Source organism: Salvelinus fontinalis, chromosome 6, assembly GCF_029448725.1.
Source record: "Salvelinus fontinalis isolate EN_2023a chromosome 6, ASM2944872v1, whole genome shotgun sequence".
Taxonomy (NCBI): Eukaryota; Metazoa; Chordata; class Actinopteri; order Salmoniformes; family Salmonidae; genus Salvelinus; species Salvelinus fontinalis.
In genome coordinates, this window is record NC_074670.1 from 67,938,786 (window position 1) to 68,010,874 (window position 72,089).

Consider the following 72,089-nt stretch of genomic DNA (forward strand, 5'->3'; position numbering starts at 1 on the left):
CCGAGGAAGAGGAAGAGCTAGATTGCCGTTACAGAACCACCCACCAAACTCGGACCAAGCATCGTGAGTACGAGCAGCAGCGGCCCACTACACAGGAATCCTGGACATGGGAGGAAATTCTGGAGGGGAAAGGACACTGGGCTCACATTGGAGAATATCGCCGCTCTCGGGAAGAGATGGAGGCAGCTAAAGCCCAGGAGCGTCCAAATAAAAAATTCAGTCCAAATGGATCTAAGTCTAATAGTCACCTTATGAGGCTTACGCTGTAGCCTCTTTTTAATCCAACGTCTAGAGTGTTGTCACGGCCGTCGTTGAAGGAAGACCAAAGTGCAGCGTTGTGAGCGTACATTACTTTTTATTTGGATTATGTCGCCAAAAAAACAATAAACAATACAAAACGACCGCAAAGCTTAAGAGGGCTATAGTACCTCAAACAAAGACAACTTCCCACAAACACAAAAGGGAAAAAAGCTGCCTAAGTATGATTCCCAATCAGAGACAACGATAGACAGCTGTCCCTGATTGAGAACCATACCCGGCCAAAACAAAGAAATACAAAACATAGAAAATAGAACATAGAATGCCCACCCAAATCACACCCTGACCAAAACAAAATAGAGACATAAAAAGCTCAGGGTGTGACAAGTGTGTTGTGTACCTCCAAGGGAGTGTGTTGTGTACCTCCAATCAAGATGAAATTTCATGGACAATGGTGTCATATTGATTTTAATATTGAGACTCAACCAATGTGTACTGGAGGTCTATGCCCTGTACACCATCATGCCCTGTACACCATTATGACCTGTACACTCTGTGCCCGGTACATCACCGTGCCCGGTACACCTCCGTGCCCGGTACACCACCGTGCCCTGTACACCTCCGTGCCCTGTACACCACCGTGCCCTGTACACCACCGTGCCCGGTACACCTCTGTGCCCTGTACACCTCGGTGCCCTGTACACCACCATGCCCTGTACACCAACATGCCTTGTACAACACCATGCCCTGTACACCATCATACCGTGTACACCACCATACCCTGTACACCACCATGCCCTGTACACAATCATACCGTGTACACCACCATACCCTGTACACCACCATACCCTGTACATCACCATACCCTGTACACCTCCATGCCCTGTACACCACCATACCCCTGAGACTCTCAGTCCTCTCATTAACAAAGGTTACATCTATTATGAATTCTATTTTCTTCCAGTACAAACGGGTATAGATGGCTCGCAAACGTCCACAGACACTTATGCAACACGCACACACGCATGCCCACACACACATACACACAGACACACAGACACACAGACACACACACACACACACACACACACACACACACACACACACACACACACACACACACACACACACACACACACACACACACACACACACACACACACACAGCTGGTCAGTCAAACCGAGGTGGACTGGCAGGATTAGAGAAAAAGCTGTCTAATCAGCCTTGTGTCCACCTCTGGCACCTCATCAAACAGCCACCTTGGGCAAGCCAGAGTGACACCTAACAGCTGGTGTATGTCATCCATCTCTCTCTCTCTCTTTCTCACTCAGTCACTCTTTTTTTCTCTCTCTCTCTCTCTCTCTCTCTCTCTCTCTCTCTCTCTCTTTGACACCAGTCATCTCACTACTCTGATCACTCCGAACCAGGGACTGAGGAAGACAACCTCAGGCCTTCCATCTCAGACCCTTCGATCTAGTGCGCTGATGTTTAATCCTACCCAACAGCGTGTTTCTCAGAGCTAGCTACCGTCCTGCCAGCCTTTCATCTCTTGTGAGCTCATCTCATCTCTGTGTTCCTGTATGCTCAGGGCCTCTTTTCTCCAGCACTCTCAACCTGTCCTGGCTCTCCATCAATCCTGAGAACCAGGGGGCTGAATTTCTCTTTTGTCTGCAGTGGGATGGTTCTGTGTGTTCTGTATGTAAGGTTATCCTTAGTTGACCAATTTGTCATAATACGTCCTATTTCATTGGTGTTTTGTGTTCGCAATAATGTAAAGTTTAGCAGTATGCAAAATGTGTCAAAAACAAACATGCTATAAAGGCCTTTTTCACCTTTGTATATAACCTAGTAGGAATTAGCTGTACACTATTGAGAAAGTCAGTCTTCATTTTAGATGCATTGCTGTTGCTTTCACCAGAAAAATGGCGGGCTCATTGCACATTACATTCGGTCTCTTAAAGATATTCGCTGAACGGAGACCTTTTTGTTAAGTTGTCCTCAGATGCAAAGCCCTTTTTCATAAACACATTATCAGTTCGCTCAGCTGTGGAGAAAGTATAGAGTCGGTCTGTTTACATCCTCAAGGGGAAAGTTAACTCTCTAGGGTACGTGAGACATTGGCGTCCCACCTCTTCAACAGCCAGTGAAACTGCAGGGCGCCAAATTCAAATACAGAAATACTCATTATAAAAATTCAGAAAACAAAACATATTTCGCATAGGTTTAAAGATTAACTTCTTGTGAATCCAACCACGGTGTCAGATTTTAAAAATGCTTTACGGCGAAAGCATACCTTACGATTATTTGAGAACATAGCCCAACAGACAAATCATTACAAACATTAACCAGCCAAGTAGAAGAGTTACACAAGTCAGAAATAGAGATAAAATTAATCCCTTACCTTTGATGATCTTCATATGGTTGCACTCAGAAGACATTCATTTACTCAATAAATGTTCCTTTTATTCGATAAAGTCTCTTTATATCCAAAAACCTCCGGTTTGTTCGCGAGTTTTCTTCAGTAATCCACTTGCTCAAACGCAGTCACAACAGGCAGACAAAAAATTCAAATTGTATCCGTAAAGTTCATAGAAACATGTCAAACGATGTTTATATTCAATTGTCAGGTTGTTATTAGCCTAAATAATTGATAATATTTCAACCGGACAATAACGTCATCAATATAAAAGGTAAACATGAAAGGCACTCTCTCAGTCTTGCGCATGAAAAAGCTCTGTGACACGGCAGTGTCCACTCATTCAGACTGCTCTTACTCCCTCATTTTTCAGAAGACAAGCCTGAAACAATTTTTAAAGACGGTTGACATCTAGTGGAATGCATAGGAACTGCAATTTGAGTCCTAAGTCAATGGATACTCTAATGGCATTGAATAGAAAACTACAAAATAAATGTACTTCCTGAATGGATTTCTCTCAGGTTTTTGCCTGCCAAATCAGTTATGTTATACTCACAGACACTATTTTAACAGTTTTGGAAACTTTAGAGTGTGTTCTATTCAAATCTACCAGTTATATGCATATCATATCTTCTGGGCCCGAGAAGCAGGCAGTTTAATTTGGGCATGCTTTTCATCCAAAATTCCGAATGCTGCCCCCTAACCGAGAGAAGTTAAAGACTTCTACCTGCTTTGTGATCTAACAGATGCCCACTATCACTCTGTTTCAGAAAGGAATACCCACACAGTCCCATATTGTGCCAGCCAAAACATCACAGTAGATAAAGGGCCACAGAATTACCACTGGGTGTCACATCTATCATTCAAAGGGCTTTTTGAGTTGCAAAGACAATGGCGACCGTTTGTGGATCCTGGAGGAAAGGTCATTGTGAGTGATTCATGGAAGTTTGAATGGGGGGGGGGGGGGTACACCCATCTCCCTTGTGTCAGAGTCTCACAGCAGAATATTTCCAGAGCCTATTTGATCAGTCGCTCGGGCTGAAAAAAATCCACTTCGGATGAAAAAAGCATCAGAGGCCTTGACTAAAAGGATTATTCTCCAAAGCACTTAAGGAGAAGTTTTCCCTTTGAATACCCATCAGATCAAACGCCGGGGTTAGCTCAGGTAATGTAAAGTTGTTTGAGTACCAGCAGGTTTAGAGAGGGGTAGAGTCAACACTTGGGGTTGAGGGACAACGTTGTGGGTGTGCGCATGCAAGTGTGTATGTGTAAGACTAGAGAGAGATGTCTGGGGTAGTAGGTTAGTGCATAACTGTGATTGTATGTGGATGACCCCCACAGTTTCCTTAAACTCTAACATATTTATTTTCATTTCAATTTTTTAGATGTTATTTTATAATTTTTTATTTTACATTTTTATTTCCCCTTTTTTAACCAGGTAGGCCAGTTGAGAACAAGTTCTCATTTACAACTGCGACCTGGCCAAGATAAAGCAAAGCAGTTCGACAAATACAACAACACATGGAATAACAAACACACAGTCAATAATACAGTAGAAAAAGTATATATACAGTGTGTGCAAATGAGGTAGGATAAGGGAGGTAAGGCAATAGATAAGCCATAGTGGCGAAGTAATCACAATATTGCAATTAAACACTAGAATGGTAGATGTGCAGAAGATGAATGTGCAAGTAGAGATACTGGGGTGCAAAGGAGCAAGATAAATAAATAAATACAGTATGGGGATGAGGTAGTAGGAGGATATAGGTAGGAGATATGAGTCTCCAGCTTCAGTGATTTTTGCAGTTCGTTCCAGTCATTGGCAGCAGAGAACTGGAAGGAAAGGTTGCCAAAGGAGGAATTGTCTTTGGGGGTGACCAGTGAAATATACCTGCTGGAGTGCTTGCTCCGGGTGGGTGCTGCTATGGTGACCAGTGAGCTGAGATAAGGCGGGGCTTTACCTAGCAGAGATTTATAGATGACCTTGAGCCAGTGGGTTTGGCGGTGAGTATGAAGCGAAGGCCAGCCAACAAGAACATACAGGTCACAGTGGTGGGTAGTATATGGGGCTTTGGTGACAAAACGGATGGCACTGTGATAGACTGCAACAAATTTGTGGAGTAGAGTGTTGGAGGCTATTTTGTAAATGACATCGCCGAAGCCGAGGATCGGTAGGATGGTCAGTTTTACGAGGGTATGTTTGGCAGCATGAGTGAAGGATGCTTTTTTGCGGAATAGGAAGCCGATTCAAGATTTAATTTTGCCCTTGAATGCACCATCAACATTCTCCTCAACACTTCAAATCAATTACATCACAAGCCATTTCAAACCCCATAGTAAGGTGTCCATTTGGGTCACAAATATCAAAAAATTGCGGTAATTACTTTGGAAATAATGAACATTTTCCCCCCTGTGGCGCTACATAATTAACATCCACTTTACATCTCTTAATGTTTGCCAGGGCTGCCACTGGAACGGGCCAGAAACCTCCCGAGTCCATGTTTGCGTTTATCCCTCCCCCTCAGTCTTAGCACTGGGCTGTCTAGATTCCCTCACATGAAATGGCTGTGGGGCTCTCAGTATTTTCCTCCACTCCTCAGCCGTGTCACCATTGCTCTGCCTCCCAGTAAAAGCCTGTCATGAGAAATCACTCCAGTCAACGGAGTACGTGCTTAATATACAGCATCATCTCAGGCCAGCATTAGTTCTCTTTACTTCTATCGGAAACTGGGTTAGCAATACTCCATGGGTCACATTTACACTATGTGAATGCATATGGGAACTGTACATCACTTTGAATAAAAGTGTTTAATATGTGCCCTGGGGTGGACATCCGGTTACTGCTACTGCGTTCAGAGCACATGTACAGTATGCTGGTGTGGGTTTCAATCCAATGCTGAGGGGAGGACAGCTCATAATCATGGCTGGAACGAAGTGAGTTGAATTACACCATAACAATGTGTTTGAAACCATGTGTTTGATGTATTTGATACCATTCCACCTACTCCGCTCCAGCCACTACCACAAGCTTCCCTCCCCAATGAAGGTGCCACCACCCTCCTGTGTGCCACAGCATTCTAACACGCTTTCTCCTCCTTACTTTCCGATCTTTCTTCTGTGTCTAATAAACATTCAAATACAAAAAGGATTGAGAAATGTTAGCTGTAGTACTTTATTTTATGTTTTGATTAGGATTTCGTTTTTTCCATAGTTAATTTGACCATATGGGGACAGTGCATTTACAACTCATCCTGTGCTACCAATGGTTGATTTGGTCATATGGTGTGAAGTGTTTGGAACAACATTTCAAGTGTTCCAGCAAGCAGGGATTGTTGCCCTTTAAAGAATGCATGTGTTGCACTAGGTTACCTGGGGTGGCAGGTAGCCTAGTGGTTAGGGTGTTGGACTAGTAACTGAAAAGTTGCTGGATCAAATCCCTGAGCTGACAAGATAAAAATCTGTTGTTCTACCCCTGAACAAGGCAGTTAACCCACTGTTCCCTGGTAGGCCGTGATTGTAAATAAGAATTTGTTCTTAACTGACTTGCCTAGTTCAATAAAGGTTAAATGTTAAATGTGGTATGGGCTACAAACACAACACACTGACTTTGTGAAGGTATCTGGACCATTCTCATTCCATCTGCGTGGTTTATAAAGAACTATTAAATCTGTCCTTGTGACAAATATAGGCTCTGTTGAAAGGCAACCCTGACCTTAATTGGTTTTTATTCTTGAAAGGAGGCTGCCAATAAGATAATGAGATTCAAATAGAAGCTTTGTACAGTAAGATTCCAAATGAATGAATTGAGCACTGTGAATGAGATTGGCAGTTTAATTGAAAATGTGATGAAGATACTTTTCTACCTGCTTTGCCTGTTTTCTTTTCATCTCTTTTCTAAAATTACAGTAAATACGGTCCTCGTAGTTCAAGGCCAGCAAATATGATCCTATACTTCCTCTCTGAGTGGAAAAGCAAGAGCATACACACACTCACTTACACACTCACTCACACACACGCACACACACACACATACACACACACACACACACACACACACACACGCACACACGCACGCACACACACACACTCACACACACACACACACACACGCACGCACGCACGCACGCACGCACGCACGCACACACACAAACAGACACACACACGGAACATAACTGGTTCACAGTGGAGCTCTCATCTCACATCAGCAAGTACAGTCATACAACACGTCCAGCTAACAGGATATAATAGTGAAATGATGGACATCTTACAACCAGGGTAAGGAGGCAGTGAACTGGGTAGCAGAGAAAGGGCCACTAACCTAAGCCGCTGCTGTTCCAATGTGGCCCCTTAAGGCTCCTGGTAAGATAAATGGTGAACAGAGTGATGAGTTAATACTGGTGGCTTGGCGTGAAGGAGAGTGGCAGAGTTTACCATCTGTTCTGCAATGTGTTTCCTGGGATGGAGCGTTTGAGGGGCTGAAGGGTGTTATCTATCGCTGTGGTATCAGGGGGAGCACACTTGGGTTCCCAAATGCGTCACAGTTAAGCTGATGGCCAAAGGTTTATCTCCTGTATTGTCAGTGACTCCCCACTAAACACACCAGTGATCAATGCCTGTAGAGATTGATGGTTGGGTCTATGAATAATAGGGTAATAAACAGAAAGACATCATTTTGCCTCCTGGACTGAATACACATACTGGTTGCACACCGTAGCTCAATTAATACACCGACTCAATGATCAATGACAATATATGGAAACAATATCAAGCATCATTTGCCTCAGGGCAGATCTACTGTACATGCACATGTACTGCGTGTGGACTGTACGTGGACTGTACATGTACTGTGCTGTACGTGGACTGAATGAAGTAAGTTGTACTGTGCTAAGTTTACCAAAAAAAAGGTAAAATGGACCCACCAACAAAGTCAAAAAGAGCCTCCAAAAGCCCCTTTGTCTTCATTTGTTGTTTTCCAGAGTGGGGAAGCAGATCTCTGTTGATCAAATAGGAAGGTTGCCAGAGCTGGAAGGTCATTAGAACCCATCCGGAACACCATTGATCATCAGGAAGAAGGAGGAGTGGAAGAACACGTCGACATGTTCATTACTAAGAGTCCCGGAGAAACTTCCTCCGGGAAAGCGAGATGATGGCCATTGATCTTCCAGCCGTGACGGTAATTAGCGGTGCCGTTAGTGCAGTGTGTAAATATACCGAGACACGGGTCCACCGCACATTCTGTCACCTTCATAACATCTCTAATTATTACAACTGGATACCACGTCCCGCCTCCCCTCTCTCTCTCTCTCTCTTCTCTTCCTCGGTCCCCACTCTCTCTCCCACGTCCACCTCCAAACAGAAAAATCCAACTGAAGAGAAATGATAATTTCATTACAAGGCTTGGAGGCTGATATTCCATCAGTGAGACAGGCATACTACAGCTTCTGCAATTAAAAGTGAACACTTTCTTCCCCAACGCTTACGCTTTGTGACTGTCTAGTGTTTTGCACAGAACTTGAACTAGTATTGGCTTCTTGTCTAACATACAAGTTATTTACTGTGCCTTAGATTCTAGTAAAGATATGACTGATTGTTATCCATGATAAAAACATGACCGCATTATTATAAGTAAAGTCTACTTTCTATTGTAAGGTATGTTTTGTGTTACTGTTCTAGATCTTAAAAGACATTTAAAGATGTATTGATGTGTGCACATCTACTGCCCCAAAAAAGTGTTTGTGTGTTTGTGTGCATGCATGCGGGCGTCTGGATTTGAACATAGATTCTATATTAATGTGAGTGGGGTTGTGTGACTGGTTGTCATCGTCATTGTTGATGACAAATGGTGTCTAAAGAGTAGCAGTCATATTGGTTTTGACAGGTTGGTTAACTTATTTTAGGCCTGGTTATGTGACATTGACATTGTTGAGGTATATACACTATATATATATATATATATATATATATATATATATATATATATATATATATATATATATATATATATATATATGTATATACCTCAACAATGTACATTGAACAAAAACATAAACGCAACATGTAAAGTGTTGATCCCATGTTTCATGAGCATTTTCCATACACACAAAAAGCTTATTTCTCTCAAATTTTGTTCACAGATTTGTTTACATCCCTATTGGTGAGCATTTCTCCTTTGCCAAGATCATCCACCTGACAGGTGTTGTAAGAACCGACGCTGGAGAAGAGAAGCAGGTACGGGGAGTTGAACATTTAATACGGAACAGACATCAAACAGGACAGAGACAGCGTCAGAACCGGGTATACAAAGGCAAATGAACATTAATCCTGAAGCGGGGAACAGAGCTTGGGAAAAGACATATATAGGGGAGATATATTGATCGAGTCCAGGTGAGTCCAATAATCGCTGATGCGCGTGACGGGGGCAAGGCAGTTGTGTGTAATGATGATGGCAGGAGTGCATAATGCTGGGAAGCCTTGTGCCTTCGAGCGCCAGGGAGGGGGAGCGGGGGCAGGCGTGACAGTATCCCCCCCTCTAGGGGTCGCCACCCAGCTTCCCACCTGGGCGAGCATGACAGGCCGGCCGAGGCACGGGCGCTGGACAAGGCGGCTGGGTATAAAATCCAGACGAACCGGCAGAGGCATGGGAGCCTGGCGAGTCGGCTGAGGCATAGGAGCCTGACAATCCGGCTGAGGCGTGAAAGCCTGATGATCCCGCTGAGGCATGGGAGCCCAATGATCTGGCTGAGGCGTAGCAGCCTGACGAGCTGGCTGGGTGTAAAAACTTCACAATCCGGCTGAGGCCTGACGTAGGATGGGCGCCTTCCTAGTCAACCGGGTTTAGGTTTAGGCTACTACATGATACAAAAATGTTCCCTATACCCATCAGGAGATTGATACAATCTAGCCTATGAATGAAAGATTTACAACTTTGGTGCACACAACTTGTGATACTCGGAAATCATTCAACACTGCCTTGCAAACTATTGCATGCATCTAGCTGATCTAGGGTGTAATCATTACTCCAACAGTTGCAAACAAGAGTTTCTATTGGACAGATTCAGGTTGTTTATCCCCGTTTCATTCCGTTTGCTTCTGTTTTATAATCGGCAGAATGAATACACCCCTGGTCACGAGTAAACACAGTTAATGACAGCCACGCTATATTCCTTCTTGCATCTACACGCTCTCCTCCTTTCACCTTTTCCTTCATTTGTGGACTTCAATGCACAACACACCAGCTGTATGTGACCAGGTGAAAAAATATTTCCAAGCCAAACCTTCATATCATAACCACTAACCGCTACACACAGCCTACATCGTTGTCACCATATTAGCTAAAATATTGTCATAGTCAACATAGCTAATAGAACTAACGCGTTAGCAAACCCTCTACAATCATGCAGTAACTTTAGTGTATAATGAGTTAGCAGTTTAGCAGTTACACCGTGGGCCCTGGTGGCAAAAAATCTGAAGAACCAAAAGTTTACCTTGACTTGGAAGAGTTCCAATGTTGTGTTGGAAAGTCATAGCCAGCTAGCTAACATAGTATCCCTCTGTTTGAGCAGGGTGTTTTGAGTAGGCTAAACCATGAGGATCGTATGAGGAGGACGGAAGCTAGCTGTCCTCCGGCTACACCATGGTACTACCCTACAGAGTGCTGTTGACGCTGCTGTAGACCTTCATTGCAAAACAGTGTGTTTTAATAAATTATTTGGTTATGTGAATATATTTAGTATAGTTTTATCTAAAAAATAATAACTTTTTAATGTTTTAAACACAAAAAAATGAAATTCATTGAGAAGGATGGTCCTCCCCTTCCTCCTCTGAGGAGCCTCCACTGGTAACCACGCTAGCACAGGACCTCCACATCCGGGTTCTTCACAGTGCACATACCATCATCTGCATATGTACCAAAACGTATGTGATCTTCCATATGATGACATTATGATGACATTATTCAACGTGAAAGCAATGTCATAGATGCCTATGCATGGCACACTGAGACGTTGAGTCATTTCCATATGTGCATAAAATAAATCCATCATATTAAACACTGGTGGGAATCTGCCAGATCGCTCACGATTGACTTCGAAATTGGACGTGTATCCATGTCCTGAGGACGTCGGAATAGGCCTTCATAACCAGCCACTAGGGGCAACAGTGAGCACTATTGCCGTCAAGTAAACCCATGACTCTGGATCAGAAGGTTGGGTGTACAATCCCAGTGGTAGACATTTGTTTTTTTGTTTTTGTTTTATTAACCCTATACTAAACCATAACCATTGACTTAACCATTCGGAAAGAATGCCTAAACTTAATGTTTTAACCCTATCCCAAATCTTAACCGTTAACTTAACTATTCAGAATGACCCCAGCCAACCAGTCAGGATGCTCTCGATGTTGCAGCTGTAGAACCTTTTGAGGATCTCAGGACCCATGCCAAATCTTTTTAGTTTCCTGAGGGGGAATAGGCTTTGTCTTGCCCTCTTCACGACTGTCTTGGTGTGTTTGGACCATTCTAGTTTGTTGTTGATGTGGGCACCAAGGAACTTGAAGCTCTCAACCTGCTCCACTGCAGCCCCGTCCATGAGAATGGGGACGTGCTCGGTCCTCCTTTTCCTGTAGTCCACAATCATCTCCTTAGTCTTGGTTACGTTGAGGGATAGGTTGTTATTCTGGCACCACCCGGCCAGGTCTCTGACCTCCTCCCTATAGGCTGTCTCGTTGTTGTCGGTGACCAGGCCTACCACTGTTGTGTCCTCTGCAAACTTAATGATGGTGTTGGAGTTGTGCCTGGCCATGCAGTCGTGGGTGAACAGGGAGTACAGTAGGGGACTGAGTATGCACCCCTGGGGAGCTCCAGTGTTGAGGATCAGTGTGGCAGATGTGTTGCTACCTACCCTCACCACCTGGGGGCGGCCCGTCAGGAAGTCTAGGATCCAGTTGCAGAGGGAGGTGTTTAATCTCAGGATCCTTAGCTTGGTGATGGGTACTATGGTACTGAATGCTGAGCTTTAGTCAATGAATAGCATTCTCACATAAGTGTTCCTTTTGTCCAGGTGGGTAAGGGCAGTATGGAGTGCAGTAGAGATTGCATATTCTGTGGATCTGTTTAGGAATGAATGCCTAAACTTAATGTTTTAACTCTATCCCAAACCTTATTCATTAACTTAACCATTCAGAATGAATGGCTAAACTTAATGTTTTAACCCTGTCTCAAAGCGTTACCATTAACTTAACCATATGTAATGAATGCCTAAACTTAATGTTTTAACCCTATCCCAAAAAAACTTAACCATTAACTTTTGACCTTTGGAGAAAGATGGAAAAATGTCCGAATCTGAAGTCAAATAGCTAAAACCATCTTGTTGCAGCCATCGGGTCAAATCTTAAGAAAATGTTTTATATGTTTGTCTACAGTATTTTAGGTGACATGCCATATATGTTATTATGTACACATCCATTAATATCAAAGGCACTTCACATCATTCAATTGGCCAATCTAGCAGAACCGACATGTAAGATAGAAACTTTTCTCTGCTTGTAATGTACTGTACCTTTCCTGACATTGCGCCATGCAACTAGTCAGTCTGACTAGTAAATTACGTCAAAATTCTCAGATGAAAGGACCTTTGAAAAAGTCAGGAAGAGAAATCACTTCTTCCCCTTCTCTTTTGAAAGCACTGCAAGATATGTACAACTGAGTGTTGGGGGGGGGGGGGGGGGTGAAGGAAATCAGATCAAACAATAACATTTCCCCCTTTTGGATTGTGATTATTCCTTATTTTCTTGACAGCAACTAAAATAAATTGTCAAAGTAATGAGAGCACAGAACATTTTGAAATAACGAAATGGTGATGAAAATATACATGAGGAAGTATAGTAGTGGTGGGTAAAAAACAACTTCAAAGAGAATAGTAAGAAAATGCAGTTGAGCTTTCATTTTGAATTAAGTCGCCCATTCCCTTTAATCTATTGTTTCTGAGGAATCAAACACAAAAAAGGAGAGAAAAAAAACGTAATCACTGCCAGGCAGAGAGAGAGAGAGAGAGAGAGAGAGAGAGAGAGAGAGAGAGAGAGAGAGAGAGTGAGCGAGAGAGAGAGAGAGAGAGAGAGAGAGAGAGAGAGAGAGAGAGAGAGAGAGCGAGAGAGAGAGAGAGAGAGAGACGAGAGCGAGAGCGAGAGAGAGAGAGAGAGAGAGGAGAGCGAGAGAGCGGAGAGAGAGAGAGAGAGAGAGAGAGAGAGAGAGAGAGAGAGAGAGAGAGAGAGAGAGAGAGAGTAGAGGAAGATCCCTCTGCTTCATTTATTTTGTCCCTGTGATTGGGTTAGTACACATTTCTTTACAGTTGGCATCCTTAACCTCTGACCCCCATTATTGTGCTTGTGTGGTAAGTATATTATCTAGTATTCATCATGGAAATGTCTTCACCCCTCAAAACCCCTATAACTACATGAGTAGAATATGGTTGCTTATCTCCCATGGACAATTGCCCTCCCACATCGCCAATATATTTTCCAACCAACCCTTTTTTCAAGGTGTAGTACCACAATAGCTTTTGAGAGACTTGGTGCTATTAACTTTTTCAGGAAAGAAAACTGCACTGAGACACACAGGGGTTTGTCTGCTTACAGATGTAGGATCTTAATTTGATCACCCTGTTGCAGGAGAAATGTTCTTTAAAACCTGTAGTGTACTTGAGGTTTAAAAAGGCTTCTGAACTTTGTCATTTCCACTTTGAAATTTCAGACTTGATTTTCCCTTACGAAAAATGTATCAACCTATACAAAAATGTCCACTAATTATAATACACATAATAACTCATATTTCACATTTACTGTTGCTGCAGGATTATTTTATTAGCAAACTGGCTAGAATTAAGACCCTGCATCTGTATAGTATGTACACGGCGGTTGAGGAGAGGGCAGTATCATTAGTCATTCCGTAACGGCGGGTAATGGAATTTTCCACGGATGAGCAAAGGTTGTCACGGCATCCTCAGAAGATTCAGTGGCGGACGAGAAACTCGACAGATAGATAACCTAACAAAGAGTGACAGTGCCTGGATTTACCTTCAAGCTTCACAATCCCACTTTGTGACAATTTGTTTCCGTCCATATTTACCTTTACCTTGAGGCATTTACATATAGGCTTGCACTTAGCGAAGGTGGACTAAGGTACTTCATAGATATAATACAAGTCAGTCAAGGATATTTGATAATGTATTTTTTCTGTTTGTATATCAATATATGGATACAAGGTGTCGTATCGGGTCTCAAAAAGAATCAGTGTAATTTGAAGAGTGATGCAAATCCAAATTTTCATCTGTAATATTCATACAAATGTGCAACATACCACCACACGGTCATTGCTATACATGTGGGTGCAGTATCTGATGTATCTAACGAGTGAAACTCTTCGTGTTCATCGCAAACTACCACCTGTAAACACAAACGGCAAACATGTGACGATGCCCAAGAGAGACTTGAGTGTCATAGCCAACATCTGTTCAGAGCCAAATCCGTATTCAACACTAAATAAGGTATTGTTTACTGAGCCACTGAGCCATCTGTGACCTGTTGGGTGTTAATCCTTCCCTCTACACACTAATAACCTCAACAAACAGCTTCCCTCTATGCGCTCTTAACCCCAAGCAAACAGCTTCCCTCTACACGCTCATAACCCCAACAAACAGCTTCCCACTACATGCTCATAACCCCAACTAACAGCTTCCCACTACATGCTCATAACCCCAACTAACAGCTTCCTACTCATATACCCAACAAACAGCTTCCTTCATAACACCAACCAACAGCTTCCCTCTACACGCTCATAACCCCGACCTACCATGACACTATATAGAAACAATATCAAGCATGGTTTCCCTCAGGGCAGATCCGCTGTACATGTAGGCATGTACTGTATGAAGTAAATTGTACTGTGCTAAGTTTGTTCACCTCAATCAAAAATAACAATGAATCCAGACAGGCAATGCTCTACATGTGGGTGCAGTATCTGATGTATCTAACGAGTGAAACGCTTCGTGTTCATCGCAAACTACCACCTGTAAACACAAACGCCAAACGTGACAATGTCCCAATGAGGCTGGAGTGTCATAGCCAACATGTGTTCAGGAACAAATTTATATTCCAAAGCAAAAAGGTGTTGTTTACATATACCACTGAACCATCTGTTGGGTGTTAATCCTTTTACACCAGGGTAGACAAATACATTCAGCCGCGGGCCGATGTTTGTCGGAGCGGATGGTGGGATGGTTAATATCTTGATTGTATTGAAACACAATCCCGTCTCTTTTTAATATTGTGCGAAAAGATTTCCTAAATTTAACACATTTTGTTGCTAAATTCTTGGTGATTTTACAGCATTTCCCCCCCCTAAAACCTAAAATGTTAACTAAAAACATTAGGGGTCCAAACAAAATCAAAGTCAAAGCCACATGTTGCAAACCCCTGAACAACACACTGATAACCCTAAAAAACAGCTTCCCTCTACACACTCACAACAACAACAAACAGCTTCTCTCTACACACTCATAACCACAACAAACAGTTTCCCTCTACACACTCATAACCCTAACAAACAGTTTCCCTCTACAACATCATAACCCTAACAAACAGTTTCCCTCTACACACTCATAACCCTAACAAACAGTTTCCCTCTACACACTCATAACCCTAACAAACAGTTTCCCTCTACAACATCATAACCCTAACAAACAGTTTCCCTCTACACACTCATAACCCTAACAAACATTTTCCCTCTACACACTCATAACCCTAACAAACAGTTTCCCTCTACACACTCACAACAACAACAAACAGCTTCCCTCTACACACTCATAACCCTAACAAACAGTTTCCCTCAACACACTCATAACCCTAACAAACAGTTTCCCTCTACACACTCATAACCCTAACAAACAGTTTCCCTCTACACACTCACAACAACAACAAACAGCTTCCCTCTACACACTCATAACCCTAACAAACAGTTTCCCTCTACAACATCATAACCCAAACACACAGTTTCCCTCTACACACTCATAACCCTAACAAACAGTTTCCCTCTACACACTCATAACCCTAACAAACAGTTTCCCTCTACACACTCATAACCCTAACAAACAGTTTCCCTCTACACACTCATAACCCTAACAAACAGTTTCCCTCTACACACTCATAACCCTAACAAACAGTTTCCCTCTACACACTCATAACCCTAACAAACAGTTTCCCTCTACAACATCATAACCCCAACAAACAGCTTTCCTCTACACACTCATAACCCTAACAAACAGTTTCCCTCTACACACTCATAACCCTAACAAACAGTTTCCCTCTACAACAGCATAACCCTAACAAACAGTTTCCCTCTACAACATCATAACCCCAACAAACAGCTTCACTCTACACGCTGATTACCCCAACAAACAGCTTCCCTCTACACGCTGATTACCCCAACAAACAGCTTCACTCTACACGCTCATTACACCAGCAAACAGCTTTCAGCAACGCTACAACGCTGCATTCAATCTGCTGGCTTTCATCTGAAGCTAAGCAGGGTTGTATCTGGGAGGTACACGGATGGGAGGTTGTCTTATGGTGTAGCGGTAGTACAGCCAACTCTGGATCCCATAGGCGTTGGTTTGATTAACCACTTGAGTCCTTACTCTGTCTATCTCCCTCTCATCTGCCGCCCCTGTTATCCGTACCTGTGTCTATCCCTTTAAAAACGTGAGACTGCCTTTGGAGAATCAGGTTGCTACTGGAGGTTGTGTCAGAGGGCCCGCCTCATACCAGTGTCCCGGGGGATACTGCACTTTGGAGAATCAGGTTGCTACTGGAGGTTGTGTCAGAGGGCCCGCCTCATACCAGTGTCCCGGGGGATACTGCACTTTGGAGAATCAGGTTGCTACTGGAGGTTGTGTCAGAGGGCCCGCCTCATACCAGTGTCCCGGGGGATACTGCACTTTGGAGAATCAGGTTGCTACTGGAGGTTGTGTCAGAGGGCCCGCCTCATACCAGTGTCCCGGGGGATACTGCACTTTGGAGAATCAGGTTGCTACTGGAGGTTGTGTCAGAGGGCCCGCCTCATACCAGTGTCCCGGGGGATACTGCACTTTGGAGAATCAGGTTGCTACTGGAGGTTGTGTCAGAGGGCCCGCCTCATACCAGTGTCCCGGGGGATACTGCACTTTGAAGGGTAAGTAGATCAAAGACGAATGTGCTAGCAAGATATAAGTGCAAGGCAGGGCAATTTTTCTGAATTGTTTGCTACCTCTTATTAGGTTGTGCTTGGCTTGACTTGGTGATGTAATGATATATGCATTATGCTATAATTTACATCTAACACCTACACAGAGTCATCTAATGTTAGAAACCATCTAGGTTGACAAGGACATCACAACTTGCATTTACTTACATCGCATGAAAAGATCCTCACAAACTTTTAATACAAACTCTTTGAGACTTTAAGTGTTGACAGCAGTGTGAATCTGAGTGAAAGGGCATGGTATTTTGTAAAAGCGTGGCTCCATACCGACACTATATAAAGAATGACTTCAAGCCAATTAGCACAGCAGTGTCTTTGCATGTGCATGCAGGTAGCCTCTGCGTGTTTGCGTGTGCATGTGCGCAGAAGTGAGTCAATCCTCCGCCATGTGGAAGGTTAAAATCATCCAGGGCTCGTTAACTAAACTGTCCCCAGCGTCAGCTAATTAGCACATAATAGGACAGGCGAATCTGCAACAGAGGGCCTGTAATTTAAGAATAAAGTTAATTTTACTTCTGAAGACACTCTTCATCACCATGACTGGGCAACTGCAATTAGCCATTCCCATTAGCATTGTTCATTAGCCGTGAATAATCACTTTTTACAAGCTAATTCCCATTGTTATTACAGCCAGGCCTACTTTGCACATCAACATGGATTGATCTATAGTGCTTGTGAATCAGGATACAGTAGGACAATGGCAAATGGACAGATGATGCAAAGTAATGATTGGATCTATCCACTGGCTTTGTCAGTACGACTAATGTGTATGATATCTCAAAAACAAAGATGGTATTAAAATAGAAAACAGTTGTTCCAAACCATTCACTCCCAATTCCTCATCACAAGCTATTTCCACCATCTGGAATCCCTGCTGTAGGAATCCCTGCTGTGGCAACATGGAAACGGCCTACCATGCTATGTTCATGACTCAGTTTATTAACTATGTGTTAAAATGCCGGTATAAGAAAGAAAGGATAGGGATACAAAAGCAACATCCAAAGTAAACATAAACACATTTGCATAATCTTCAAACCAATGAAAAGGAAGGCAACTTCCTGCCCATAATCATGATATCTGTTAAGTTTTGAGTGAACAGTTGCCAACTGTTGCTTTTCCTAAAAACCCTGAGTGGTTACAATGGTGCATATCTAGCTAAAATCTGGTCAAGACTCATCCCCAGCTGTCCAATACAACACCAACACGGTCGCCATGCAGCACTGGAGATGAAATTGATTCGGTACCTTTTCTGTACCTTTCAAGTGTTTTCATTTGATACGCTTTAGCCTCTTGGTCCCCTGGGCACCTCTCCTCCCTCATCTCCCCCTCCCTCTTCAAAAGTTGTTGCCAGTGGCTCTGTTATTAAGCTGTCTTCCCTTGCCCATGAACAAATAGATATCTATTAGTGGGAGTGTGGTTGCTTTATGGTGCACACTAAATGTGTTTTACCGCTCCTGGGCAATGTTATGAAACATCCAGGTTATGATATCTAATGGGTCTATGATTTCTGTTGTGTTTCTTCTGTTGTGTTGTATTATGAATGGTTGGTTATAGGCAGTAGATGCAGTATGTAACATTGCCAGGGTTGCATCAAGACAGTGAAAGACTTACAGCAAATATTGTTTTAGGGCATTTATTGAGTCCACAAAACATTAAGAACAAATCAAATCAAAGTTTATTTGTCACGTGCGCCAAACACAACAGGTGTAGGTAGACCTTACAGTGAAATGCTTGCCATGACATAGAATGACCAGGTGAATCCAGGTGAAAGCTATGATCCCTTATTTGATATCACTTGTAAAATCCACTTCAATCAATGGACATGAAGGGAAGGAGACAGGTTAAAGAAGGATTATTTAACCTTGAAACAACTGAGACATGGATTGTGTACATGTGCCATTCCGAGGGTGAATGGGCAAGACACAAGATTTAAGTGCCTTTGAACGGGGTATGGAAGTAGGTGCCAGGCACACCAATTTGTGTCAAGAACTGCAATGCTGCTGGTGTCACACCCTGATCTGTTTCACCTGTCCTTGTGATTGTCTCCACCTCTTCCAGGTGTCAATTATTTGCCGCAGTGTATTTATCCCTGTGTTTCCTGTCTCTCTGTGCCAGTTTGTCTTGTCTGTTTCAAGTCAACCAGCGTGTTTTTCCCATGCTCCTGCTTTTGCTATTCTCTCTTTTGCTAGTCCTCCCGGTTTTGACCCTTGCCTGTTTTCTAGACTCTGTACCCGCCTGCCTGACCAGTCTGCCTGCCCTGACCTCGAGCATGCCTGCCACTCTTTACCACCTGGACTCTGATCTGGTTTTGACCTTGTGCCTGTCTACGACCATTCTCTTGCCTACCCCTTTTGGAACTAATAAATATCAAACACTCTAACCATCTGCCTCCCGTGTCTGCATCTGGGTCTGGCCCTGAGCCCTTATAGTACGAACAGGCCATGACAGACCCAGCAGACCTGGACCAGCTCTGCCACATTGTCTCCCTGCAGGGAAGCCACCATTGGGAGACATGAGGAGCTACTTCAGGACCTTCTGGAAGGGCTTCGTTCCCTGACGGAACGCCACATCCAGGGGTTTAAGGCAATTATGGAGCAAATCAGGGAGTTAGCGCATAGGCAGCCTAACACCAGTGAGAACCCTCAACCACCCAGTAACTTTTTCCCTATGAGTGTTGAGTTGGTACAGTCTACCCCGGCACCCCAGGAACCTCGCTTACCTCCTCCGGAGCGATACTCTGGGGATCCTGGTACCTGCCGGGATTTTCTTTCCCAATGGTCCCTTATTTTTGAGCTACAGCCATCATCGTTCCCTTCGGCCCGATCTAAGATATCATATATTTTTACGCTAATGTCGGGAAGTTCGCTCTCCTGGGCGACGGCTGTTTGGGAGCAACAATCTGTCATTTGTCGTCATCTGGGGGATTTTATGGCAGAGGTGAGGAAGGTGTTCGATTCTCCGATATCCGGGAGAGAGGCTGCCCGTAAGCTTCTTGAATTACAGCAAGATTCCCATAGTGTGGCAGACTACGCTGTTGATTTTCGCACGTTGGCCGCCCAAATTCGGAGCAGATATTTAACATGATCGCATAACAACCTGAGGGATACTTTACCTTAATTCTTCCACTAAATGTGTTATTGTACATTTTTCAGTGGAAACTGTTAAAAGTTGTCCTTGTGTATTTTACCAGGCAAGTCAGTTAAGAACAAATTTTTATTTTCAATGACGGCCTAGTTCAGGGTCTGACCGACAGACAGCTCAGGGATTCAAACTTGCAACCTTTCAGTTAATAGTCCAACGCTCTAACCTCTAGGCTACCCTGGAGTTGTATGGTTTATTCTATGTTGTAATCAATGGTTTTTTCTTGGCATACATTTTTAAGTGAAAAACCTGAGTCTCAGAGTAAATCCGCTAAGGTGGTAATGCCCTTTTCCCAAAGAGAGAACAGATGCCATTAAATACTCCTACTAGGTCAATCAGCCTCCTGAAGGTGGTTTGAGGCATCTTTTAAAGTCACCAATTGTCCAATACATACAGTACCTGTTTACCTCTGATTTAACCACTTCTTCATTGAGACCTCGACTCACCATCCACCCCCGTTGATTTGGTGGTCTCACAAGAATGAAAGTGTGGCAGGCAAAGAACCTTGAAGTCCTGGTATAAATTGAGCTATGTGTTACATTCATTTCACTGATCTTTGATAATGGACAGTCTGGATGTCTTTACCTGGCCGATTCTTCTGAATGTCAGGCTTGAAGGAGAGGTCTATGCCCTGTACCCCACCATGCCCATGTGAATCGCAGTCAACTCAGTCACAAAGGTTCCCCCACCATGCCCCTGTGAATCACAGTCCTCTCACTTACAAAAGTTTCCCTACCTCCCCCCTGTGAATCATAGTCCTCTCACTCATAAAGGTTTCCACACCATGCCCCTGTGAATCACAGTCCTCTCACTCATAAAGGTTTCCACACCATGCCCCTGTGAATCATAGTCCTCTCACTCATAAAGGTTCCCCCACCATGCCCCTGTGAATCACAGTCCTCTCACTTACAAAGGTTTCCCTACCTCCCCCCTGTGAATCATAGTCCTCTCACTCATAAAGGTTTCCACACCATGCCCCTGTGAATCACAGTCCTCTCACTTACAAAGGTTCCCCCACCATGCCCCTGTGAATCACAGTCCTCTCACTTACAACGGTTCCCCCACCATGCCCCTGTGAATCACAGTCCTCTCACTTACAAAGGTTTCCCTACCTCCCCCCTATGAATCATAGTCCTCTCACTCATAAAGGTTCCCCCACCATGCCCCTGTGAATCACAGTCCTCTCACTTACAAAGGTTTCCCTACCTCCCCCCTGTGAATCATAGTCCTCTCACTCATAAAGGTTTCCACACCATGCCCCTGTGAATCACAGTCCTCTCACTCATAAAGGTTTCCACACCATGCCCCTGTGAATCATAGTCCTCTCACTCATAAAGGTTTCCACACCATGCCCCTGTGAATCACAGTCCTCTCACGCATAAAGGTTTCCACACCATGCCCCTGTGAATCATAGTCCTCTCACTCATAAAGGTTTCCACACCATGCCCCTGTGAATCACAGTCCTCTCACTCATAAAGGTTTCCACACCATACCCCTGTGAATCATAGTCCTCTCACTCATAAAGGTTTCCACACCATGCCCCTGTGAATCACAGTCCTCTCACTCATAAAGGTTTCCACACCATGCCCCTGTGAATCATAGTCCTCTCACTCATAAAGGTTTCCACACCATGCCCCTGTGAATCACAGTCCTCTCACGCATAAAGGTTTCCACACCATGCCCCTGTGAATCATAGTCCTCTCACTCATAAAGGTTTCCACACCATGCCCCTGTGAATCACAGTCCTCTCACTCATAAAGGTTTCCACACCATACCCCTGTGAATCATAGTCCTCTCACTCATAAAGGTTTCCACACCATGCCCCTGTGAATCATAGTCCTCTCACTCATAAAGGTTCCATCACCATGCCCTGTACACCCCCATACCCTGTACACCCCCATACCCTGTACATCACCATACCCTGTACACCACCATGCCCTGCACACCACCATACCCTGTACATCACCATACCCTGTACACCACCATGCCCTGTACACCACCATACCCTGTACACCCCCATACCCTGTACACCACCATGCCCTGTACACCACCATACCCTGTACACCCCCATACCCTGTACACCACCATGCCCTGTACACCTCCATACCCTGTACACCACCATGCCCTGCACACCACCATACCCTGTACATCACCATACCCTGTACACCACCATGCCCTGTACACCCCCATACCCTGTACACCCCCATACCCTGTACACCACCATGCCCTGTACACCTCCATACCCTGTACACCACCATGCCCTGCACACCCCCATACCCTGTACACCCCCATACCCTGTACACCACCATGCCCTGTACACCACCATACCCTGTACACCACCATACCCTGTACACCACCATACCCTGTACATCACCATACCATGTACACCACCATACCCTGTACACCACCATAACCTGTACACCCCCATCCCTGTCTACCCCCATGCCCTGTACACCACCATACCCTGTACATCACCATACCATGTACACCACCATACCCTGTACACCACCATACCCTGTACACCCCCATACCCTGTACACCACCATGCCCTGTACACCTCCATACCCTGTACACCACCATGCCCTGCACACCCCCATACCCTGTACACCCCCATACCCTGTACACCACCATGCCCTGTACACCTCCATACCCTGTACACCACCATGCCCTGCACACCACCATACCCTGTACATCACCATACCCTGTACACCACCATGCCCTGTACACCCCCATACCCTGTACACCCCCATACCCTGTACACCACCATGCCCTGTACACCTCCATACCCTGTACACCACCATGCCCTGCACACCCCCATACCCTGTACACCCCCATACCCTGTACACCACCATGCCCTGTACACCACCATACCCTGTACACCACCATACCCTGTACACCACCATACCCTGTACATCACCATACCATGTACACCACCATACCCTGTACACCACCATAACCTGTACACCCCCATCCCTGTCTACCCCCATGCCCTGTACACCACCATACCCTGTACATCACCATACCATGTACACCACCATACCCTGTACACCACCATACCCTGTACACCCCCATCCCTGTCTACCCCCATGCCCTGTACACCACCATACCCTGTACATCACCATACCATGTACACCACCACACCCTGTACACCACCATAACCTGTACACCCCCATCCCTGTCTACCCCCATGCCCTGTACACCACCATGCCCTGTACATCACCATACCCTGTACATCACCATACCCTGTACACCACCATACCCTGTACATCACCATACCCTGTACACCACCATACCCTGTACACCCCCATCCCTGTACACCACCATACCCTGTACATCACCATACCCTGTACATCACCATACCCTGTGCATCACCATACCCTGTGCACCACCATACCCTGTACACCACCACACCCTGTATACCATCATACCCTGTACAAACCCATCCCTGTACACCACCAAGCCCTGAGAATCTCAGTCCTCTCATTCACATAGGTTACATCTATTATGTATTCCTTTTTCCTCCAGCACAAAAGGGTATAGATGGCTCCCACACACGCACGCACACACACACACACACACACACACACACACACACACACACACACACACACACACACACACACACACTCACTCAAAGTCATCACCTTCATGCTGGGCTGTGCCACAACACCTTTTGAAAGGTGTGAGGGGGTCTTCAACTGAGATCCATATGCTTTTTGAATCTAGCTGTGCCTATCGATCGTGCTCAGAGTTCACAGGAGTGTCGGGTCACTGTTTGTTTAATTTCTACCCTTGTCTTTAAGGCCATAACCTGTTTACTCCAAGCAATTACAATGGAAGAGGATCAATGGAGAGCCTCACAATCTGCACAGCTAGATGTGACAATAAAGGGATACTGGACTGGAGTCCCCTTCCTCTAGCACCTCCCACGTTAACCTTTAATGTGACAGGCCGGACAGGTCCATCAATCAGAGTGATTGACAGGTGCATCAAACACTCATCTTCAGATCAATCTGATGGATTTTCCCACTCCTTCGGTGGATTTGACATTTACCAGTGAGTTGTTTATTGTTTGGTGATTAGAAAAGCCAGGGGCAAAGACATAGGGGAGAGATCAATCATTGTGTCTGCCGTCTCTTCATTGTTTCTGCCATCTCTTCATTGTTACTGCCGTCTCATCATTGTGTCTGTTGTCTCTTCATTGTTTCTGTTGTCTCATCATTGTGTCTGTCGTATCATCATTGTGTCTGTCGTCTTATCATTGTGTGTGCCATCTCATTATTGTGACTGTCGTCTCATCATTGTGCCTGCCATCTCATGATTGCATCTGCCATCTCTTCAATGTGTCAGTTGTCTCATCATTGTGTCTGTCATCTCATCATTGTGTGTGTTGTCTCATCAGTGTGCTATCCAGTAAACAGTATGTAGTGACTGAATGAAGGGAGCACACTTGGAAGTACAAGGGGAAGGGAGACCAATACTAAGGTTATTAACGTAGTGTTACCAATACTAAGGTTATAAACGTAGTGTTACCAATACTAAGGTTATTAATGTAGTGTTACCAATACTAAGGTTATTAATGTAGTGTTACCAATACTAAGGTTATAAACATATTGTTACCAATACTGAGGTTATTAATGTAGTGTTACCAATACTAAGGTTATTAACGTAGTGTTACCAATACTTAGGTTATTAATGTAGTGTTACCAATACTAAGGTTATTAATGTAGTGTTACCAATACTAAGGTTATTAATGTAGTGTTACCAATACTAAGGTTATTAACATATTGTTACCAATACTAAGGTAATTAACGTAGTGTTACCAATACTTAGGTTATTAATGTAGTGTTACCAATACTAAGGTTATTAATGTAGTGTTACCAATACTAAGGTTATTAACGTAGTGTTACCAATACCAAGGATATTAATGTAGTGTTACCAATACTAAGGATATTAATGTAGTGTTACCAATACTAAGGTTATTAATGTAGTGTTACCAATACTAAGGTTATTAATGTAGTGTTACCAATACCAAGGATATTAATGTGGTGTTACCAAAATTAAGGTTATTAACGTAGTGTTACCAAAACAAAGGTTATTAATAACATGGTGTTAAAATACTGAGCCTATTGATGTAATGTTACCAATACTAAGGTTATTTACATAGTGTTACCAATACTAAGGTAGTAGGGATACCAATACTACAGTCATTAATTTATTGCAACCAATGCTAAGGTTATTAACATAGTGCTACCAATACTGTGGTTATTAAGGTATTTCAGCCAATACTAAGGTTATTCACTTAGTGTCGCCAATACTAAGGCTATTAACGTAGTGTTGCCAATACTAAGGATTTTAACGTAGTGTTACCAAAATTAAGGTTATTAACTTTGTGTTACCAAAACAAAGGTTATTAACATAGTGTTAAAATACTGAGGTTATTAATGTAGTGTTGCCAAAACTAAGGTTATTAACGTAGTGTTACCAATACTAAGGTTATTAATGTAGTGTTACCAATACTAAGGTTATTAACGTAGTGTTACCAATACTAAGGTTATTAATGTAGAGTTACCAATACTAAGGTTATTAATGTAGTGTTACCAATACTAAGGTTATTAATGTAGTGTTACCAATACTAAGGTTATTAACGTAGTGTTAGCAATACTTAGGTTATTAATGTAGTGTTACCAATACTAAGGTTATTAATGTAGTGTTACCAATACTAAGGTTATTAACGTAGTGTTACCAATACTAAGGTTATTAATGTAGTGTTACCAATACTAAGGTTATTAATGTAGTGTTACCAATACTAAGGTTATTAACGTAGTATTACCAATATTACGGTTATTAATGTAGTGTTACCAATACTAAGGTTATTAACGTAGTGTTACCAATACTAAGGTTATAAACATATTGTTACCAATACTGAGGTTATTAATGTAGTGTTACCAATACTAAGGTTATTAACGTAGTGTTACCAATACTAAGGTTATTAATGTAGTGTTACCAATACTAAGGTTATTAATGTAGTGTTACCAATACTAAGGTTATTAATGTAGTGTTACCAATACTAAGGTTATTAATGTAGTGTTACCAATACTAAGGTTATTAACGTAGTGTTGCCAATACTTAGGTTATTAATGTAGTGTTACCAATACTAAGGTTATTAATGTAGTGTTACCAATACTAAGGTTATTAATGTAGTGTTACCAATACTAAGGTTATTAATGTAGTGTTACCAATACTAAGGTTATTAATGTAGTGTTACCAATACTAAGGTTATTAACGTAGTGTTACCAATACTACGGTTATTAATGTAGTGTTACCAATACTAAGGTTATAAACGTAGTGTTACCAATACTAAGGTTATTAATGTAGTGTTACCAATACTAAGGTTATTAACATATTGTTACCAATACTACGGTTATTAATGTAGTGTTGTCAATACCTAGGTTATTAACGTAGTGCTACAATACTGAGGCTATTAACGTAGTGTTACCAATACTAAGGTTTTTAATGTAGTGTTACCAATACTAAGGTTTTTAATGTAGTGTTACCAATACTAAGGTTATTAACGTAGTGTTACCAATACTAAGGTTATTAATGTAGTGTTACCAATACTAAGGTTATTAACGTAGTGTTACCAATATTACGGTTATTAATGTAGTGTTACAGGTACTACTGTTATTACCATAGTGTTACCAATACTAAGGTTATTAACATAGTGTTACCAATACTACAGTTATTACCATAGTGTTACCAATATTACGGTTATTAAAGTAGTGTTACCAGTGCTACGATTATCAACCAATACTAAGGTTATTAACATAATGTTAGCAGTACTAATGTTAATAAAGTAGTGTAAAAATGTGTTATGTATGACAAAATTGTGGTTTATAACCAGTTCTATGATTTTGAAATATTGATTATATATTCACAACATTAAAATATGTATCTCTTCTATCACATGATCTCAATATGATAGGATCTGGCTGCTGAGCAGATGAGGATGGGGATGCTTTGCAATATTGTCCCAATGACCAAAAGCATGTGGCAATTCCTTTTGAATTCCCTGCTGTATAAAGGAATGATGTGCCATCTGATGATGTTTATTAATGACCCTGGCATGTTTAGAGGTAGCTGCCACGTGGCTAATATTATGCACTGCAAACTGAGCCTGAGCCGATACACAAAGAGAGGTGGAGAGGATAGGGCACAAGGCACCTGGTAGACATCCATATTAATATATTGTCTGTGTTCCTCTGCCATGAATCTCAAGGAAGTCTCAACAACTAGCTTTAACCCTTTTGAAAACATACTCTGTATGTTATGCACCATTATGCCCATACATCTCTCTGTATAATCAAATAGACTGAGCATGTTCTGAGCTTACAATGTAGAGAGTTCAGTTTTGGTAGAAAATAGGGCATTGATTTTGAAGTTTGGGAAAAAATGTATCAGCAAGCCATACGGTCAACTTTTCCTGAGTTGTGAAACTCTGAAACTCCACCTGATCTGACCTTCATGTCTCAGGTTACCCTGACTGTAAAGACATCATTTAGATTCTGTTAGGAGAAAGGACTGATTACACAATATCCTCACACTGGTGACTCACCACTGAGCAAGCTGACTTTGTAAAGAAATGGTATTGAATAGTCTGATTCACCATTTTAAATGAGACAAGACTAACTGTGGTCTTGTAATGATGAAATAGCTTTGAGAATAACCCTCATCTATTTAGCTAGGGCGCTCTTTTAAAATATTGATCTTGATAATCTTTGCAAGTGGCGCGCAACAACCCCTCTGCCTTTGGAAACCTAATCCTATTTTCTTCTCACTCGGGCAGACGCTTCTACACATGAAGGGGATCCTTGCAACTTTCATGTTGCACATCAAAAAGGGAACAGTTCGAGATTCCCCATCTGCAGGAGAACGTGTACTGCTCCTGCCTCAAGGCCACAACGACACTGCTCGCCCGTTTCAAAGTGAACACCAGGGGGGAGGCGCAGAGAGAGTCAACTCACCACCACTGAGGCAGCAAGCTTAATTACCTTTACACACCAATAGAAATGCCTGTAATAAGTAGAAAATGCTCTCCTTACCCACGTTCAGGCTCATAATTGCTCATTTTCACTGTGCCTTTCTAAGTAAAGAGTGTCATGTGGATGAGCTGGGGAATACAACGATGTTTGATTTTTGGAGGTGGTGGTGGTGGTGTGCGTGTGTGTGATGGTCAGACCACTGTAGAGTTGAATAGAGTTGAAACACACACAGGAAACAACAGGCACCCTTAGGAGTATCTGTCCCTCTCTGGTGTTTAGTACACACACACAGACATGTACATGCATGGGCTGTGAAAATAGAAGTCCTTTTTTTGTAAAACTAACTTCAAGGTTCATGGCATCATATGCGTCTTGCATTGAAATAAAAGGCATTGCAAGGTGTCTGTTTTTCCAACATAATTCCCATACTCGAGCATTGCAATGGACATTTGTGGCACAAGTTTAGCGATTTCTTTGTGAAACACTCAAAACACAGGGTCCAAAAACTATAGCTCATCAAAACATGCCTCTTGTACAGAGCCCTAACCCTAATCCTAGCAATTTGAGGACATGGAGCCCTAACCCTAATCCTAGCAATTTGAGGCCATGGAGCCCTAACCCTAATCCTAGCAATTTGAGACCTTGAAGTAGGTACTATGTGGTGGAACTGCTTACACACCTGCTGCTATAAAGAATCGCAAGTAGCAAAATGCATGACAATCTTCTGAAGAGGAGGAAACATACACTGTGCGAAATAGCGTACAGAAAAACCAGGAGGTTTTGTTGCAAATACAGTCCCACAGCCACCGATAACTTTGACAGTAAACATAGTCCCACAGCCACTGATAACTTTGACAGTAAACATAATCCCACAGCCACTGATAACTTTGACAGTAAACATAGTCCCACAGCCACTGATAACTTTGACAGTAAACATAATCTCACAGCCACTGATAACGTTGACAGTAAACATAGTCCCACAGCCACTGATAACTTTGACAGTAAACATAATCCCACAGCCACTGATAACTTTGACAGTAAACGTAATCCCACAGCCACTGATAACGTTGACAGTAAACATAATCCCACAGCCACTGATAACTTTGACAGTAAACATAATCCCACAGCCACTGATAACTTTGACAGTAAACATAATCCCACAGCCACTGATAACGTTGACAGTAAACATAATCCCACAGCCACTGATAACTTTGACAGTAAACATAGTCCCACAGCCACTGATAACTTTGACAGTTAACATAGTCCCACAGCCACTGATAACGTTGACAGTAAACATAATCCCACAGCCACTGATAACTTTGACAGTAAACATAGTCCCACAGCCACTGATAACTTTGACAGTAAACATAATCCCACAGCCACTGATAACTTTGACAGTAAACATAGTCCCACAGCCACTGATAACTTTGACAGTAAACATAGTCCCACACCTACTGATAACTTTGACAGTAAACATAGTCCCACAGCCACTGATAACTTTGACAGTAAACATAATCCCACAGCCACTGATAACTTTGACAGTAAACATAGTCCCACAGCCACTGATAACTTTGACAGTAAACATAGTCCCACACCTACTGATCACTTTGACAGTAAACATAATCCCACAGCCACTGATAACTTTGACAGTAAACATAATCCCACAGCCACTGATAACTTTGACAGTAAACATAGTCCCACAGCCACTGATAACGTTGACAGTAAACATAATCCCACAGCCACTGATAACTTTGACAGTAAACATAATCCCACAGCCACTGATAACTTTGACAGTAAACATAGTCCCACAGCCACTGATAACGTTGAGAGTAAACATAATCTCACAGCCACTGATAACTTTGACAGTAAACATAATCCCACAGCCACTGATAACTTTGACAGTAAACATAATCCCACAGCCACTGATAACTTTGACAGTAAACATAGTCCCACAGCCACTGATAACTTTGACAGTAAACATAGTCCCACAGCCACTGATAACTTTGACAGTAGACATAATCCCACAGCCACTGATAACTTTGACAGTAAACATAATCCCACAGCCACTGATAACTTTGACAGTAAACATAGTCCCAAAGCCACTGATAACGTTGACAGTAAACATAATTCCACAGCCACTGATAACTTTGACAGTAAACATAATCCCACAGCCACTGATAACTTTGACAGTAAACATAGTACCACAGCCACTGATAACGTTGACAGTAAACATAATCCCACAGCCACTGATAACTTTGACAGTAAACATAGTCCCACAGCCACTGATAACGTTGACAGTAAACATAATCCCACAGCCACTGATAACTTTGACAGTAAACATAATCCCACAGCCACTGATAACTTTGACAGTAAACATTGTCCCACAGCCACTGATAACTTTGACAGTAAATATAATCCCACAGCCACTGATAACTTTGACAGTAAACATAATCCCACAGCTACTGATAACTTTGACAGTAAACATAATCCCACAGCCACTGATAACTTTGAAAGTAAACATAGTACCACAGCCACTGATAACGTTGACAGTAAACATAATCCCACAGCCACTGATAACTTTGACAGTAAACATAGTCCCACAGCCACTGATAACGTTGACAGTAAACATAATCCCACAGCCACTGATAACTTTGACAGTAAACATAATCCCACAGCCACTGATAACTTTGACAGTAAACATTGTCCCACAGCCACTGATAACTTTGACAGTAAATATAATCCCACAGCCACTGATAACTTTGACAGTAAACATAATCCCACAGCTACTGATAACTTTGACAGTAAACATAATCCCACAGCCACTGATAACTTTGACAGTAAACATAGTCCCACAGCCACTGATAACTTTGACAGTAAATATAATCCCACAGCCACTGATAACTTTGACAGTAAACATAATCCCACAGCCACTGATAACTTTGACAGTAAACATAATCCCACAGCCACTGATAACTTTGACAGTAAACATAATCCCACAGCCACTGATAACTTTGACAGTAAACATAATCCCACAGCCACTGATCACTTTGACAGTAAACATAATCCCACAGCCACTGATAACTTTGACAGTAAACATAGTCCCACAGCCACTGATAACTTTGACAGTAAATATAATCCCACAGCCACTGATAACTTTGACAGTAAACATAATCCCACAGCCACTGATAACTTTGACAGTAAACATAATCCCACAGCCACTGATAACTTTGACAGTGAACATAATCCCCCAGCCACTGATATCTTTGACAGTAAACATAATCCCACAGCCACTGATAGCTTTGACAGTAAACTTAATCCCACAACAATTGATAGCTTTGACAGAAAACATCATTCCACGACAATTGATAGTTTTGACAGTAAACATAATCCCACAGCAATTGATAGCTTTGATAGTAAACATAATCCCACAGCAATTGATAGTTTTGACAGTAAACATAATCCCACAGAAATTGATAGTTTTGACAGTAAACATAATCCCACAGCAATTGATAGTTTTGACAGTTAACATAATCCCACAGGCTCTGATAGTTTTGACAGTAAACATAATCCCACATCCACTGATAGCGTTGATAGCAAATAGTCCACTGACTTGTAAAGAAGTAGTCTCACAGCTAGAAAAACATGTTGCTCAAAATTAGAAGAAGAAGAAGAAGATAGCCCTCTGCAGAAATGTGCAGTGTGAAATAGTCAAAGATCTGTAGTTAGACTAACAGACCAGCTCTTTCTCTGTCCCTTTTTGACACAGATTCATGACTGCTTCCAATGCCACCCCATCTCAGTTTTCATAACATACATTTTTTTTGGAATAGCGTAATGATACAGGTCTGCTTAGAGGTTTTTTAAGAGTATGGTTATAGCCACATATTTCTTTACTAACCTAAAATATAACCTACCCTCCTTTTGATTAATTAGATAAGAACAGGCATTCCTTATCACGGTTCCATTTATCAATAGCTGTCACGTTCCTGACCTATTTCTGTTAGTTTGTTGTATGTGTTAGTTGGTCAGGGCGTGAGTTTGGGTGGGCATTCTATGTTTTCTGTTTCTATGTTGGTTTAAGGGTTGCCTGGTATGGCTCTTAATTAGAGGCAGGTGTTTGGCGTTTTCCTCCAATTGAGAGTCATATTTAGGTAGGTTGTTTCACAGTGTTCGTTGTGGGTGGTTGTCTCCTGTGTCAGTGTTTGTATGTTATGCCACACGGGACTGTTCTCGGTTTGTTTGTACGTTCGGTCTTTTGTGTGGTCATTTTCCTGTTCGTGAGTTCTGCGTTGTATGTAAGTTCGCATGTCCAGGTTTGTCTACTCCGTTTTGTTGTTTTGTTAGGTTATAGTGAAGTTCGTGTTTTCGTCTTTTCTGTAAATAAATATGTCAACTTCAGAAGCTGCGTTTTGGTTCAATCCATGCTCCTCCTCTTCGGATGAAGAGGAGGAAGAAAGCCGTTACAGAATCACCCACCAAATTAGAACCAAGCAGCATATGTTCGAGCAGTGGAAATCACAGGACTACTGGACTTGGGAGGACGAGCTGGATGGAAAGGGTCCATGGGCACAGCCGGGAGAATATCGCCGTCCCAAAGCTGAGCTGGAGGCAGCGAAAGCAGAGAGGCGGCGATATGAGGAGGCAGCAAGGAGACGTGGCTGGAAACCGGAGAATGAAGCTCAAAACCGGATTTATGAAGGTACGAGCACGGAAGCTAGCACGGAAGCCCGTGAAGAAACCCCAAAAATGTCTTGGGGGGGGGGGCTAAGAGGTAGTGGGCCAAGGGCAGGTAGGAGACCTGCGCCCACTTCCCAGGCTAACCGTGGAGAGCGGGAGTACGGGCAGACGCTGTGTTACGCAGTAGAGCGCACGGTGTCTCCTGTACGTGTGCATAGCCCGGTGCGGGTTATTCCACCTCCCCGCACTGGTAGGGCTAGATTGGGCTTTGAGCCAGGTGCCATGATGCCGTCTCAACGCGTCTGGTCTCCAGTGCGTCTCCTCGGGCCGGCATACATGGCACCAGCCTTACGCATGGTGTCCCCGGTTCGCCTACATAGCCCGGTGCGGGTTATTCCACCTCCCCGCACTGGTCGGGCAACGGGGAGTATTCAACCAGGTAAGGTTGGGCAGGCTCAGTGCTCAAGGGAGCCAGTACGCTTGCACGGTCCGGTATTTCCGGCGCTACCTCCCCGCCCCAGCCCAGTACCACCAGTGCCTACACCACGCACCAGGCTTCCAGTGCGTTTCCAGAGCCCTGTTCCTCCTCCACGCACTCTCTCTATGGTGCGTGTCTCCAGTCCGGTGCCTCCAGTTCCGGTACCACGCACCAGGCCTACAGTGCGTCTCAGCCGGCCAGAGTCTGCCGTCTGCCCAACGGCGCCTGAACTGTCCGTCTGCCAAGAGCCGCATGAACTGCCCGTCTGTATTGAGCCTTCAAAGCCGTCCGTCTGCCATGAGCCTGCAAAGCCGCCCGTCTGCCATGAGCCTACAGAGCCTTCCGCCAGACAGGAGCCGCTAGAGCCTTCCGCCAGACAGGAGCCGCTAGAGCCTTCCACCAGACAGGAGCAGCCAAAGCCTTCCGCCAGACAGGATCAGTCTGAGCCATCTGTCTCTGCAGCGCCATCTGAGCCATCCGTCTCCGCAGCGCCATCTGAGCCATCCGTCTCCGCAGCGCCATCTGAGCCATCCGTCTCCGCAGCGCCGTCTGAGCCATCCGTCTCCGCAGCGCCGTCTGAGCCATCCGTCTCCGCAGCGCCGTCTGAGCCATCCGTCTCCCCAGCGCCGTCTGAGCCATCCGCCTCCCCAGCGCCGTCTGAGCCATCCGTCTCTCCAGCGCCGTCTGAGCCATCCGTCTCCCCAGCGCCGTCTGAGCCATCCGTCTGTCCCGAGCCGTTAGAGCCGCCCGTCTGTCCCGAGCCGTTAGTCAGTCAGGAGCCGCTAGAGCCATTCGTCACTCAGGATCTGCCAGAGCCGCCAACCAGACAGGATCTGCCAGGGCCGCCAACCAGACAGGATCTGCCAGGGCCGCCAACCAGACAGGATCTGCCAGGGCCGCCAACTAGACAGGATCTGCCAGAGCCGCCAACCAGACAGGATCTGCCAGAGCCGCCAACCAGACAGGATCTGCCAGAGCCGTCAGCCAGCCATGAGCGTCCAGAGCCATCAGCCAGCCATGAGCGTCCAGAGCCGTCAGCCAGCCATGAGCGTCCAGAGCCGTCAGCCAGTCATGAGCTGTCCCTCAGCCCAGAGCGGCTATTTATCCAGAACTGCCCCTCAGTCCAGAGCTGTCTCTCTGTCCGGAGCTGCCTTTCAGTCCGGAGTTGCCCCTCTATCCTGAGCTACCTCTCTATCCTGAGCTATCTCTCTGTCCTGAGCTATCCCTCTGCCCTGAGCTATCCCTCTGTCCTGAGCTATCCCTCTATCCCGGTGCTGCCCCTTGTCTCGATGTTACCCAAAAGATTAGGTGGGTGTAATATGAGGGTGGTCATTTGTAGGGGGAGATGTAAGCTGGGATTGACTATGGTGGGGTGGGGACCTCGCCCTGAGCCTGAGCCACCACCGTGGTCAGATGCCCACCAAGACCCTCCCCTAGACTTTGTGCTGGTGCGCCCGGAGTTCGCTCCTTAAGGGGGGGGTTATGTCACGTTCCTGACCTATTTCTGTTAGTTTGTTGTATGTGTTAGTTGGTCAGGGCCTGAGTTTGGGTGGGCATTCTATGTTTTCTGTTTCTATGTTGGTTTAAGGGTTGCCTGGTATGGCTCTTAATTAGAGGCAGGTGTTTGGCGTTTTCCTCCAATTGAGAGTCATATTTAGGTAGGTTGTTTCACAGTGTTTGTTGTGGGTGGTTGTCTCCTGTGTCAGTGTTTGTATGTTACGCCACACGGGACTGTTCTCGGTTTGTTTGTACGTTCGGTCTTTTGTGTAGTCATTTTCCTGTTCGTGAGTTCTGCGTTGTATGTAAGTTCGCATGTCCAGGTTTGTCTACTCCGTTTTGTTGTTTTGTTAGGTTATATTGAAGTTCGTGTTTTCGTCTTTTCTGTAAATAAATATGTCAACTTCAGAAGCTGCGTTTTGGTTCAATCCATGCTCCTCCTCTTCGGATGAAGAGGAGGAAGAAAGCCATTACAATAGCCCCATCTCACTATGATGTCACATTCTAAACAAAGAGTTGTTTGAGGTAGGTAAACACAAGTGCTAGCATAGAGAAAGACAGTATAATACTATGTCAAAACTGAACTCTTTTGTTCCCTTTAGTTGCTCTGGTTGTAAAATGCATTCAATAATTTAAAATGCATATTTTCTAGCTTGTCATAGTTTTACTGCAGATGGCCACCCAAAATAATTTGTAAATCACTATCTGTTGACAATTATTTACCACCCTTTCCAATGTGGAAAGCAGCGTTCTGTTTACAAGGTGACACAATAGTGAAATAGAGTTATTAAGTTATATCTAATGGCTATATATGGTGTGGAATGCAGAAATCACTGCAATGCAACAAAGGAAAGTTAAATAAAGGTGCCACAGTTCTCTAACTCAGCTACAAGGTTCATATTTGACAGGGATGTGAGCTGAGGGGGTGAGAACTAGCAAGTAGCTCGCTAATGACTAGCCATTGTTACACTTGTCTCCCATTAAGACAGGGTTATGCAGCCACCCACAAATCAGCTCCCGTAATATGCCTCATCCGTCCCTCTATTTGTTGAATGCACATTGATGAGAAATAAAGTTCTCGACATGAACTCTGGGCCTCATAAAACTAACTGATTGTCCAACCTACGCAGTCCAGGCAAGTGCTTGGCGTGGACCTCTGCGCCTCCCAACATGACACATCGTCCTAATGTTTCTTCTACTATCCTCTCCGAGGTGATGATGATTGGGGAGAAGAGTGGTGATCAGAGAGAGAGTAAAGAAGAGAGAAAGTGAGTTCTCATCTTAGGGTTGAGGATGGTGTTGTTCTCCACGCTGCCTTGTCCAGATCCAACAGCACAGGTCATCTTGTTTTCTATAATGAAGCCCAGAGGCAGTGCGAATGGAAATGCTCCAATTAGACACTTTTATTCAAATGTACACAACAGTTCTATGAGACTTTGGCGATTAATAGCGTTTCTCAGTGTGAAAACAAAAGCCTGTGTTTATCGTCTGTACCCTTCAAACTCAACTCTGGACCACGAAGCCAGTTCCACTGCATTTTTTCCATTGTTGCCCTCTAATCAGGGACTGATTTTGACCTGGGTCACCAGGTGGGTTCAATTGATTATCAGGTAGAACAGAAAACCAGCAGGCTCTGGACCTCGTTGGGTAAGAGTTGAATATCCCTGAACTATACTGTATAAAGTATTCTATATATTCTGTCTGTTGATTCTGTTTACTGTGACATCACCATTACACCAAATCTAATTCTGGGTATATGTAAATGTGCTTGGCGAATAAAGGGGATTCTGTGACCTTCCCAATAATGTGGCAAGCTGAATAGGAAGCAGGGAATTCTGGGAGGTGGGCTGCCTGGCAGGGTTGTGGATCGGTTGAGCACCGTGTTAAGGTCAGTGATGGTATTTGGAGGTGGTTTGGAGTATACTTTGCGGAGCAAGTGAGGTAAGGAGGATGAAGTTTATATGTTCTTAATGAGAGGATGTCCTCATTGTGCCTCATCTCCACATATACCTTGTGAATGAGGGCATTACCAACCCCACATTTCACATCTTTATTTTCACTGAGTTTATTCTCCACCCATTCTCCCTGTGGAGTCTTGGGCATCAGCGTACCAACCCCTGCTACCAACTGACACTTAGTGCCCAAAATCTTCCCCCAGAGGGGGTTGCTGTAGCTAAAATGCAAGCTGATCTATTATTAATCGGATGCAAGTGCTTATTTGCATGCCTGTTGATGTATCGATTCAGTCATGTGAAGCGCACAAAAAGGCTGGAGGGAGTCGTTTTTCTAATTTGCACCCCCTCACCCATCCCATTCCATGCATTCCCTCGGCGTCTGTCTGTCAAGACCCATTTTCCTGCCCCCAGCGAAAAACGAAGTCACAGTTTCCGCTTCAGCACAAAATAATTTCAAAGAGATAGGGCCTTACATGCTCTGAATTACTGAGATGAATTACAAACGTCCATCTCTTCTACTTATTTTTAGGTAACACTACATTATTTTTTGATTTTTAAAATTGAACCTTTATTTAACTATGCAAGTCAGTTAAGAACAAATTCTTATTTACAATGACAGCCTACCCCAGACGACACTGGGCCAATTGTGCACCACCCTATGGGACTCCCAATCACAGCTGGATAAGAACCAGGGACTGTAGTTGAGACCTCTTAGCACTGAGCTGCAGTGCCTTAGACCACTGCGCCACTCAGGTAACCGTAGGAAAAAAAGCACGAATGCCCTGAACCTAACATGAAAAATATAGCCTTTATGTACAGCTGAAATCAACACATCAGCTAATCGCTGCATTGCATTGCACAAACAGGAGACAGTAAGATAAATAATTTCAATGCATTTGCTGCAGATCAGTGTGATGGGTTGGGTCTGGAATTTGAATGAAGGGCTTGAAAGGGTCAGAATGAAGTGAGAACTCCAGTTTTGTGGGAGGGCCACTATAAATGAATGAGGCGGGTTGGTTTTCCATGGAGCCCACCCACACTTAGCCCTGCTGCTCACCCCTGAGGTCACTCTCATCTGAAGCCCCTCTGGGTCTGTAGAAGCAGCTTATCCTGTTGGTAATGGTAGCTTATTCATTTATTGACCTTCTTCCTCTGATCCTCTCAACTATCTGCAAGTCTTTTCAATTTCTTGACTTTTCCCTCCTTCGCCTCAAGAACTCCAACTATCTGGTATATTACAATGTACGACGCAGTATTGAAAACACGCACATGCGTGATAAGATATACAATGCGTGTGTACAGGAAGCTTGCAAGCAAATCCACAACCAAACACACAGACAAAAACACACAGAAACATCCGAAGTAAGAGCGCAGGTTGCCTGCAGATCCATGCAGAAACGATACTGACCACCCTCTGTGCTGGTGCAGATAACTCCCGCCTCCTTCCCTCCCTCCCTCCCTCCCTCCCTTTCTCACTCCATTCCTCTCTCCTCCTTTCCCTCATTCCCAGGAAGCTGATGCATTGGGCCATGCACCACAGGGATACCCTCCACCACCCCTGCCAGCTCATCCCTGTCTGGGCCTGGAAGATATTACCCCACCCTCCCCATTCCACCCTCCCCTTCTCTCTTATCTCCCCCAGCGTGCTTACAGCTGGCCCTCCTCTATCCATACCTCTCTTAAGGACCCAGCCCACGAGAAAGCATGCCTTTGCTTTATAGTCCCAACATCTGCTTGCCGTCTCCTGTGGTTGAGCGAGCACAAGCTGTCTTTTCCGTTACACCGGGCCAAGTTAGGCTCCGGTCTGTTCCTAAGTCTGTGTAATTAAAGCACTCCATTGCCTGCAGTGAGAGTGGGTGACCTGAACCTAGGTAGAACACAGAGGGGGTGACCTGAACCTAGGTAGAAAACAGCCCAGAAAAAGAAATAGATAGCATTGGGATACCAGAGTGGATACTGGGATATTGGAGAGGTTGCTGCCCACTTTAAAATCAATAACAGGTAATCGATAGTTAAGGTCAACTTTCATGTGTAGCAGAACAGCATGGGGTGCATGCACACTTCAGTGATTTGGAGGTCAAACCTTTCACATGACTTATTCACATAAAGGAGTCATGCTCTTTACCCCCTGTGGAGCGCACGGTCACTGCAAGTCATGGAGTCTTTTGTTGTTGTTTATTGTTGAATTACTTTCCTCTGATTTTCATCTTTTAATCTTGGTTCTGCTGCTGCCGCCAATTCCTATTTTATATTCCCCGATGTATCTTCTCTTCTCTTTTGTAGTCTTTGTATTATTAGCAGTGGGAGCCACTTCATTCCTGCCCTCATCCTCCATCAGAGGGCTTGCACTTGACTGGACCCATGCTCATATCCTTCCACATACATCCTATCCTTTTCAAATGTCAAGCGAAAGGCCAGCCTTAATCCCAGACTTCCCCAGATGAAAACCACAGGGAGATGTTCGGTTGGACGCCACATGCTTTATCACGCACCATTACAGGGGTTACCAGGTGGTCCGAGGCAGATGCAGCCAACTAAGCATGCACCCTGGGTTTCCTTTTTCAATAACATTTTGTCTGTTCACAGCCTGGGGAATTAAATTGACACTCTGACTTCACAAGCAGAGCAAGTGATATTCCTTCCTCGAGACAATCAATATCAAATCAAGCCAAAAAAAATGAAATTTATTTGTCACATGCTTACTTACAGGCCCTTAGCTTGTGGGTAGAAGCTGCTCAGGGTTGTGATTGGTTCCAGACTTGGTGCATTGGTACCACTTGCCGTGCAGTAGCAGAGAGAACAGGCTATGACTTGGGCAGCTGGAGTCTTTGACAAATTTAAGGGCCTTCCTCTGACACCGCCTGGTATAGATGTCTTTGATTGCAGGGAGCTCGGCCCCAGTGATGTACTGGTCCGTATGCATTACCCTCTGTAGCGCCTTGCGGTCGGATGCCAAGCAGTTGCCATACCAAGTGGTGGTGCAGCCAGTCAAGATGCTCTCAATGGTGCAGTTGTATAACTTTTTGAGGATCTGAGGGGCCATGCCAAATCTTTTCAGTATTCTGAGGTTTGCAGAGGCGTTGCCGTGCCCTTTTCACGACTGTGTTGGTGTGTTTGGACCATGATAAATCCTTAGTGGTACGGACAAAGAGGGACTTGAAACTCTCGTTCCTCTCCACTACAGCCCCGTCGATGTGAATGGGGGCGTGCTCGGCCCTCTGTTCCCTGTAGTCCAAGATCAGCTCCTTTTGTCTTGCTGACGTTGAGGGAGAAGTTGTTGTCCTGGCACCACACTGTCAGTTCTCGGACCTCCTCCCTATAGGCTGTCTCATCCTCGTCAGTGATCAGGCCTACCACTGTCATGTCGTAGGCAAACTTAATGCTGACGTTGGAGTAGTGCTCATATCCTGTACCAGATAATGTTGCTATGGAGACTAGGATGGGAGTGCAGCGATGAGACAAGATTGTACATAGCAATTGGATATCACAAAAAAAATTCCCTTCACTGGTACTAAGGGGCATAGCCCAAAACATGAAAAACAGCCCTAGATCATTACTGCTCCTCCACCAAACTTTACAGTTGGCACTATGGATAGGTGCAGGTAGCGTTCTCCTGGTATCCGCCAAACCCATATTCGTCCATCGGACTGACAGATGGTGAAGCGTGATTCATCACTCCAGAGAATATGTTTCCAATGGCGTCGAGCTTTACACCACTCCAGCCGATGCTTGACATTGCACATGGGGATCTTAGGCTTGTGTGCGGCTAGTTGGCCATGGAAACCCATTTCATGAAACTCCCGACAAACAGTTCTTGTGCTGATATTGCTTCAAGAGGCAGTTGGAACGTGGTAGTGAGTGTTGCAACCGAGGACAGACGATTTTCCCGCATGTTTTTTACGCCATTCGGTATTCCCGTTCTGTGAGCTTGTGTTGCTTACCACTCACAGCTGAGCCGTTGTTGCTCCTAGACGATTTCACTTCACAATAACAGCACTTACAGTTGACCGGGGCTGCTCTAGCATGGCAGAATTTTCATGAACAGATTTGTTGGAAAGGTGGCATCCTATGACATTGCCACGTTGAAAGTCACTGAGCTCTTCAGTAAAGCCATTCTATTGCCAATGTTTTTTTATGGAGATTGCATGGCTGTGTGCTCAATGTTTTACTGAACAAAGGACAAGAAGGTAGAGACAACAATGCATCACGCAAAGCAGTCACAACTGTCAGTAAGAGTGTCCATGATTGAGTCTTTGAATGAAGAGGTGGAGCTCTTTCCAGTCGCTAGATGCAGCGAACTAAAAAGACAAGTGACCCAGGGATGTGTGTGCTTTGGGGACCTTTAACAGAATGTGACTGGCAGAACGGGTGTTGTATGTGGAGGATGAGGGCAGCAGTAAATATCTCAGATAGGGGGGAAAGAGGCCTAAGAGGGTTTTCTAAATGAGCATCAACCAGTGGGTCTTGCGACGGGTATACAGAGATGACCAGTTTACATAGGAGTATAGAGTGCAGTGATGTGTCCTATACGGAGCATTGGTGGCATTTCTGGTGGCTGAATGGTAAAGAACATCTAGCAGCTCGAGAGCACCCTTACCTGCCGATCTATAAATTACGTCCCCGGAATCTAGCATGTGTAACAGTATAGCTTCCGTCCCTCTCCTCTCCCCTTCCTGGGATCGAACCAGGGACCCTCTGCACACATCAACAACTGACAGAGCATGGGAAACAACTACTTCAAGGTCTCAGAGCGAGTGACGTCACCGATTGAAACGCTATTAGCGCGAACCACCGCTAACTAGCTAGCCATTTCACATCAGTTACACATGGGTAGGATGTTCATCTGAATCAGGGTTAGTTTGGCAGCTGGGGTGAAAGAGGAGCGATTACGATAGAGGAAACCAATTCTAGATTTAACTTTACCCTGCAGATTTGATATGTGCTGGGAGAAGGACAGTGTACTGTCTAGCCATACTTCCAGGTGACTACCTCAAGCTCTAAACCCTCAGAGGTTGTAATCACACCTGTGGGGAGAGGGGCATTCTTCTTTCCAAACTACAATTAGAAATGTTCATCCATCTCGAGGTTAGTGTGAAACTCTTTTCAGTCATAGTAAACGATGGCAGAAATATTATGTACAAAAAAAGATAAGATCAGCGAAGACTACCTCACAAAATAGCAGAATTGGTCAGAGCCCGAAAAATGGCTGCCATACATTGCAGCGCCATTCTCTGCAATATCTCACTGCCATCTTTTAACCCTTTTTATGTGTTTTCAGACATCCTGCAATTATGATATAATATGATTTTAATCAGGCAGTCTTTCATTTCCCTTTGCCTTTCCGATTCATGTTGGTCTTTGTTAAGAGTGTGGGCCTTTGGCTTTCAAGTCTAGCAACTGTAATTGACATGTAGAGAAAAGGAGGAATTGTAGGTTTCTGAGCTCAGTGTGATCCAAATGATTCATGCCACAGCGAGAAAATGACTGAAATTAGCCAAGCTTCCCTCACAACTCCTGCTGCTAACACTGGCAGCAGAACTGACAAACATCGAGGTTGAGAAAGAGTGAGAGAGATCATTTAGTATTTCTTTAAATATATGTGGGTACATCTTCCTATACAAAATCAATAATTTGTACCATTATGATAACATTGTGCCACCAGGGAGTGGTATCACCAATTAGACATTTTAAATCATTAAGGATTTACATTAAATGTAGGCCACATATGCTCAAATCCAAGGTCATCAATAATTAAAAAAATAAATGTTTGTTTGCCATTGAAGAGAATTCTCAAGATCCTTGTATATTGTTGTGATCAGTGATTTTCAAGGCGGTAACACCAATGACATAAAACTGAGGGACACACAGTAATTTTCAAGGCGGTAACACCAATGACATACAACTGAGGAACACACAGGTCACACTTTATTTGGATAGTCTGCATTGTCCATCTGTAGATGCTCTACATGGCCATACTATCAACCAACTATCTGATGATAAGCAACTGCTTGCTAAGGTTAGAGTTAGCATTACGGTAAGGTTTCGTGTAAGGGTTAAGGCTTATGGTAAGGGTTAAGTTTAGGGTTAGGAAAAGGGTTTACGTCTTGAGCTAGGGCTAGAGTTAGGGCTAGTAGATAGTTGAAATGTTACTGATAGTCTGTAGATAGTCTTTAGAGCATCTACAGATGGACTATCCAACTAAAGTGCTACTGACAGACGTTATGCTCGTAAAACATGTAGGTGTTTTAATAGCTTTATTTGTTTTTACTGATCTATACAATATATGAAATACTTTTGTTTACGGTCTAGCATTTCAAATAATAGATAGATATATCTAAATCCACAAAATGTCCCTACACCTTTACACATCACCCTTGGGTACAACACAAAGATGCACAAACACACACGTGCACACACGTACACCCACGCACACACACACAGGATACTGAACATTAATGTGAGGACCCTGCCATTTTAAAGAGGAGAAAAAATCCCCTGGAATATTTGAGGCAAGATGTTTGACCTTTCTTAGTATCTTCCACCCTGCGCCTTTCATCAACTTGGCAGATACAGCCTCCTCGCCAACAAGAGACCAATTTGAATCTACATTTAATAGGACCATAACTTTCCTTACAGGTAATAAACTCTTTTACTCTCTACCCAGGAAAGATGCTGATGGGTCTTTCTTCTTCAGAGGAACACATTTAATGGCCCGTTCTCCCAAATAAATAATATGATGATGAAACAAACATTTTCTTCCTTTTTTACAGAGTAAACAATGCATTATTTCTGTGGCTGGGGTTCAACTGTTACCGACTTCGATTACAAGCTACGGTTTGTGGTCTGCCTAAGATTTACTGAATTATCTTGAAAAGGTTTAAATGGCTACTCCATCACGCTAATAATTATCGCTCTTTCAAAGGAACATGAAACACCACATCTTTTCACAGCTTTTACAACAGTATTTTCCATTTCTGCTGCTGCCTCATTAAGTTCTGTCAAATATAATATGAAGGAGAAGTGCATCGCATTGGGGAGCTGAAAAATCTACCTGCCAGTAATATCAGTGTTCGCACCTCAGCATTGCTGCTACGTCACAGAGGTTGGTGAGGGAAATGGGTTCACTGAAGGAGACTTCCTCTTGTCAGTGGTGGGGCTCATTAAAAACATATCATCTACATCATTGGTTCACAAACTTAAATTCTGCGTGACCTGGCTAAAACCTTTTAAACATTCGTACCCTGGAGAAGGACTTGTTTCTAGAAATTGTTCACCTACAACCTAACAGTACATGGGTCCTGACTCCTGACCCTCTAGTGGAGTAAATAACAGGGTGAACTAGTAGCGTACAATTTGAACTACCTTTCAAGAACAACTCCTAACAGATATGGGTCTCTAATTAGCAACTATTTATGCCACCTTCAATCGTCCATCCTGCCAGTCACACACACACACACACACACACACACACACACACACACACACACACACACACACACACACACACACACACACACACACACACACACACACACACACACACACACACACACACACACACACACACACACACACACACACACACACACACACACACACACACACACACACAGCCACCCTCCTCTGGTTTCATGGAGGCTTTGTGGTGGGCCTCTCTCCCTAGGAGGGTGACATGCTAGCAGATGCAGGCCCTGGGGCTCTGGAGCCTGGTGTGTGCCCTACCATCCTCTAGCCCCCAGCCACTTCAAGCCCAATCCAAGCCTGATGGATGCCAGCCACTCTGGGGCCTGAAAGGCCTGTATTGATCTTGCTGCATGGTGGATGGAAAGGTCATCTTCCTGCCCTGGGGATAAACCGATTTAGACTACAATCTACATCCGCCCTCTGAACTTGTGCACCATCCTCTGTACCCCCCCCCCCCCCCCTCTCTGTTTGGTGTCATCTTTGTTTGGGACACAATCCCCCTGCCATCCATTGGTCCATTCCCCCCGAGGGGAAACCTATGTGGTCTACTTCAAACGTTTACAAAAAAAGGGCTTTCCTTAACACATTTGATGTTGCTGTTGTTTTGGCCTACTTTGAATATAATGTGTGTTTGTGTTTGTGTTTGAGACATGGCTACTTTATGAAGAGCTTCTCTATATAATGTGTGTTTGGTTTGAGACACAGCTACTTTATGAAGAGCTTCTCTATATAATGTGTGTTTGTGTTTGTGTTTGAGACATGGCTACTTTATGAAGAGCTTCTCTATATAATGTGTGTTTGGTTTGAGACACAGCTACTTTATGAAGAGCTTCTCTATATAATGTGTGTTTGTGTTTGAGACATGGCTACTTTATGAAGAGCTTCTCTATATAATGTGTGTTTGGTTTGAGACACAGCTACTTTATGAAGAGCTTCTCTATATAACGTGTGTTTGTGTTTGAGACACAGCTACTTTATGAAGAACTTCTCTATATAATGTGTGTTTGTGTTTGTGTTTGAGACATGGCTACTTTATGAAGAACTTCTCTATATAATGTGTGTTTGTGTTTGAGACACAGCTACTTTATGAAGAGCTTCTCTATATAATGTGTGTTTGGTTTCAGACACAGCTACTTTATGAAGAGCTTCTCTATATAATGTGTGTTTGGTTTCAGACACAGCTACTTTATGAAGAGCTTCTCTATATAATGTGTGTTTGTGTTTGAGACAGCTACTTTATGAAGAGCTTCTCTATATAATGTTTGTTTGTGTTTGAGACACAGCTACTTTATGAAGAGCTTCTCTATATAATGTGTGTTTGTGTTTGAGACATGGCTACTTTATGAAGAACTTCTCTATATAATGTGTGTTTGGTTTGAGACACAGCTACTTTATGAAGAGCTTCTCTATATAACGTGTGTTTGTGTTTGAGAGACAGCTACTTTATGAAGAACTTCTCTATATAATGTGTGTTTGTGTTTGAGACATGGCTACTTTATGAAGAGCTTCTCTATATAATGTGTGTTTGTGTTTGAGACATGGCTACTTTATGAAGAGCTTCTCTATATAATGTGTGTTTGGTTTGAGACACAGCTACTTTATGAAGAGCTTCTCTATATAATGTGTGTTTGTGTTTGAGACATGGCTACTTTATGAAGAGCTTCTCTATATAATGTGTGTTTGGTTTGAGACAGCTACTTTATGAAGAGCTTCTCTATATAATGTGTGTTTGGTTTGAGACACAGCTACTTTATGAAGAGCTTCTCTATATAATCTGTGTTTGGTTTGAGACATGGCTACTTTATGAAGAGCTTCTCTATATAATGTGTGTTTGGTTTGAGACACAGCTACTTTATGAAGAGCTTCTCTATATAATGTGTGTTTGGTTTCAGACACAGCTACTTTATGAAGAGCTTCTCTATATAATGTGTGTTTGTGTTTGAGACATGGCTACTTTATGAAGAGCTTCTCTATATAATGTGTGTTTGTGTTTGAGACATGGCTACTTTATGAAGAGCTTCTCTATATAATGTGTGTTTGGTTTGAGACACAGCTACTTTCTGAAGAGCTTCTCTATATAATGGTGTCACTGGTGGATATTTCCATTGACTTCATCTTATATTTCTAATTATGTCCTCAGTAAACATATTTATTCGACAGCATCATTTAACCATTGTGTAAAGGACTTTTTTTTTTTTACTCTCGCAGTACCAAATATATTTGATTTCGAACACCTCTCATGAATGGTTGTCTTGAAGGAAACTGCAAAACTCTGTCATGACATGTTACATAAAGATCAAGTGAATGCATTATGTCTACCCTTCAAGTAGTGTTACCCATTTATGTGTGTGTGTGTGTGTGTGTGTGTGTGTGTGTGTGTGTGTGTGTGTGTGTGTGTGTGTGTGTGTGTGTGTGTGTGTGTGTGTGTGTGTGTGTGTGTGTGTGTGTGTGTGTGTGTGTGTGTGTGTGTGTGTGTGTGTGTGTGTGTGTGTGTGTGTGTGTGCATGTAGGCAAGTGTGTGTAATTCATGCCCTGGACCTTTCTTCGGCACAGCTGTATTTACCCTGGGAGCAAGACTCTTTCCCTCTCACTGAGATATGGAAAGAGTCCATACTGTTCTGAGGATGTGTTCTTCTCTCTCTGAGACATGAGAGCCTTGGCAAAAGGTCCTTGATGCAAAAGGTCCTTGATGCCAGACTTGTCCTTTACAAGGGTCGCACTCCCAACCGTCCACATGTGTATTTGTGTGTGTATTTGTGTGTGTGTGTGTTTGCTAATACTCAAAGAGATGCCACTAAAAGGAAAAGAGTGTGCCGTTTCTGAAAATGACATTTATGACAAAAGCCTCTTTTTCATGTTGAAGTGATCCTTGAACACACCGCTGTATACCGTTCTTTTCAGACCAAGGATGTGAGATTATTTGAATACATGCTCCAAATGATATTTTTGGGGTCTGTATTCATCTCATTTTCCAAATGTGCACAGCAACAGCGGAGCTATTCATTTGGCGTCTTTATTTCACTCTGCGACAAACGGAGCCAATTCCCTTTTTCAATTTCAATGAAAGAAATCATTGAGGTCATTTTCTCCTTTATCGTTGCATTTCTGCATTGGGGGAAAACATTTATCAAGTTGAAGTGAAAAGCTACTTCTTCCCAACCAGAGCCATTCAAGGAGAAACTAAAGATCCACTTCTCAAAAAATCTATCAACATATCATCTTCATATCTGTTCATCTGGCAGAGGCTCCTATTCAGATAGTGTAGTGCAGGCTGAAGCACTTTCATACCATATCATAAGAGATAGAGAGGCTCATTTTTCAAATAATTATTATATTTTTAATTTTTTAATTTAACTTTTTTTTTAACTAGGCTTGCCAAAATGGAGTGGAATTGTTAATATTCTACAGACAGCTGTTCTCTCTGCCTATCTTTTATCAACAGAATCTGAGTTTTCTTTTCAATACGGTTGTTTTAAAAGAATCTATTCAATCAACGAACCTGTGTTATAATAAAATAACAAAAAATCTGATTAGAACGATTCTGCCTTACTCTACTTATCACTCACAAAGGCAAGGATTCAATCCTTGTGTAAAAACCCACATCTCAAGTCTGGTGTGTCAAATGAACTGTTCATTGTTGGAACCCAGAATGGACTGAAGTGATCAGGACAGAAACACCTTGGCTCTGCCTCACTCCAATCAATAGTTGATGAGTCTATTGAGCTGGAGATAGATTGTAAGGCTCTGTGATAGACTAGCGTCCAGGGGGTGTACTTGTACATCAAGCTGCCTCACGCTATAGACACAGGGGATAGACTAGCGTCCGGTCCAGGGGGTGTACTTGTACATCAAGCTGCCTCACGCTATAGACACAGGGGATAGACTAGCGTCCGGTCCAGGGGGTGTACTTGCACATCAAGCTGCCTCACGCTATAGACACAGGGGATAGACTAGCGTCCGGTCCAGGGGGTGTACTTGTACATCAAGCTGCTTCACGCTATAGACACAGGGGATAGACTAGCGTCCGGTCCAGGGGGTGTACTTGCACATCAAGCTGCCTCACGCTATAGAAACAGGGGATAGGCTCCCTGCCCTATGAGCCGTTCCGGCTCGCACAAGCCAAGGCTAGTACAAGGCTACTTACTATTGAGCTGACCAGGGTCGCTGACTCACACAACTATTGTCCCAGGGTTGAAAGGATCTGTTGCTGACCTGAAGGGATCTAAGTTAAGTGTGTGTGTGTGTGTGTGTGTGTGTATGTGTGTGTGTGTGTGTGTGTGCGTGTGTGACTAACTTAGCCAGTAAACAATCTGTCAGTTAACAAGTGACAATCCCACAATCAATCTTTCACTCAATAGATATGTCACAAACAAGCACACACACATGTGATTAGTCAGGAGTAGTTTCTGACACTTATTCACTCATCAAAACACTGTGGTACGACGTGTTTATACATAAACGTATAACATCACAGCTTTAATAACTGTCATAATCTGTCAGCCAATCTAGCAATATGTCAAGAAGAAAATGGCTTAGTCTACACTCACGTTCAACAATGGATGTACAATGAATTTGCCACAAAGGTTGTGCCTTATCACAACGTTGAGATATGCATGTACAGTTTGCACAGTTTGAAGTTTGTGTGATTAGCAACTACATATGAAAGGTGATTAATAACTAACATATGAAAGGTGATTAATAACTAACATATGAAAGGTGATTAATAACTAACATATGAAAGGTGATTAATAACTAACATATGAAAGGTGATTAATAACTAACATATGAAAGGTGATTAATAACTAACCTATGAAAGGTGATTAATAACTAACCTATGAAAGGTGATTAATAACTAACCTATGAAAGGTGATTAATAACTAACCTATGAAAGGTGATTAATAACTAACCTATGAAAGGTGATTAATAACTAACCTATGAAAGGTGATTAATAACTAACATATGAAGGCTACAGGACAACCTTATCCATACAAATGTTTGACTTTGATGAGTTGCACTTTGTTATCTTCCTATAAACGATATTCAGAAGTCAGATATAGTTGACATTAGCGGCCACATACTCATCCAAGGTAAAACCTATTTAAAACGTTTGGGCAGCACTTCCAGGTGTCAAAGTATCTTTGTGCAGTTACATTACCTTAAACAAATCTGTTGTCATGATCCAATTGTAGACTAAGCCAATATAAACATCTTATGAAATCTTAGATCTTGTAAAATACTTACTGTATTTCAAAGATTTGAATCCTGGCAGGAAATGATTTGATTAGAGAAGCCTTCACATGCATGGATCATAATCCTTTATAGATTTGTATTATTCCTGATGCAAAAGACACAAGGATAAATTAATACGCCAAGAGTCTATTTTGTTAGCATTATATTTTGTTACCATTTTATATGAAAGACTTTTGGCAGACATTTGGCATCATTTCTTTGTTTTATCCAAAAGTCTGCTTAAAATATCCTCTGGGTCTTTGTTAGATTTTTTAAAAAGTTATAATTAAAATATACCATAAAAATGTACTTATTTTACCCTTCGGTAATTCAGTAAATAAATCTCTGGAGATATTGAGCACACATTTAGCAAGTAGATAGCTGACAAGTATGGTTCAATTATCTTTGTCCAGTTAATGTAAGGTCTCCAGTTGTGCTCAGAACATACTGTGTCTATTGTATGGGGGGGAGGTGAAGTTACTCAAGTCGACACTTTATGAGCAACGTTAACAGAGCCTAAATGGACTACTCCAACGAACTATGCGAACTTTGTCTTTATCAAAACAAGCGCATTGTTCTTTGCAAAATTTGTTCAAGATATACTGTACTGCACTTGAGATATGCAAATACTATGCAACTGTTTTACCGTTTTCATCCAGCAGTATTTCTAAGAACTTCCCTGTAGGTCTTTGCAATGAACACAAGACTGTAGTATATTACCATGATTATGCAGATCATGATTTAATCTGCATACCTTTTCTTTACATATACTCTGATCAGGGATGGCTCTAGGCATAAGCAATATAAGCGGTCGCTTAGGGCCCTTAACCGATAGAGGGCCCAAAAAATAAGGTGGTGCATCAACAGTTTTTCTCTTGCTATGTCGTCCCTAAAAGTCACTCAATTAGCCCAGGTCAGTTAAAATGTTTTAGATTTGTAAGTTAGTCTAGCCAACTATCTAAACTTGTAGTAATCATGGTTGAATTATCAACTGAGTGTAACGGCGTTCCTCTCTCTCTTCATGAGAAGAGGAGGAGTAGTGATCGAGCCAAGGCGCAGCGGGTTGTGAATACATGATGAATTTTATTTATAAGACAAAACGAAACAAACTATACTTGAATAAACTAACAAAATAACAAAACGAAAATAGACAGACTTAGTACGACGAACTGACATAACACACGCAGAACGAACGAACAAGTACTTACTACAAAAACGCACGAACAAACCGAAACAATCCTGTATGGTGTAACATCGACACAGACACAGGAGACAATCACCCACAAACAAACAGTGAGAACACCCTACCTAAATATGACTCTTAATTATAGGAGAACGCAAAACACCTGCCTCTAATTAAGAGCCATACCAGGCAACCAAAACCAACATAGAAACAGATAACATAGACTGCCCACCCAAAACACATGCCCTGACCTAAAACACATACAAAAACAACATAAAACAGGTCAGGACCGTTACAGAACCCCCCCCTCAAGGTGCGAACGCCGGGCGCACCAGCACAAAGTCCAGGGGAGGGTCTGGGTGGGCAGTTGACCACGGTGGTGGTCCGGCTCTGGACGCTGTCCCCACACCACCATAGTCACCCCCCGCTTCTGTTTACCCCTCCCAATGACCACCCTAAAACTCACATCCCCTAAATAAACGGCCAGCACCAGGAGAAGGGGCAGCACCGGGACAAGGGGCAGCACCGGGACAAGGGGCAGCACCGGGACAAGGGGCAGCACCGGGACAAGGGGCAGCACCGGGATAAGGGGCAGCACCGGGATAAGGGGCAGCACTAGGATAAGGGGCAGCACCGGGATAAGGGGCAGCACCGGGATAAGGGGCAGCACCGGGATAAGGGGCAGCACCGGGACAAGGGGCAGCACCGGGACAAGGGGCAGCACCGGGACAAGGGGCAGCACCGGGACAAGGGGCAGCACCGGGACAAGGGGCAGCACCGGGACAAGGGGCAGCACCGGGACAAGGGGCAGCACCGGGACAAGGGGCAGCACCGGGACAAGGGGCAGGTCCCGGCTGATATACTCTGGCAGATCCTGGCTGAGGGACTCTGGCAGGTCTATGCAGGCTGACGGCTCTCGACGCTCATGGCAGGCTGACGGCTCTCGACGCTCATGGCAGGCTGACGGCTCTCGACGCTCATGGCAGGCTGACGGCTCTCGACGCTCATGGCAGGCTGACGGCTCTCGACGCTCATGGCAGGCTGACGGCTCTCGACGCTCATGGCAGGCTGACGGCTCTCGACGCTCATGGCAGGCTGACGGCTCTCGACGCTCATGGCGGGCTGACGGCTCTCGACGCTCATGGCGGGCTGACGGCTCTCGGCGCTCATGGCGGGCTGACGGCTCTCGACGCTCATGGCGGGCTGACGGCTCTCGGCGCTCATGGCGGGCTGACGGCTCTCGACGCTCATGGCTCTCTGACGGCTCTGGCTGCTCATGGCTCGCTGGCGGCTCTGGCAGATCCTGTCTGGTTGGCGGCTCTGGCAGATCCTGTCTGGTTGGCGGCTCTGGCAAATCCTGTCTGGTTGGCGGCTCTGGCAAATCCTGTCTGGTTGGCGGCTCTGGCAGATCCTGTCTGGCGGGCGGCTCTGGCAGATCCTGTCTGGCGGGCGGCTCTGGCAGATCCTGTCTGGCGGGCGGCTCTAGCGGCTCCTGTCTGGCGGGCGGCTCTAGCGGCTCCTGTCTGGCGGGCGGCTCTAGCGGCTCCTGTCTGGCGGACGGCTCTGTAGGCTCCTGTCAGACGGGCGGCTTTGCAGGCTCATGGCAGACGGGCGGCTTTGCAGGCTCATGGCAGACGGATGGCTCAGACGGCGCTGGGGAGACGGATGGCTCAGACGGCGCTGGGGAGACGGATGGCTCAGATGGCGCTGGGGAGACGGATGGCTCAGATGGCGCTGACGGCTCTCAACGCTCATGGCGGGCTGACGGCTCTCGGCGCTCATGGCGGGCTGACGGCTCTCGACGCTCATGGCTCTCTGACGGCTCTGGCTGCTCATGGCTCGCTGGCGGCTCTGGCAGATCCTGTCTGGTTGGCGGCTCTGGCAGATCCTGTCTGGTTGGCGGCTCTGGCAGATCCTGTCTGGCGGGCGGCTCTGGCAGATCCTGTCTGGCGGGCGGCTCTAGCGGCTCCTGTCTGGCGGGCGGCTCTAGCGGCTCCTGTCTGGCGGGCGGCTCTAGCGGCTCCTGTCTGGCGGACGGCTCTGTAGGCTCATGTCAGACGGGCGGCTTTGCAGGCTCATGGCAGACGGGCGGCTTTGCAGGCTCATGGCAGACGGATGGCTCAGACGGCGCTGGGGAGACGGATGGCTCAGACGGCGCTGGGGAGACGGATGGCTCAGAAGGCGCTGGGGAGACGGATGGCTCAGATGGCGCTGGGGAGACGGATGGCTCAGACGGCGCTGGGGAGACGGATGGCTCAGATGGCGCTGGGGAGACGGATGGCTCAGACGGCGCTGGGGAGATGGATGGCTCAGATGGCGCTGGGGAGACGGATGGCTCAGATGGCGCTGGGGAGACGGATGGCTCTGGCCGGATACGGCGCACTGTAGACCTGGTGCGTGGTGCCGGAACTGGAGGCACCGGGCTAAGGATAAGCACCTTCCTACTAGTGCGGGGAGCAGGGACAGGGCACACTGTACTCTCAAAGCCCACTCTATACCTGATGCGAGGTACCGGCACTGGTGACACCGGGCTGAGGACAAGCACATCAGGATTAGTAGGGGGAGAAGATACAGTGTGTTCAGGGCTCTGGAGACGCACAGGAGGCTTAGTGCGTGGTGCCGGAACTGGAGGCACCGAACTGGATACACGCACTACAGAGAGAGTGCGTGGAGGAGGAACTGGGCTCAGGAGACGCACTGGTAGCCTAGTGCGTAGTGTAGGCACTGTAGGTACTAGGCTGGGGCGGGGAGGTAGCGCCGGAAATACCGGACCGTGGAGGCGTACTGGCACTCTTGAGCATTGAGCCTGCCCAACCTTACCTGGTTGAATGCTCCCGGTCGCCCGACCAGTGCGGGGAGGTGGAATAACCCGCACCGGCCTATGTAGGCGAACCGGGGAAACCATGCGTAAGGCCGGTGCTATGTATGCCGGCCCGAGGAGACGCACTGAGACCAGACGCGTTGAGCCGGCCTCATGACACCTGGCTCAATACCCAATCTAGCCCTACCAGTGCGGGGACGTGGAATAACCCGCACTGGGCTATGCACTCGTACAGGAGACACCGTGCGCTCTACTGCGTAACACGGCGCCTGCCCGTACTCCCGCTCTCCACGGTAAGCCTGGGAAGTGGGCGCAGGTCTCCTACCTGCCCTTGGCCCACTACCTCTTAGCCCCCCCCCAATAAATTTTTGGGTGTTACTTACGGGCTTTTTGGGCTTCCGTGCCAGACGCGTTCCCTCATAGCTCCGGTTCCTCTCTCCGGTAGCCTCTGATCTCCTCAGTGCCTCCAGCTGTTCCCATGGGAGGCGATCCCTACCAGCCAGGATCTCCTCCCATGTGTAGCAACCCTTTCCGTCCAATATATCGTCCCATGTCCATTGCTCCTTCTTTTCCTGTCCCTTACTCCATTTACTCCGCTGCTTGGCTCTGGAATGGTGGGTGATTCTGTAACGGCGTTCCTCTCTCTCTTCATGAGAAGAGGAGGAGTAGTGATCGAGCCAAGGCGCAGCGGGTTGTGAATACATGATGAATTTTATTTATAAGACAAAACGAAACAAACTATACTTGAATAAACTAACAAAATAACAAAACGAAAATAGACAGACTTAGTACGACGAACTGACATAACACACGCAGAACGAACGAACAAGTACTTACTACAAAAACGCACGAACAAACCGAAACAATCCCGTATGGTGTAACATCGACACAGACACAGGAGACAATCACCCACAAACAAACAGTGAGAACACCCTACCTAAATATGACTCTTAATTAGAGGAGAACGCAAAACACCTGCCTCTAATTAAGAGCCATACCAGGCAACCAAAACCAACATAGAAACAGATAACATAGACTGCCCACCCAAAACACATGCCCTGACCTAAAACACATACAAAAACAACATAAAACAGGTCAGGACCGTTACACTGAGCAAGAAGGTGACGTGCCCAGGTTTTCTGAGCTCCAGGGGTCACCCATTGATTATGTTAGTCATTCTCATTCAAATATCATATTAACATGGCATAAGTTATGGCAAATTTGTGGCAAATTTGTGGTAAAATTGCATCAAAAGAGGAGCCTTCAGTGACCTTTTGGAGGAAAAGGGGTGGGGTGTTTCAGTCAACATCATTTAGAGCTTTGGATAGTTGATGTTCTTGCGTTTGGCCATCAATTTGTTCACAGTAAATCACTATCTCTCTCACTCTCTGTGTATCTGTAAATAGCCCATCCAACTACCTACCTCATCCCCATACTGTTTTACTTACTTTTTTGCTCTTTTGCACACCAGTATTTCTACTTGCATATCACCATCTGCACATCTATCACTCCAGTGTTAATTTGATCAATTGGAATTACTTCGTTACTATGGCCTATTTATTGCCTTACCTCCGTATGCCATTTGCATACACTGTATATAGACTTTTATATTGTGTTATTGACTGTACATTTGTTTATTCCATGTGTAACTGTGTTGTTGTTTGTGTCATACTGCTTTGCTTTATCTTGGCCAGGTCGCAGTTGTAAATTACAACTTGTTCTCAACTGGCCTACCTGGTTAAATAAAGGTGAAATAAAAAATGTAAAACTGCATGTACTTGATGTGAGACCCATCCATTACATGGACATACAGCACTTACCCACCCACCAAAGTAACAGAAATATACAATCCAGAAAAAAAGAGGATTAAACCTTGAGAAGTCTAAACTACGGGTTGAAGATGTTATTTTCAGATCCGTATTCACAGAACATGGTGGCCTTGATAAGTCATGCTGATGATGGATGATTGATATTGATCATGGGTTTGAGCATGTGGACAAACTTACGGTGGTAAGCCAGGCAGATGGAATGTTGAGTAAGCCTGAATGCATGAGAGGTGGATATGGTGAGAGGGGGGAGACAGAGAGGAAGGGAGAGAGGGGGGAGAGAGGGTGGAGAGAGAGGAAGGGAGAGAAGGGGGGGAGAGGGTGGAGAGAGAGGAAAGGAGAGAGGGGGGAGAGAGGGTGGAGAGAGAGGAAGGGAGAGAAGGGGGGGAGAGGGTGGAGAGAGAGGAAAGGAGAGAGGGGGGAGAGAGGGTGGAGAGAGAGGAAGGGAGAGAAGGGGGAGAGAGGGTGGAGAGAGAGGAAGGGAGAGAAGGGGGGAAGAGGGTGGAGAGAGAGGAAAGGAGAGAGGGGAGAGAGAGGAAGGGAGAGAAGGGGGAGAGATGAAGGGAGAGAAGGGAGACAGGGGGGAGAGAGAGGAGGGAGATATGGGGAGAGAGAGAGGAAGGGAGAGAGGGGGGAGAAAGGAAGGGAGAGAGGGGGAGAGAGAGGAAGAGAGAGAGAGAGAAGAAGGTAGAGGAGGGGGGAGAGAGGAAGGGAGAGAGGGGGAGAGAGCGGAAGGGAAAGAGGGGGAGAGAGAGGAAGGGAGAGACAGGGAGGGAGAGGACGGGAGAGAGAGGAAGGGAGAGAGGGAGGGAGAGAGTAAAGGAGAGAAGGGTGGAGAGAGGAAGTGAGATAGGGGGAGAGGGGGAGAGAGAGTGGAAAAAAGAGACGGGGGAGAGAGAGGAAGGGAGAGAGGGGGAGAGAGAGAGGAAGGGAGAGAGGGGGAGAGAGCAGAAGGGAGAGAGGGAGAGAGAGGAAGGGAAAGTGGGGAGAGAGAGGGGGAGAAAGAGGAAGGGAGAGAGATAGAGAGAGGAAAGTAGAGAAGGGGGAGAGAGAGGAAGGGAGATAGGATGAAGGGAGAAAGGGGGAGAGAGAGGAAGGGAGAGAGAGAGGGGGGAGAAAGAGGAAGGGAAATAGGGGGAGAGAGAGATAGGACATATAGATAGAGGAACTATTGGGGTGGGGGTGAGCATACAGTCAGGTCCATTGGATGAGCAAAAAGGTCTGTATCAAATAAATCATACAAATATTGAGCTATGTTGTATGCTCAAAAAATTTGGAAATTATGTTACTTTATACTATTACAATTGATCAGAGAAAGAGATTCTGTTTAACAAGCAATACAAAAAATAGGGGTAAAAATATGTCACGCCTGTTTTCAGAAATTTACTTCATACCTATGGTACAATATGTTGGTGTCTCTGATTTCATGGAGCTATTCCTGGGGAACTTGTTAATTAAGGTCGACAGCATTCTTTTTCAGACATTTTATGGATCTTCCAGCAAGACAAGCACACAACAAAATCCACCTAGAAATGGTCAACTGACCACAAAATCAACATTTTGCAATGGCCATCTTAGTCTCCGGACTTGAACCCCATTGGAAACCTGTGGTCTGAATTGAAGAGGGCAGTCCATATGCGCAGACAAAGGATATCAAGGATCTGGAAAGATTCTGCATTCAGTAATGGTCTCTCCCAATGTGGTCTCCAATCTCATAAAACATTTTAGAATAAGACCCAGTGCTGTTATCCTTGCAAGGTGAGGGATTGGTACAAAAGGTCCAAAAGGCTGCTAAACAGCTTCTACCCCCCAAGCCATAAGACTCCTGAACATCTAACCAAATGGCTAACCCCCCCCCCCACACACACACACACATTTTCTCTGTTTATTATCTATCACTTTACCTCTACCTACATGTACATATTACCTCAATTACCTTGACTAATCTGTACCCCCGCACATTCACTCTGTACTGGTACCCCCTATATAAAGCCTCGTTACTGATATTTTGTTGTTGCTCTTTAATTATTTGTTATTTTTCTATTTCCTTTTTTTTCATTTTATTTATGTATTGTTTACTTCAGTTTATTTAATAAATACCTTCTTCACACTTATTTTTCTCTTAAAACTGCATTGTAGGTTAAGGGCTTGTAAGTAAGCATTTCACTGTAAAGTCTACACCTGTTGTATTCGGCATATGTGACTGTCACGACTTCTGCCGAAGTCGTTGCCTCTCCTTGTCCGGGCGGTGTTCGGCGGTCGACTTTACCGGTCTTCTAGTCATCATCGATCCATTTTTCATTTTCTATTGGTTTTGTCTTGTCTTCCCACACACCTGTTGTCAATCCCATTCATTACCTGTTGTGTATTTAACCCTCTGTTTCCCTTCATGTGTTTGTCAGAGATTGTTCGTTGTCATGTGTTGTGTTAATTGTGTATAGGTGTGCGACGGGTCTTCGTACCCAGATTTGTTTTTATATTTTTTCCGTGAGTGTTATGGAGCAGATTACTAGGACTTTAATTAAAGTACTCCATTCTACACTCTATTTGACTCTCCTGCGCCTGACTTCCTCTGCCACTTATACACGCCATTGTGACAGAATCTCTGACCTTAAAAAATGAAGTCAGCAGGAGGAGGCACTTCACTAATGGAGGTTGAGGAACGCGTCCTGGAACACGCGGCGGAGATTGACAGTCTGTGCGCTGCCATGGATCGCATTGTCCAGAGTATGGATCGCTGGGAGAGACAGGGAGCGTGTCCAGTACCTCCACCACCCCCTGGAATTCCTTCGAACGTTTTTTCCCCTCCGGAACAGAACAGGATCCAGTTATCCCTACCCACGGGATACAATGGAGATACTGCCAGCTGCCAGGGTTTTCTCCTAAAACTGAACTTGTATCTGGCCACGGTCTCTCCAGTACCATCAGACCGTGAGAAAAGCTTCGCCCTCATCTCCTGCCTTACCGGGAAAGCCCTGGAGTGGGCCAACGCTGTGTGTGGAGAGGATAAGGCGTTGGACCATTTTGAGGAGCTCATCTGCCATTTCCGGAAGGTATTCGACCACCCATCCGAAGGCAGAGCAGCAGGTGAGCTCCTCTATCATCTGAGGCAGGGGAAGAGGAGTGCTCAGGAGTTCGCGTTGGAGTTTAGGACTTTGGCTGCCGGCGCTGGATGGAGCGACAGGGCCCTGATCGACCACTACCGTTGTAGTCTACGCGAGGACGTCCGTCGGGAGCTGGCCTGTAGAGACACCACCCTCAACTTCGACCAACTGGTGGATATGTCAATCAGGCTGGACAACATGCTGGCTACTCGGGGACGTCTAGAGCGGGGTCTGGTTGTTCCATCCTCCCGCACTCTCTCTCCCGAACCTATGGAATTGGGAGGGATGGTGCGCAGGGAGACCGGAGGGGGTACCCGCTCGAGCACCATCTATGATCGCAGAGATCACACTGCTGATCGGTGCCGGGTTGGTTCCTCTGGGAATAGAGAAGGCAGGCAGGGCACTCTGGCATCACCCCAGGTGAGTAGGCACCATTCTCATCCAGAGCCCTCTGTTGCACTTATGTTTGTCTCTGTCACTTTTCTGGATTTTTCCCTGCAGTCCCAGTATAAGGCGCTAGTAGATTCAGGCGCGGCTGGAAATTTCATTAATAAAAACTTAGCTCATAGTTTAGGGCTTCCTATTGTGTCTGTGGATATGCCTGTTCCTATTCATGCCTTAGATAGTCGACCATTAGGGTCAGGTTTTATCAGGGAGGTCACCGCACCGTTGAATATGATAACGCAGGAGGGTCACGAGGAGAAGATTAGTCTTTTCCTTATTGATTCCCCTGCGTATTCTGTGGTGCTAGGTCTACCCTGGTTAGCGTGTCATAACCCCACTGTTTCTTGGCCACAGAGGGCTCTCACGGGGTGGTCGCGAGAGTGCTCAGGTAGGTGTTTAGGGGTTTCCGTTGGTGCTACTACGGTGGAAAGTCCAGACCAGGTCTCCACCGTGCGCATTCCCCCTGAATATGCCGATTTGGCACTCGCCTTCTGTAAAAAGAAGGCGACTCAATTACCACCCCATCGACAGGGGGATTGTGCGATAGATCTCCTGGTAGACGCTGCATATCCCAGGAGTCATGTGTATCCTCTGTCGCAAGCGGAGACAGTGGCTATGGATAATTATATCTCTGAATCCCTGCGTCAGGGGTTCATTAAGCCATCCATTTCACCCGCCTCTTCGAGTTTCTTTTTTGTGAAGAAGAAGGATGGCGGTTTACGCCCGTGCATTGATTATCGAGACCTTAATAAAATCAAGGTAAAATATAGTTACCCGCTACCTTTGATCAATACAGTAATGGAGTCAATGCGCGGGGCCCGCTTCTTCACAAAATTGGATCTCAGGAGTGCGTACAATCTGGTGCGTATTAGGAGGGGTGATGAGTGGAAGACGGCATTTAGCACCACCTCAGGTCATTATGAGTACCTGGTCATGCCATATGGGTTGATGAATGCTCCATCAGTCTTCCAATCGTTTGTAGATGAGATCTTCAGGGACCTGAACGGGCAGGGTGTAGTGGTGTATATCGATGATATTTTGATATACTCTGCTACACGCGCTGAGCATGTGTCCTTGGTGCGCAGGGTGCTTGGTCGCCTGTTGGAGCATGATTTATATGTCAAGGCTGAGAAATGCTTGTTCTTCCAACAATCCATCTCCTTCCTAGGGCATCAGATTTCCACTTCAGGAGTGGAAATGGAGAGCGACCGCATTACAGCCGTGCGTAATTGGCCGACTCCAACCACGGTTAAGGAGGTGCAGCGTTTTTTAGGGTTTGCCAATTACTACCGGAGATTTATCCGGGGTTTTGGTCAGGTTGCAGCTCCCATTACCTCACTGCTAAAGGGGGGACCGGTGCGCTTGCAGTGGTCGGCCGAGGCGAATAGGGCTTTTGGTAAACTGAAGGCTCTGTTTACCTCGGCGCCTGTGTTGGCTCATCCGGATCCCTCTTTGCCATTCATAGTAGAGGTGGACGCATCCGAAGCTGGGATAGGAGCAGTGCTCTCTCAGCGTTCGTGTGTGCCACCGAAGCTTCGCCCCTGTGCTTTCTTTTCGAAGAAGCTCAGCCCGGCGGAGCGTAACTATGATGTGGTGGACCGAGAGCTGTTAGCTGTCGTAAAAGCCTTGAAGGTGTGGAGGCATTGGCTTGAGGGGGCTAATCACCCTTTTCTCATCTGGACTGACCACCGCAATCTGGAGTACATCCGGCAGGCGAAGAGACTAAATCCTCGCCAGGCAAGGTGGGCCATGTTTTTCACTCGTTTTGTGTTTACGCTTACTTACAGACCAGGCTCCCAGAACGTCAAGGCAGACGCATTGTCTCGGCTGTATGACACAGAGGAGCGACCCATGGATCCCACTCCCATACTCCCAGAGTCGTGTTTGGTGGCGCCAGTAGTGTGGGAGCTGGACGCGGACATTGAGCGGGCGTCACGTGCAGAGCCCTCTCCTCCTGACTGTCCAGCTGGTCGTCTGTACGTTCCGTCTGCTGTCCGCGACCGATTGATCTATTGGGCTCACACATCACCCTCCTCTGGTCATCCTGGGATAGGTCGGACGATGCGCTGTCTTGATGGGAGGTACTGGTGGCCCACTTTAGCTAAGGACGTGAGGATTTATGTTTCCTCCTGTTCGGTGTGCGCCCAGTGCAAGGCTCCTAGACACCTGCCTAGAGGTAAGCTTTTACCTTTACCCGTTCCTCAACGGCCGTGGTCGCACCTGTCAGTGGATTTTGTGACTGATCTTCCACCTTCACAGGGTTACACCACGATCCTGGTCGTTGTGGATCGGTTCTCTAAGTCCTGTCGTCTTCTTCCTTTGCCCGGTCTCCCTACGGCCTTACAAACTGCGGAGGCTCTGTTTACACATGTTTTCCGGCATTATGGGGTGCCTGAGGATATAGTGTCTGATCGGGGTCCCCAGTTCACGTCAAGGGTCTGGAAGGCGTTCATGGAACGTCTGGGGATCTCGGTTAGTCTTACCTCAGGTTTTCACCCCGAGAGTAATGGGCAGGTGGAGAGAGTTAACCAGGATGTGGGCAGGTTTCTGCGGTCCTATTGCCAGGACCGGCCAGGGGAGTGGGCGAAGTTCGTGCCCTGGGCAGAGATAGCCCAGAACTCGCTACGTCACTCCTCCACTAACCTTACCCCTTTTCAATGTGTATTAGGGTATCAGCCGGTTCTGGCTCCTTGGCATCAGAGTCAGACCGAAGCTCCTGCGGTGGACAATTGGTTTCGGCACGCTGAGGAAACTTGGGAGGCAGCCCACGTCCACCTTCAGCGTGCCATAAGGCGCCAGAAAATTGGCGCAGACCGTCGCCGCAGTGAGGCCCCGGTGTTCGTACCAGGGGACAGGGTCTGGCTCTCGACCCGAAACCTGCCCCTCCGCCTGCTCTGCCGGAAGCTGTGTCCGCGGTTTGTGGGGCCGTTTAAAGTCCTGAGGAGAGTGAACGAGGTATGTTATAGATTACAACTGCCCATTAATTACCGTATTAACCCCTCGTTCCATGTGTCTCTCCTCAGGCCGGTGGTGGCTGGCCCGCTCCAGGAGGCTGAAGTGCGTGAAGTTCCTCCGCCTCCTCTAGACATCGAGGGGGTCCCGGCGTACGCTATTCGATCCATTTTGGATTCGAGACGTCGGGCGAGGGGCCTTCAGTACCTCGTGGACTGGGAGGGGTACGGGCCGGAGGAGAGATGCTGGGTTCCGGTGGAGGACGTTTTAGATCCTTCTATGTTAAAAGAATTCCACCGCCTCCATCCGGATCGCCCTGCACCTCGCCCTCCGGGTCGTCCCCGAGGCCGGTGTCGACGCGCTGCTGGAGCCGCGCGTCAGGGGGGGGGTAATGTCACGACTTCTGTCGAAGTCGTTGCCTCTCCTTGTCCGGGCGGTGTTCGGCGGTCGACTTCACCGGTCTTCTAGTCATCATCGATCCATTTTTCATTTTCCATTGGTTTTGTCTTGTCTTCCCACACACCTGTTGTCAATCCCATTCATTACCTGTTGTGTATTTAACCCTCTGTTTCCCTTCATGTGTTTGTCAGAGATTGTTCGTTGTCATGTGTTGTGTTAATTGTGTATAGGTGTGCGACGGGTCTTCGTACCCAGATTTGTTTTTATATTTTTTCCGTGAGTGTTATGGAGCAGATTACTAGGACTTTAATTAAAGTACTCCATTCTACACTCTATTTGACTCTCCTGCGCCTGACTTCCTCTGCCACTTATACACGCCATTGTGACAGTGACAAATACAATTTGATTTGATTGAAATGTATTGAAAACAGGGGTGCTAATAATTTTGAGCCCTATCTTTTTGAGAAAAACTATGATTACTTGTTACTCTCTTTCTCTTAGCAATTGTATTAGTATAAAACAATAAACAATTTTATTTTTTTAATTCTTTGTCAAGGGTGCCAATAATTATTAACCTGACTGTATCTCCTTTCGGCAGGAATGCGGCAGGACAGTGTTACCTCCCCCAGTCCCCAGGGACAGTCTGGGTAGGATCACAAGAGTAATCCCTTTGACTGACTGCCAATGTGTCAAGTCAATGGAACCTCCTATGGCAGGGGACTGCACAAGTGCCAATGAACTCTTAGTGGTGGTATCTGCTGTTTAGCCCCTCTCTCTTCAATAGACCAGAGTCTTTGGAGAACATTATAGTATATTTTGGATACAGTGAATATTGTATATGCAGGGATGAGATAGAATGGTAACATTATTCCTCTCTTACCGCTTTCTCTCTTTCTCTCAGTCGAGTCAAAGAGCCTTGTTTCATGAGGACTGCGTAAAACCAAAACACCATAGCATTTTATTCTGGGAGAATTTAAACCAAAACACCGTCCCATTTTATTCTGGGAGAATTTAAACCAACACGACCGTTCAAATCGCCAGCAGCTACAGTATTTCATCTGGATTATATCTCCCATTTTAAAATACAAACAAATAAATCATTTAACTGTGATATGAACACGTTCATAAATATGGACGAATAGCCTAAATGCTTATTTGGTAAATATTTTTCAGTGGCAGTCCTATATCTCCACATTATTGGCTGTGCTTTTAATGCCTCGGGGGGCATCAAAGATTTAGGTCGGCCGTGGGCTGCTTCCTTGTTTCAGAAGCATTCACACAAGAGATTAGGCTGCCTTGGGCCAACTTGCGATAAGAAGTGTGAAAGCCTGACGAACCCACCGCTCCTCCTCTTCTCCCCTCATATTGGCCCATACTGACTGTATCTACTCTTGGATTTAGAGGGATTTGAGCATGAACACAAATCCCAGGAACACACAGACCCCCATGAACACACAGATCCCATGAACACACAGATCCCATGAACACACAGATCCCATGAACACACAGATCCCAGGAACACACAGATCCCATGAACACACAGATCCCATGAACACACAGATCCCAGGAACACACAGATCCCAGGAACACACAGATCCCAGGAACACACAGATCCCAGGAACACACAGATCCCATGAACACACAGATCCTATGAACACACAGATCCCAGGAACACACAGATCCCAGGAACACACAGATCCCATGAACTTACAGATCCCATGAACACACAGATCCCATGAGCACACAGATCCCAGGAACACACAGATCCCAGGAACACACAGATCCGAGGAACACACAGATCCCAGGAACACACAGATCCCAGGAACACACAGATCCCAGGAACACACAGATCCCAGGAACACACAGATCCCAGGAACACACAGATCCCATGAACATACAGATCCCATGAACACACAGATTCCATGAACACACAGCTCCCAGGAACACACAGATCCCAGGAACACACAGCTCCCAGGAACACACAGATCCCAGGAACACACAGCTCCCAGGAACACACAGATCCCAGGAACACACAGCTCCCAGGAACACACAGATCCCAGGAACACACAGATCCCATGGATATCCAGATCCTAGGCACACCCAGATGATCTCAAATGAGATTAGCCGGGTTGGTGAGGAAAGCTTTCCCCCGCGGGCTCTGTCCGTGGCTTCTAGGAGTTCTGGGAAGGAGTGAAGTGGAGAGATAGGAACAATTGGAGCGAGAGTCGAGGGGAACAGGGGGAACAATCATCCCCCTGTTTGCCCGGCCTTCCATGCAAGACTGATTGGTCACGGCCTCTTGTAAGCGAAGGAAATGACGACTCATACAGAATCCAATTGCATTACACTATTACAATCTAAAACGCCTGCGCTGCCATGTCCTCGTTGGGTGGTGTCATTTACCTCCCAAGCATCCAATCTTGCTGTTACTCTACACATACACTATCTTCATAAATAAGCAAATGCAGAAATAACCCAGATATAATAAATTATTCAGAGCCTCTACGAACAATGTAATGGAAGGAAACTGTCTGACAGCAGAGTGAGATGGAAAAAGTAATAAACAATAAAATAACCTTGGTTAAAACTGCAATCACTTTGGATGAATCCAAAGATGGGTTTCCTTCATATTGACACTTGTGTATGACTGTATGGCACTAGAATCACTAACATGTATCAGCTTCATACTAATAGCTACTTGGGTTGCCTCACTTTAAGTGTATCCTTCCAGACCCGTTTTCTCCTTGAGCCACACTCTCGTACATCTTAACTTTCCAAAGGCACAGAACTTTGATTAACAGTCTACTCTCTGCCTCATGTCAGACTTAGGTCAATCATCCTTGCATTGGCGCTTAGAAATGATGTCATCAGACTGATGCTGACAAAAAGATCAAGTATTATTGGTTGACCAGCCGGAAAATCATGATGTCATGTCTTGGGCCCCTCAGTAAAATATACAGTGCACTTCATTATTTCCCTTCACTTTGTCCAAGTTTTATTGTTTTACAGCCTGAATTCAAATGGATTAAATTGAGATTTTTTTTGTCATTGGCCTACACACAATACCCAATAATGTTAAAGTGGATTTAAAAAAACAAATTCCTAAAAATGTAAAGCTGAAATGTCTTGAGTCAATAAGTATTCAATTACTTTGTTATGGCAACTCTAAATATGTTCAGGAGTAAACATATGCTTAACAAGTCACATAATAAGTTGTATGGGCTCACTATTAGTGCAATATTAGTGTTTGACATGATTTCTAAATGACTGCCTCATCTCTGTACCCCACACATACAATTTTCTGTAAGGTCCCTCAGTCGAGCACACAGACACAGATTCAACCACAAAAAAAACGGGGATGTTTTCCAATGCCTTGCAAAGAAGGGCACCTATTTGGTAGATGGGTAAAAATGAAAAAGCAGACAATGAATATCCCTTTGAGCATGGTGCAGTTATTAATTACACTTTGGATGGTTAATCAATACACCCAGTCACTACAAAGACACACATGTCTTTCCTAACTCAAATGCCGGGGAGGAAGAAAACCACTAAGGGATTTCACGACGAGGCCAATGGTGACTTTAAAACATTTACAGAGTTGAATGGCTGTGATAGGAGAAAACTGAGCTATGGATCTGTGGATGGATCAACAACATTGTAGTTACTCCACAATACTAACCTAAATGACAGAGGGAAGCAGGAAGTCTGTACAAAATAAAAAATATTCCCAAAAATACATCCTGTTTGCAGCAAGGCACTAAAGTAATACTGCAAAAAAAATTGGCAAAACAAATAGCTTTTTGTCCTGTACACAAAGTGTTATGTTTGGGGCAAATCCAATATAACACATTACTGAGTACCATGCTCCATATTTTCAAGCATAGTGGTGGCTGCATTATGTTATGGGTATGCTTGTATTCATTAAGGACTGGGGAGTTTTCAAGAGAAAAAAGTAAACGGAATGGCGCTAAGCACAGGCAAATGTCCTAGAGGAAAACCTGCATCAGTCTGCTTCCCACCAGACACTGGGAGATGAATTCACCTTTCAGCAGGACAATAACCTAAAACACAGGCAAAATCCTAGAGGAAAACCTGCATCAGTCTGCTTCCCACCAGACACTGGGAGATGAATTCACCTTTCAGCAGGACAATAACCTAAAACACAGGCAAAATCCTAGAGGAAGACCTGCATCAGTCTGCTTCCCACCAGACACTGGGAGATGAATTCACCTTTCAGCAGGACAATAACCTAAAACACAAGGCCAAATTTGCACTGGAGTTTCTTACCAATAAGACAATGAATGTTCCTTAGTGCCGAGTTACAGTTTTGACTTAAATCTACTTAAAAATCCATGGCAAAACCTGAAAATGGTTGTCTAGCAATGATTAACAACCAACTTGACAGAGCTTGAAGAATTTCGAAAAGAATAATGGGCAAATGTTACACAATTCAGGTGTGGAAAGCTTTTAGAGACTTACCCAGAAAGTCTCAGCTGTAATCACTGCCAAATATGGTTCTACAAAATATTGACTCAAGGCTGCAAATACTTATGTAAATTAGATATTTCTGTATTTCATTCTCAATAAATGTGCAAACATTTCTAAAAACATATTTTCACTTTGTCAGCATGGGGTATTGTGTGTAGATTGGTAAGATAAAAAAATCCATAGAATCAATTTTGAATTCAGGCTGTAACACAACAACATGTGGATAAAGTCAAGGGTATGAATACTTTCAGAAGGCCCTGTATAACACATAAAAAACAAAACAATGATGTGTTTGTGTGTACATTGTGTGCATTTTCTTTCATTTGGAATGTTTCAAGTTTTATGTTTATGGGGAATTGTAAACAACATCTACATGACTCAGCTTTTGAGTTCAAATGTAGCTTAACACACACACACGCACACACACTGTGTACCGAGGGTTAAAGAATTGAAAACATAAGTGACGTAAGTGACGTATTTCTGATCTCCCAGATCCCACAGGTGTCAATTACTGGCCGGCGTTGAGGTTAGTGAGACATCTCAACAAAAGAAAGCAATTAAGTTTCATCATTAATATTTAATACCATTTGCATTAGAGGGAAGAGGAGCTCGGCCTGAGAGAGAGGGAACATGATGAACAAGGAAGCAAACACACTGAAGAGGAAGACAGTGATGATGAAGAGGTAGAGGTTTCTTTGTGTGGTGGTGTAAAGCTTATATTGAGATTAATATCACACAGAAAATGATTTATAAGGCAATTTGTAAAGTTTTCATAAGCACTACATACGTTTTTCACAAATCATGTATACGCAGGCATTATAGTAAATACAAGGTAATTACACCTGGTGCGCTCCAAAATGTGGCAAAACCATTTTGCCATGTTAATTATAGCGTGACATATTCTTCTGAAGCATCTACATGTGCCTTATAGAGGGTTTATCCAGGCTTTATAAAGCTATAAAGCCTTTATTAGTTGTAGTTTGTTTAACGTGGGATCAAGATTAGCATGTTGGGGCATGAAATAATGTGGTCTAGGCTTGTGATGTGGTGGTTAACTTTTGTGTTAATGGAACAAGTTTTGCGGCATGAATGTGGTAGAGTGAGATTAGGCCAATTTGTTGTGCTCGTAAAAAAGAAAGGCTTCCATTGAAAAGCTGAATTATGTGCTGGTGAGGAAGTAGGATGATAGGCCTGCGCAATAAAACTAACTTGTACTGTGCCCTGTAGTGTACTAACTCTGCTCTCATGCTTAAGCGATGATGGACATACTTATCATATCTCCCTATTTCTAAATAGACCTCCTGTTCAGAACAAAAATACACTTGTCTACAATAGATACACTGTGAGAACCGTTACTTGAACTTGGCCATGATCCCAAAAACAATTGTGGGGAGAACTCTTTATATTTCCTTCAGCCTTTCAGAAGACCAGTCGAGACCTCTCGTCTGCCAAAGTTTGAGGGACTGAAAAACAACCGTTGCAACAATCGGTCAAGCACTAGTTCAGTTTGACATCTGCTGTTTCTTTGAGCGAATTCGGGTCAGTTCTGTGTCATTGTCCTCTCCAGCCGATTGCCACAGGCTATGAGGACATAGCTGCCACTCTCACAGACCCGCAATTGTGCATGAAGGATTTTCAGCATGGTGGAATTTGCTTTGCGGAAATCGATAACACTGGACTGTTTGTTGATGGCTACACGCCCAATGAGGACCCTCCAGCTGATATTGCTAGAAGGGAGAAGATGTAATGCCAGCGAGGGATGTTACTCTGAGTCTTTCTAAGCCCTCCACTTTTGGGGCTACAGACTTCTTTTATCTAAGATGGCATGACATACGGTGTCAGGCTATTTCCCCCCAATTGGTGCCGGATGTAGTTGTGATGTGCAAGACCTTGCCAAGTCATTGTGGTCTTTAAAATGGATATCACCTGATTATACTTCAACATACATCAAACGATAAAATGGAAAGATCATAAGACAACACAAGGTCTCAATCAGTTTAACAAAATCGCAAATATGTAATTGTGTTTGTTCAGCAATTAAAACTGCTGACAAACACAGTACCAGTCAAAAGTTTGGACAGACCTACTCATTCAAGGACTTTTCTTTATTTTTTACTATTTTCTACATTGTAGAATATTAGTGAAGACATCAAAACTATGAAATAAGACATATGGAATCATGTGGTAACCAAAAAAGTTTAAAACAAATCAAAATATAATTTATATTTGAGATTCTTCAAAGTAGCCACCCTTTGCTTGATGACAGCTTTGCACACTCTTGGCATTCTTTCAACCAGCTTCATGAAGTAGTCACCTGGAATGCATTTCAATTAACAGTAATACCCTAACAGGGGATCTGTTAACAGTAATACACTACAGTGACAGGGGATCTGTTAACAGTAATACACTACAGTAACAGGGGATCTGTTAACAGTAATACACTACAGTGACAGGGGATCTGTTAACAGTAATACACTACAGTGACAGGGGATCTGTTAACAGTAGTACACTACAGTGACAGGGGATCTGTTAACAGTAATACACTACAGTAACTGTAGTGTATTAACAGTAATACACTACAGTAATCTGTTAACAGTCATACAGTAACAGGGGATCTGTTAACAGTCATGCAGTAACAGGGGATCTGTTAAAACTTCTTCTGGCTGCAAGGGAAAGTGTTGAGTAGCCAGTGAAATCGTGCCCATTTCAAACGGCCTCCTACTCAATTCTTGCTCGTACAATATGGATATTATTATTATTATTGGATAGAAAACACTCTCTAGTTTCTAAAACCGTTGGAATTATTTTTCTGAGTGAAACAGAATTCATTTGGCAGCACTTTCCCTGACCAGGAAGTGAAATGTCAGAAATATGTGTTCTGTTCAACTTGATGCCTATACATGGTCATGACACTTAGGAGTCTACTTACTGTAACGGTAGTCCTCCTCCTCTTCAACCGAAGAGGAGGAGTAGTGATTGAACCAAGGCGCAGCGGGTTGTGAATACATAATTTATTTAAAGAAAAGACGAAAACACGAACTTCACTATAAACTAACAAAACAACAAACGGAGTAGACAGACCTTGACGACGAACTTACATTAAACACGAAGAACGCACGAACAGGGAAAAATAGACTACACAAAATGACGATGTACAAAACAAACCGAACAGTCCCGTATGGTGCGACAAACACTGACACAGGAGACAACCACCCACAACGAACACTGTGAAACAACCTACCTAAATATGACTCTCAATTAGAGGAACGCCAAACACCTGCCTCTAAGAGCCATACCAGGCAACCCTTAAACCAACATAGAAACAGAAAACATAGAATGCCCACCCAAACTCACGTCCTGACCAACTAACACATACAACAAACTAACAGAAATAGGTCAGGAACGTGACATAACCCACCCCCCCCTTAAGGTGCGAACTCCGGGCGCACCAGCACAAAGTCTAGGGGAGGGTCTGGGTGGGCATCTGACCACGGTGGTGGCTCAGGCTCACCCCACCATAGTCAATCCCAGCTTACATCTCCCCCTACAAATGACCACCCTCATATTACACCCACTTAATCTTTTGGGTAACATCGAGACAAGGGGCAGCACCGGGATAGAGGGATAGCTCAGGACAGAGGGATAGCTCAGGACAGAGGGATAGCTCAGGACAGAGGGATAGCTCAGGATAGAGGTAGCTCAGGATAGAGGGGCAACTCCGGACTGAAAGGCAGCTCTGGACAGAGAGACAGCTCTGGACTGAGGGGCAGTTCTGGATAAATAGCCTCTCTGGGCTGAGGGACAGCTCATGACTGGCTGACGGCTCTGGACGCTCATGGCTGGCTGACGGCTCTGGATGCTCATGGCTGGCTGACGGCTCTGGACGCTCATGGCTGGCTGACGGCTCTGGACGCTCATGGCTGGCTGACGGCTCTGGACGCTCATGGCTGGCTGACGGCTCTGGACGCTAATGGCTGGCTGACGGCTCTGGACGCTCATGGCTGGCTGACGGCTCTGGACGCTCATGGCTGGTTGGCGGCTCTGGCAGATCCTGTCTGGTTGGTGGCTCTGGCAGATCCTGTCTGGTTGGCGGCTCTGGCAGATCCTGTCTGGTTGGCGGCCCTGGCAGATCCTGTCTGGTTGGCGGCCCTGGCAGATCCTGTCTGGTTGGCGGCTCTGGCAGATCCTGTCTGGTTGGCGGCTCTGGCAGATCCTGTCTGGTTGGCGGCTCTGGCAGATCCTGACTGACGAATGGCTCTAGCGGCTCCTGACTGACTAACGGCTCTGACGGCTCGGGACAGACGGGCGGCTCTAATGGCTCGGGACAGACGGATGGCTCAGACGGCGCTGGGGAGACGGATGGCTCAGATGGCACTGGGGAGACGGATGGCTCAGATGGCGCTGCGGAGACGGATGGCTCAGATGGCGCTGCGGAGACGGATGGCTCATATGGCACTGCGGAGACGGATGGCTCAGATGGCGCTGCGGAGACGGATGGCTCAGACTTATCCTGTCTGGCGGAAGGCTTTGGCTGCTCCTGTCTGGCGGAAAGCTCTGTAGGCTCATGGCAGACGGGCGGCTTTGCAGGCTCAATACAGACGGGCAGTTCATGCGGCGCTTGGCAGACGGACAGTTCAGGCGCCGTTGGGCAGACGGCAGACTCTGGCCGGCTGAGACGCACTGTAGGCCTGGTGCGTGGTGCCGGAACTGGAGGCACCGGACTGGAGACACGCACTTCAAGCCTAGTGCGGGGATCAGGGACAGGGCACACTGGACTCTCAAAGCGTATTACATGCCTGGTGCGTGATACCGGCACTGGTGGCACCGGGCTGAGTGCACGCACATCAGGACGAGTACGGGGAGAAGGAACAGTGTGTACAGGGCTCTGGAGACGCACAGGTGGCTTAGTGCATGGTGCCGGAACTGGAGGCACCGGACTGGAGACATGCACCATAGAGAGAGTGCGTGGAGGAGGAACAGGGCTCTGGAAACGCACTGGAAGCCTGGTGCGTGGTGTAGGCACTGGTGGTACTGGGCTGGGGCGGGGAGGTAGCACCGGAAATACCGGACCGTGCAGGCGTATTGGCTCCCTTGAGCACTGAGCCTGCCCAACCTTACCTGGCTGAATGCTCCCCGTCGCCCGACCGGTGCGGGGAGGTGGAATAACCCGCACTGGGCTATTCCGGGGACACCATGCGTAAGGCTGGTGCCATGTAAGCCGGCCCAAGGAGACGTACTGGTGGCCAGATATGTAGAGCCGGCTTCATGGCGCTTGGCTCAATGCTCCATCTAGCCCTACCAGTGCGGGGAGGTGGAATAACCCGCACTGGGCTATGCACACGTACAGGAGACACCGTGCACTCTACTGCGTAACACGGTGTCTGCCCGTACTCCCGCTCTCCACGGTTAGCCTGGGAAGTGGGCGCA

The 72,089-nt window shown here is 45.1% G+C and overlaps 1 protein-coding gene across 1 annotated transcript; it reads left to right on the forward strand.

Moving 5' to 3' along the window:
- Positions 1-28,854: 28,854 nt before the first annotated feature.
- LOC129858650 (prestalk protein-like) lies at positions 28,855-44,543 on the forward strand. The gene is made up of 3 exons (XM_055927949.1): positions 28,855-29,362; positions 29,453-31,414; positions 44,485-44,543. The coding sequence occupies exons 1-3, from the start codon at positions 28,855-28,857 to the stop codon at positions 44,541-44,543; spliced, it is 2,529 nt and encodes an 842-aa protein (XP_055783924.1).
- The last annotated feature ends 27,546 nt before the right edge of the window (positions 44,544-72,089 follow it).

What these genes read in the sequence shown, in the direction of transcription:
- LOC129858650 (XM_055927949.1), top strand. Translation starts at nt 28,855, where the DNA reads ATGCATGACAATCTTCTGAAGAGGAGGAAACATACACTGTGCGAAATA. An exon ending in AGCCACTGATAACTTTGACA is followed by an intron (nt 29,363 to 29,452) that starts GTAAACATAGTC and finishes ATAATCCCACAG; the next exon opens with CCACTGATAACTTTGACAGT. An exon ending in AGCCACTGATATCTTTGACA is followed by an intron (nt 31,415 to 44,484) that starts GTAAACATAATC and finishes ACCATCCTCTAG; the next exon opens with CCCCCAGCCACTTCAAGCCC.